The 72,089-nt window shown below is 40.6% G+C and overlaps 2 protein-coding genes across 2 annotated transcripts; one reads left to right on the forward strand and one right to left on the reverse strand.

Annotated features, from left to right (window-relative positions):
* The first annotated feature begins 5,110 nt into the window (after window positions 1-5,110).
* LOC141016239 (uncharacterized protein KIAA0040 homolog) lies at window positions 5,111-5,622 on the forward strand. The gene has a single exon (XM_073490491.1). The coding sequence runs from the start codon at window positions 5,195-5,197 to the stop codon at window positions 5,525-5,527; it is 333 nt and encodes a 110-aa protein (XP_073346592.1). The 5' UTR covers window positions 5,111-5,194; the 3' UTR covers window positions 5,528-5,622.
* A 10,395-nt stretch (window positions 5,623-16,017) lies between these two features.
* On the reverse strand, window positions 16,018-54,420 carry tnn (tenascin N). Its single transcript, XM_073491225.1, has 20 exons — window positions 54,225-54,420; window positions 53,877-54,077; window positions 53,310-53,684; window positions 45,173-45,306; window positions 44,961-45,090; window positions 42,294-42,476; window positions 40,781-40,870; window positions 32,296-32,559; window positions 30,113-30,376; window positions 29,056-29,319; window positions 28,064-28,327; window positions 26,954-27,217; window positions 24,941-25,201; window positions 22,787-22,917; window positions 20,968-21,106; window positions 20,677-20,828; window positions 19,942-20,038; window positions 19,667-19,831; window positions 18,347-18,510; window positions 16,018-16,712 (listed from the first exon to the last, which is right to left on the reverse strand). Exons 1-20 carry the CDS (start codon window positions 54,418-54,420, stop codon window positions 16,563-16,565), a joined length of 3,888 nt encoding a protein of 1,295 aa, XP_073347326.1. The 3' UTR covers window positions 16,018-16,562.
* Window positions 54,421-72,089: the final 17,669 nt, after the last annotated feature.

Here is a 72,089-nt window from a genome sequence, read left to right on the forward strand (position 1 = left end):
CTCTCTCATTTCTCATTTGTCTCTAACTCCCTCACCTAACCCTGGTACTTTTCATTTCCCCTTTTTATTGCCATTTTTCAGAGATGGGTTAGAGTGGTGTTTGTTTGAGCTGTAATTTGTCGTTGTAAAGCAAAATGTTGCAACTCCGACTGCACCGTCGGGCTGGTGTTGCGTGTTTTTTCAGATCAGGGCACGTAGGCGAGGCCTTTCTTTTAATATTTGTTTCCAGACACTTTTTAATAAAGGCTTCTTGTGATTTCATTTCAGTTTACTTAACTTCCCCTCTCTGTCTGACATCACTCGGCGCTTGTGTGAGTAAAGTAAAGCGACCACAAGAATCCAGTTCACCACGCAGGAAACACACCAGCGCAGACAGAGGGCCCATTCTTACACAAAGTGGGCAGGGTGCAGTGACGTTGTGACCAAAACACACACTCACTCACAGAGAGAGAGAGAGGGGAGGAGGAGGAGGAGGCGGTGGAGGACGGGAAACAAGGGTAGAGAGGGAAACAGGAACAGAAAGTGAAGACTTGTCAAGATGTCTGGGTGAGGGGGACCAGAACAGAGCAGAAGCCAGATGCCAAAACAGAAACAACAGCAGTTTGAGCAGCTGACTGGATTAGACAGGAGGGGAGAGCTGACCTGCCGCTTCACAAGTGCCTGCGGGGTAAGGTGCCGCTTTGAAAGAGATCTTGAGTGCCAGCAACTTGGAATACTTTGAAATTGTTCTGAGTGGTTTATGTAAGCTGTTGGTGCTTTTTGTTGTATGACTGCGGGGAGACAGAGGCTGAATTGCTGCTTTTGTAGCAAACTTCTTGAAAAAAAAAAAAAATGTTTTGGTGGTGGTTAGATTTGACAGGATGTTGACAAGTTAGAACAATAAGCTGATAAGTTTCTTCCTGCCTATGACTGCTCTGAGTGTCACAAATAACATGATCCTCTAGGTAATTTCTTGACTTTTTAAGGTAAACATTTTGATTTATTTTGTTATTTATTTAACAAAGTTTATGAAAACAATTAAAAAAAACTTTGTAATCCACTTCATCAACCTTAAACCATAGAATAACTCTCTGTTGCTTTGTTTAACGGATGTTTGCAGGAAACATATTTGGCTCTAACCTTTACTGATGACTTTCCTCCTCCTGCTCTTACTCTAATAATGTCGTCCACTTCATCACAATTGAGTCGACACAAGTCTTGCGCACTTGTTCTTGCTCGCTGTAGAGAACTGTATTCCTCCAGACTATCAGCAGGCCTCTAGCTGCACTTAGTGATCCGAGGTAGCTCATGATTTCTGCGAAAAAGTGCAGCTTTAATCGTTTCTCGGTAGCTGACTCAAGTGTCCAAGAACTGCCTATTAACACTGACTGATGGGAGGATCTGCTCGAGGCGAGTCATTAAAGATTCCTGCCTCGCCTTCTGTCACAACTTTGTCTTTTAGGTCGCACATGTTCCTTAAAAAAGCAGCAGGGGCTAACTGAGTGCAATCATAACATATTTCTCAGCCCCTTCCTGGCTTTGTGTGCCCCAGAAATGGCCTTTTCCTGGATGTGAAGCACGATGTCATGAGAAAGTGAAGTGCCCGGTCGGAGTCTTAGAATGGCATCTCGGTGAGATGACATGAGCCAGGCAAACGGTTCCAAGTTTATATAAACATGGCTATACTGTCTTTATAAATGACCTTTTCTGCTCTGTACCTTCGATAAATCACAAACTAACCTCAGCTCGGATGTGCGTCATCAGCATTTGCAGTGTGGACACCCTCACAGGTCTGCAAATGGCCTGCTGAGAAGACTTTTGGCACAATAACACTGACGATCAAAGTGTTTACCTCAAGAAAAGTGTGAGGCTTCTTAAGAAATGAGCTTCTAACATCGATGAACTCAGATCCTGTTTTAGCTTTGAGGATTTTTTGACATAACTGAAAGTGATCTCACACTTCCTGGCCAGAGACTGTAATCATCATAACACTTAGTGATTTATCCGTTCCATTTAATGACTTTACCACTGATACACTGTTAGACGTCTTTGTTATATAAGCTCGATTACACCTCTGTGCTGCTCCCGTCCCTCGTCTGTCTCCCTCGCAGACTTTATTGTTCAGCGACTCCGGCTCGTCGTGTTGACAGTGTTTTCATAATGCGAGGGAGATCAGAGTGCACACAAAGGTGCTGCTGCTCAGCCAAGCTCATCACAACAACATGTACCAACAGCAGAGAAAATAATCAAGAATAATGTGGCAGCGACGTCGTGGCTCCCGGTGATGTTCGCAGGCTTCACTACAGTTTGTAATCAAGTTTCAATCCAAGTGGAATGCAAATTTTTGATGGAATTTCCAGAAAATCGGCGGAGAAAATGTGAATTCCTGTAATGCCTGTTTTCATCCACTGCTGATATGAGACTGGAGGGATTGTGGTGCAGTTGGTGGCACTAATTCTCCATTAGGGTGTGATTAAACCATTACAGAAGAAGAAGAAGGCACAACAAGATGTTTTTGTCTTCTGCCTTTTTTCGTCTCTCACTTCAGCAGAAGCTTAAGTGATGATGATTCATTCACTAAGTCTGTTTCTTTTGTCAGTGGTTCTCAACCATTTTTTATCAGTGACCTCTGAAAAAAGACCTGCAAACCTCGTCAGTGATGATATACTGATAAAGGCGCCCTCTTTGTGTGCTGGTGCCCCACCACATACAGCTGGTGCCATATTTTTCTTTTTTCGTCCATCCCCCCCACCACTGCATCTGCTTGTGGTGAGCGCTTCAACCAACCAGTAGCTGTGACCACCGATTCACACTACCATACTCACCGTGTATACAGTTCATTTTGAGTTCTCTATTATAGTTCAACTATTCACCCACAATACCATGCTCAAAGCTCCAGGAACATCTCAGGAAACTAAAAACATGTTCACCGTCTGCTGCTTAGCGGCGCTGCATTGGCACGCTGAAGTCACACTTCGATTGCATTCACACAGGGCATTTCCTTTAAGTAAAAAACAAGATTTTGTGTGTACCAACAGCAAAAACAATATATTATATAGATTAAACATGAATATAGTGTAGACTGTATACAGTGAGTATGTTGTGTATTTTTTTTTTCTTAGTTTTCTTTGAGGTTTAGTTTTTTAGAGGCCTGAAAAAGGACATGATCAAGTTCTCCATCAAGACAAAAACAAACATTCAAGGAAAATATGAAAAAACAAACAGAATTTTTGTGCTGCAGAAATATGTTTTCTTTGCTTTCCCACCCTCTTTATCTTCTCATGATCTTTTTCTCAGATCACCTTTATCACTTGACCACTTGTGAGAGTCAGGCCCCCAGGGTGTTAACCACAAGTGTATGATGAAAGGACAACAAAAGGTTGAACGGCTGGCACAAACATCTACTTTTAAAGCTCACGAGGCCCACAGTTACGTAGCCTTTGTGTCCTTTTAAACTTTAACATATAAAACAAACAAAATTATGCATCCAAATATGCAACTAGCACCAAGCACAGCTTTTATGTGTGGGGATTTATTTTAGATTAGATGTGTTTTTAGACATGCGACCGCTCTGTCTGAACTCCCGCTTCGACATCTCAGGTTGCTTCTTAGCTTTAAGCGCTCAGCTTCCTGTTGAGCAAATGAACAGGAGGGAAGTTAGCAGTCTGTCTGCGGGTAAACCAATTTCACACATGAGACACAACGCACAGCGACAGCCACGCCAAATCTATTTGCTCTCCACTTGCAGGTGCATCTTGCCCCCTCTCTCTCTCGCTTGCTCTCTGTCTGCCTAAGAAGCAGCCAAATGTGAGATGAAAATCTTTTCTCCCTCCTGCATCTAGAATACAAAGAAGCTCTGTAGCCGTGAGCTATAGACAATCTAGGGGACATACTTGAGTCAAACGGTGTTTGAAAAACTATAGTAGTTTAACACCATTTAGATAAAGACGTCGCCTCAGGTCCTCCGACTTAATCAAACAGTCTCAGAGAAAAAGGAACACTATGACTTTTATTTCTCAGACTGACTTTATATCGCAGATCTGGTCCAAGTACCTCTCCTTGTGTTTTCCTCTCCAGGAGAGCTATAAAGAGGAGATTTCATCTGAGGCCAGAGTGAAATGTTACAATCAGACATTTATGAAAACTTGAACCGGATCCCATCAATCTCCTCCGTTGGGAACCATTAGCCGGATATATTCAGATGAATCTCCTGCAGCAGGCCCCTCTCTGGCCGACCTGTCTCCCCCCTCGCTCTATTTTTTTCCCTGACGCTCTGTCGCTCTCTCCCTCTCAGCGGGACTCTTAGAAAGATTGGTTACCTCTATCTCTGTCTGGCCTTCCCTCAGACACAATCTCTCTCCATTTCGTCCTCTCTTTCTCTCTTTGCCCCTCTCTCCCTCAGTGGGGCTCTTAGAGAGATCTGCCCTGAATCCTGAACGACTCCTCTGCAGTATTAATGAGGGGAAAGCTGAAAATCCAAAGCTGATACTGACAAGAGGAGAGGGGCAGAGCGGGAGTTGAGACGTTAAAGAGTGAGACAGAAAGATGGATTGGATGCAGGGAAGGGTAGACGAGCTGTCTGCTGCAAACAAAATTTCTCTCCATGTTCATGTTCTCTTTTTTTTCTTGTGTGTTTTTCACAGACACGCCCCAAATTGAACCACCTCTCTACAGCTGGATTAAACTAAACTGAAAGGCAAAGGGCAAGAGGACAGGAGAAGACAAAGAGCAAGAAAACTGTTACTGGAATGCCAAGCAACATAAACAAAGTCAGCCGAAGCGCAGATTTTGGCTTTTTCCTCCAGAATCGTCACATCTGGGCGATTTCAAAGTGAACCCGGTTATAAACAAATGAGCTGTTGGTCTTTTGGATTTGTTTAAAGAATGCCTCGGCTTTGTAACCACCTCACAGGACACTTTAAAGGAAGGAGGCGCACATGAAGTGGCCCTCAGTGCTTTCAGCGTTTCCATTTAACATAAACAACACAAGCCTGAGCACATACTCGAGCCTCGTAGATACCTTACCACTTTAAAGCTGGATCCAGATTACATACAAGGACTTTTATCTTAAATGAACACCATATCTTAATTATTTTTGGAGTCTCCCTCACATTTACTGACTTACAAACTTCACAACCCTCTCAAGGATTAATTAAATCTTTACAACTGCCGCAGACTCGAGTTGAAAGGAGCCACCGCTCCGTATCTGACAGCCATGGATGGGAAAGCCGACAGCATCCAGGAGTTTTTCAACCAACTCTGGACCTTCGCTACAGACAAACACAACCAGGGGGTCTACAACACAGTCTGCCTGGTGGTCCTCCTGACCCTCCCCCTGCTCGTCCTCCTCACCACTTTGGTGGTGTGCTGCCACTGCTGCTGCTGTCGCCATAGCAACAGCTGTTGCTGTTGCTGCCGCTGCCGAGATGGGACGTCGAGGTCGGAGACGAAGAAGAAGAAGAGTTCGGGCAACAACGAGGAAGACTTGTGGATCTCTGTCAAGACGGGGCCGATGACGCCCGACAGGGTCGCCCTGGCCATGGTGTAGGAGGTAATTTTTTAGACTGAGATCGCTGATCCTGGGCCAGCTGGTGCAGTGGAGCTGATGGAGCACGTACATGGTATTTAGAGAAGTGGATGGAGCCACCGTGGGCTACCGTTTTTAAAGCCTCGCCATTAGTGGGGTCCATATTTGGATGAGAGGGTGGAGGTGGGGAGGAAATTCTGATTGGATCTGACTGAGAAACCGATGACATGCTGTGGTAGCGACTGGTCAATCACAAGGAAGCCACGGTCTAAATGGGACCATAATTTACAAACTGAACATCGTGCTGTATTGAAGAAAACTTGAGACTAACATTGAGACCATTAACTCATCAGGGAACTGTTCACTGAGGTAGTAGACCAAGTGAAAAGTGGGGTCATTTTCTCATAAGCTTCCATACAATCATACTTCTTTTTGAAACCGGTGGGTTTGCCCCCTGCTGACCATTAGAAAGGATGAGAGTTGAAGTGACCTTTCAGACCAGGAGGCTCCGTCCACTTCTCTTCATACTGTGAATGATGGAGCATCTCGAAAGTGGAAAAACTCACCCTGGCTCGGACTGAAAGGAGGCTGAAGACGGTGTCAGAGTGACTCATAATGTAACGGGCACATATTTGGTTGAATATGTAAAACAGTTTATGGATTCTTGTCGTTTTGTATGTATGTGAACGATGTTTACAGCATTTTGTATGAGCTTTTTGGTGCGTGGTACATAAAGGAAGAAGTATGCTAAAACAGAGGAATATACATATCTGCAAATGTGTGAGTGTGTGTGTGACTGGGTTAGAGAGATAGTGTGTGTGTGAGAGAGAGAGAGAGAGAGAGAGAGAGAGAGAGAGAAGTACAGTGTTATTGAGAGCACTTTGTTCTTTGAGCTCCCATGTGAAATTCATTGCGTCTGTATCTGGGAGAGAGAGCCAATTTAAGGTGTGCCCAGTGTTCAGGCGGCTGTAATGCTGCCTGCTTTCACATTCAGCCTGCAATCGACACTGATGATTGACTCTCACTTTCTAAAGTGGAAGTCACTGACATCCAAAAAGTTTAACTCGCGCTGTGCAGAAAGAAAACTAGAACTTCTATCAATTCAATTTCTCTCATCTTCTTACTTTATTTGCTTAATTCAATACAGTGCAGGAGAGGCACTTCTCCCAGTTTTTGGCTTTTGGGAGTGTTGCAGTATTCAGGTCAAGTGAGCCTTAAAGGCACAATTCATAATCCAAATGTAATCTTCTCAAACTGATTAACAAATCTTTTAATGAAGACTAGACAACAACCATATCAAAGCCGGAGTTGTTTATTGAAATTTTGGATTCGAGTGATATAAGTTCTCAATCTGAAGGACAAAAATGTATGAGTTTAGAAAGCAGCACAGAAACAAAGGTGAGGAAACACTTTTGGTGACATGTTTTTGAGTGATTCTACTAAATAAAATTGGTCATAATGAGCACACTAGCTGCAGCAATTTGCATCATTCAAGGTGGGACAGTTTGAGCCTACTACTTGCATTTGATTTCTTTTTGCATGTATCAGTGTGCACTTGACACAGATAAGCTGACACTGATTATGTTTTGAATCACTTTCCATAGCACTAAACTGTCTGATGTACAACAGCAGAATATCTTTCTTGCTCCTGTTTGGTGTTCTTTTTGTTTCCATTTCAACCATTTCCCTGTTATTTCATCCCAGTATATTATGAGATAAGTTTGTCAGTGAGCTGTTAATTTCAGGGTTATTGTAACTAAACATATTAAGGTTAAATATGACAGAACTACATGTCTTTGTTCACGAGAGAACTCCTTCCAACTCTGAACATACGTGTACGGAAGCCCTGAGGGGCGAGTGAGACATTTGGGTTTTTTCTGATGATCCTTTTTCTAAGTCTGATCTAAGTTATATTCTCTCCTGTGTTTACGACTTGTGATCTGATGGGGAAAAAAAGTTTTGTCAGGATAATCTTTATAAGTTCCCTAACTTTTTTTTTTCCATCTGTGAAAACATGAAAAAAAAAAATTTCAGGAGAATAAATTATTTTGTGTGTGTGTGTGTGTGTGTGTGTGTGTGTGTGTGTGTGTGTGTGTGTGTGTGTGTGTGTGTGTGTGTGGAACCATGTTGTTTTTGTAAAACTCATTTTGACCACAAGAAGCTGAATAGCAACACTATCCCATGTGCTAGCAGGTTATGTAGCATGACTGTCATGTCTGTCTTTTGGCAAAGAATGCATCATACTCGGTACTAATCTGCCGTTAGAGAAATTCACTCAGTTACTGCTGGAAAACATTTTTTTTACTCGGCTTCACACATTATTATTTTTTTTTTCATGAAATAAATGTTTGCACGATGGAAAAAATTAAGGAACTTAGAAAGATTATCCTGGCAAACCTTTATTTCTTCACCAGACCACAAGTCATAATCACAGGAGAAAAAATTTAGATCAGAAAATGGATCATCAGAATAAATGAATGTCTCACTTGCTACTTCCGTACACGTGCTCAATCAGTTAAAATCTCAAGGTCAATTTTTTTTTTTTTACAGTTTGAGTCTTTTGCTGCTCAACTATCTTCAGAGCATTCTTACTGTAAATGTAAGTCATTTTTAAAAGTTTGATTAATACGGGTCCACACCAATAATGTTTGTAAATACATCAGAATTAAAATTATATTCATTTACATTTACAAAGCTATGTGATGAAAATGTTTTAAAGAGTACTCAAAGAAATTTTTGAACATATTTAAAAAATATAAAATAAAGAGGAGAAACCCTGAAATGAGCAAATGATTTGGGATTAAAGCAGATTGCACTTGAAGGCTCCTTTTTTTTTTTTTTTTTTTTTAAGTGTGTGACATCTCAAACCCAATTAAACAGAAACCTCTCAGCAGTATCATCATCTTTATGCATTAGCTTATATTGGCACTAAGTTGATCTTCTTGCTCAAGTGCTGCTGGGAAAACAGGCCCCACTCATTTCATTACTGCTCAGACAGATACAACCCTGTGTGGAAATCGGGGTTTGTCTCCTCTGCTTCGTGTTTCGAGGAGAGAAACCATAGTTGTTGGAGCTTAATTTGAAAGCTTACCCTGCAAAATAAAAGCCTCTGTAGCAATCAGCAATAAGCGCCGTTAGCCAAGAAATAACATCACCGACATGTTTAGTGGTTGGCTGAACATGTCATTGTGGTTTGCATTAGTCAGAGGGAGATTTACAGCCAGTTTCGGTTCATTCTTACAGATTGCGACAAGCTCTTAACAGCATAAAATGATGATAAAAATAGGGAGAAGATAAAAGTAAGGTGAGATTAAAGGACTAATTTAACATTTTAAGAGATCTTCCTTTTTGCTTACTTGTCCATATCAGAACATCAGAACTGCTCCCCTCACATTCTGGTGATAAGTTTAGTTAAGCTTTGAATCTTTTCGACCAAAATTCTTACATATTGCACCTTTAAGTTGTGTTTATAATACTTTGTAAATAGTTAATAAAAACTGTGCAGTTCTTCTATACACAATATTTGGATGGTCACCATAAAACTTGAGCTGATGTTTATAAACCTTAACAATCATTTACTAAATGGTTTATAAAGCATTTCATTGTTTGTTATGAGTGAAATAACAATTAACTACAGTTAAATTAACTATAAACTTACTGTTTATAGTATAGTATACACTACACTGTGGTGTTGCCACAATCTGTGTACTTCTTCCATCGCTGTTTAATCCATCCAACAAAACAAAGTGTACAAATGGAAACGTACCATTTTACTGGGATTATGCAACCTAGCCTGCTATTTCTTGGCCAGGACCAGTGAAGCAGGCTGAAACATAACCTTCTCTTCAGATGCTCACTATAGACGCTAGCCTCTGTTTTCAGTCTTGCGCCGAGCTCGCTGGCTTGTGGCTCCAGCTATATATTTACTGCACAGACATGAGAGTTTTATCTATCTTGGCACTATCTTTCTTTCACATAAGTGAGTCTTGAGAGAAGAAGAAGAAGGTTATTCTGTCTTTTTTTCCAAACTGAGATGTGGAGGCAGGGAGTCCCAGCAGGGGAGTCTCACACTGAGACATCTACTGATCATTGATCTCAAGCACTGTGCGATTGTAGATGTTGAAGAAAAGTAGAATCTCTTTCAAAAATCCTGACAGTCGCTTCATCAGTCGCCTGATTATATATAATTACAAGGACAAATGAAGATGGGCAGTAAAGTGAAGGTTTTTCAGTTTCTACTAAACACGTTCAATCAGTCAGACATGGATGCTCATAATTTTTTAATTCATCACATCCCCGCTGCCTCCCTGCTGATCATGAGTTACTGATCCTCATTATCAGTTTCCGTATCCATCATACAGCACTGTGGGTGTTTTTGCCATAAATATATAAGATGCTGAATTAATGAGATCACCTGTTTGACATAATTTGTGATGTTGACCTCGTCACTTTGAAAGGATCGTATTTTATTTTCTGGGGGGGTTTGTGAATCAGCTGCAGGTGTCAAACATTAGGGAGTATGAAATGCATATGTTATCCCTTTTTCCCTTTGCCAGTTTGCTGTGATCAGAGAGAACCGACTCGGGAGGATTTGTCATCTGTTTGAACAGCAAATCTGCCACTCTGGATCGCTTTCTATATGATAGCGGCGTGGTTTTTGATCCCATCCAATTATGCATGACATTGTATATTTAGGATGTATTTTTGATGATCCACAGTTGAAACAAAATGCTGAGGCGATTCTTTTTTCTTTCTTTTTTTTTAATTATATGCCTGGCTGGGCTTTGTTGTTAGCTCTGCATGCATAATTTATCCCGACGTACAGTATAGAGATGATAAAGGAGAGCTCGATGTGGGAGATGACAGGGAGCAAATAAAGTTGTTGTCTGCTTTTTTTTAGCTTTGTGGAATCTCATCTTTCTATCTCTAATATAAAGTGAAGTTAACGGAGCCTTTGAGTTTTGACACAAAGTCATTATCTTTACGTGTGAACGTGTCATATTTTGCACAGGCCTCTTCATTCAAGTTCCAGGCAATCTGCTCTTAATAATTCAATATTTGCACACCAGATGCATTTATTTTGGGTGTACGTGCAGCCCAATGGGATCAAAGTCTTTTTTGCAGACTGTTAACACACCGTGATTATTCTGACCAGAGGAACTGTGACGATGAAATGTGAGGAAAACAACAAACAAACAACAAAGAGCTGAATCTGTTTGTGCCGTGTGACATCTAATTGATCCCAAACTGCGATATGTCCTATTGGTCTAATCTTCACTTTTACTGCAAATAAGTGGATAAAAGGGGAAATGGAGGAAGTTTTCTTGCTGTAAGAACTGTTTAAATAAACAAAAACAGGATGCTGCTGAGCACCGTAATTAATAAGCACTTCTGCCTCCAGTGAGCCTCATGAACATGTAATTTTCATCATCGGTTTGATGGCCGTAGCGGAGCAATCTTTGATGCAAGTAATCAGTTTGGCTTGAGGAGCAATTCATCTTTGACATTATTAAGGCGCAGACATGCACTTTGGGGAAATTCGTTCCGCCTCACAGATGCTGGTTCTCAACCTGCGTGAGATGTTCGCTGTTGTCAAAGTATTAGCATAACTTAAATCTCAGCATGTCAACAACATGTTGTTTGTTTACTTCATTCTTTAAGGCCAGAGGAGACTGAGAGGGATCTTTCACAGCCTGTCGTCTTTTCACTGTGACATGAAAGTCTTAGATTCAAACAGGAGGTGTATCCAGCTACCTGACAAATCATTTTTTGTACTTTGCAAACAACAATCAATGTGTTGAGAGGATTTTCAACACTTCACGGTAGCTCAGAACTTCACCTCTTGCACTAAGACCCGGGTCCAGGAGTCCCTCCCTAAGTTAACCTGGTGTCTCTGCACAATTGTGACAACACCTGTACATGACAGCCACATTCAAGTCACTTTAGCCTGCTGAATTTGTATGTATGGAATATAAAGTAAGCAGACCAGCCAGCTGACATTAAGCCACTAGTGCACGACTGTTAAAAAGTTTGGTATCACCTGTTACGTTGGCGTTTTTCATTTTTCCTTCAATAATGGATCTTTTAACACACACAAAATGTATTAGCTTATTTATATGTGAAATAGTTTTGGCCCCAGAAATTTAATAAGGAAATTATTAAAACTTTAATTTGTTTGATGTCCCCACTGTGCTGCCTAACAGGGAAGAATACTGTAACTAATTTTCCCCCAAATACACTTTGATTTTTAATTTGTTTTCCAGTCAGGAAATTATTAAGATTATATAAGATTATTATTGAACCACAACAGTCCAATTAGGCTCTAAATATCTTTGGGAACCTGTCACCAGGATAAATTGTTAGCAGGTCACGTTTCTGCAAACCACGGATACGTCCGTAAGTACGTGTCGTAGGCCGTGTACCATGTTGACATTTGTACCTCACTCACATTACATGTTTATAACCTCACTTCCATATTGGAAGGTGGAGCGGATGGTGGTGGACAGGCTAAGCTGCCGACTGCAGTTAATGATCAGGACACTTCCAGTCCTGTTTGTGGCAACCAAAACAGGTATTTTACACCAAACCCTGATCTTTTCCTAACTCTAACTAAGTTTGCGTTGGGCCTAAACCTAAGCAGAGCCTAAGCACAAGAGAAAAATAGAAAATTAACCCAAAGAAACTTAAAGTTCTAACTTTGCAGAAACATACTAAACCAACATTTATTCTTTATTCTTCCTTATTCCTCAGCATTTTGTACTCCATGTTATTTATTTATTTATTTTTAATTTGCTGAGCCTTCATACAAATCTACACATCTATTCGTCAAGAGAACTTCCTACAAACTAAAAGCATGAAAGACCTTTTCAAAAAATACAGCGTATTCCTCTCTGCCAGACTATGTACAAAACAAGCTTTTGTGGCTGCCGTTTTCAAACTTTTGATTGTTAGTGTATATCTGAAGTTTAAAAAAAAAAATCGACAAAAGGCCTCAAAATTTGGCTGCCAAGGTAAAGGCTTCCATTTCAATTTAGAAACAGCAGGAAGAGAGATGTGACAGCACTAAAACGCAGCCAGGCAGCAGCGTGGACACATTTTACATGTCATATTAGCATACAGTATGTCTAAAGTGGAAACAAAAACACTGTCAAAAAAATATAAATATCACATCATGAAAAAAGTGAATAAAGATCAGTAGCTGAATGGTTAAAGAACACATCACATAACTGTAATGTAACCAGTTTGATTCCAGCTGAGGACCTCTGTTGCATGTTATTACCCCCATCTCTATTATCTGTCAAAAATAAAGGTCAGTATTTACACATATTTATTTCTAAATCTTCCACGGACCTCCTACAAACACACTTATAACATCTATAATGTCCTCCTCTCCTCTCCTCTCCTCTCCTCTCCTCTCCTCTCCTCTCCTCTCCTCTCCTCTCCTCTCCTCTCCTCTCCTCTCCTCTCCTCTGTCTGGTCAGTACTTCCCTCTTTTTCCACGAGCTGCTCACCCTCCACCCCTTCAAACAAACCCTCCCTTGTTACAACATTACCAAGCTCCCTCATGGAAAAAATACATCACACTGAACCCGAGGCGCAAGTGTCAGCCGGAGTGACACAGCCAGACAAATGTGTATGTCTGCGAGCTTATATACTGTACAGTGTATAGGCACGCAGGGGAGGGAGAGAGGGAGAGAGAGAGGGGGAGAGAAAAGGGCAAACCTCTCTGTTTATCCTGGCACTGAGCAAACCACTTGCCTCTCCGAGCAATGGCAGGAACCAATCTCCTTAAAGTAATTTGCAATCACTGTTGCTGAAAAGGCCTTCCGCATCAATGAGCTTTTGTTAGACATTTCATTTCAAAGTTGAAGGGGAAAAAAATGCTATTCAAAAATATTTGTTTTAATTTTTTTTAGCCGGCAACCTTCTCACCCTCTCATTTGATTTTGGCGAATAAACACTCAAAAGAGTTTTCTTTTCACTTTTGGCTTTTAAGGAAGGAATGGCATTTCTGAAGTGGTGCATATCTTTTATCTGCTATCTGTTTTTTTGTGTTTAAATGGTGTAATGTGCCATTTATATCCTCTCCGTGTTGCTTTTAGCAGCTGTGTAAAAATAGCCCCTACCCAGACAGTCAGTGAGCTGTCTGCAGATTATGAGATACAGAATTGGGAAACTCTTATAAGATCAGACGGCAAACAGTCATCAGTTCCTGCAAGTACAGTTGCTCAATTCAGTATGATGAAAGCGTTGTGTCGTGGGAACACTGCAGCTCTAAATATAAAGAGTGTCAGCGAGGGGTGGAGGAAGTACTCTGTTCATTTACTTTATATAAAGGACACACGCATTCAATCCTGGTCCTACTTATATTACTGTAGATGTTTCCCTGCACCAACGCACCTGATCAAATGAATGTGTCGTTATCAGCCTTCAGCAGATGAGCTAATGAGCTGCACACAAAATAATAATATGTACACACACATTTTATATTCATATTCACTGATGAGTACTGCTGCTTATGTGCAAATAGTAGTATAAAATCTTTTGTGGCTCCAGAAGAAGCTGCATGTAATCTGATAAATTCCCCTTCAGTGATGTCACTCGGTGGCTAAACTGCATTGTGGGTAATGTAGGCAATATCTCCGGTTTTGCTATATCAGTTTCGATTATTAGCTTTTAATGAGTCCAACAATGTTGCAGGAGTGCAATGCAGACCAGTGGACTGCTTTTGAAAACTTGCTGTCTACATTACCCACAAAGCACCTTAGCCACTGGGTGACATCACTGGAGGGAATTTATCAGATTACATGCAGCTTCCTCTGGAGCCACAAAAGACTTGAATGAAATGAAAGTAGATAAAAGGCACTATATTTCCACTATATTAAGTAATTGAGTAGAAAAATGATTACTAGTAAATGTACTTAGTTACTTACTACCACTGGTGTCCGCACTTAGTGGGCAATTTAATTGTTAGGTGTCATCTGTTTCATAACAGATTTATGTGAACTAAAAAAACTCCTTCTGTTGAACACTTAACCTGATGATTCTGTCAAATTAATAATATATGAGCTTTGTGAAGCTCATTAAATTAAAGCTACTGATGGACATCTTGTGCCGACTGAGAGACTAGATAGCATATCGGTCTGTTGGGCCACTACTGTGTTTGAAACTAAAATATGACAATGTGTGGTCTCCAGAGGATGAATCCCAATGAATAAGATGATCCCCTGACTTTTCCTCTCCCACCACCAACATTTCTGGTTCAGAGTCAAATGTCACGTGACAGCTATTGGATGGATTGCCACAAAATTTTGACCATCGAGTCAAATCTTCTTGCTAACGATGAACATGATAAACGTCAGCGTGCTGAGATTGAGAGACTTCAAGACACGTGAATCTATTTTATTAGAATACTGACATGCCTGACATCAAAAGAATTGTTGGTCGATGTAATGTGGCTGTGAAGAGATCCCTTCTTAGTGTGAAGCTCACGTGAGGCTCCAGCAGACTAGTCACACTGATATTATATAAGGAAGTAAAAATGATTGTTAAGAGAGCTCTGATGAATGTTAATGTTAGCAGTTCAAAGCTACATTGCACCTCAAGGACAGCCTCACAGAGCTGCTAGATTTGTTAATTCTGAATGGATGAACACAGTACTATACAGCAGCACCACAGAAGCACTTAAAATACATAAAACCTCGCCTGACATTCCACCTCTGCAAAACATGGAGCTACTGGCTCATTAGTGATGTGTTTTAACCCTCATTCCTTCAGGCTCTAGCTACCCTTGGACGAGAAAAACAATGTCTTCGTGTAACAAAACCTTTATTAATTTATTTATAGTGTGAATGTGTGGTATGAATATGAATGAGAAGCTACTGTACGTTACTTTGACCGACATTTGGTTAAAAAACAGGATTTTAATTCCCTCATTTCTGACCTTGAAAATCCTGATTGAAGTCTCGTTGGAATATAAAACCTTATGCACCGTGAAGGCTTAAAAAAGACATTTTAGTGAATGCAAAATTTATGAGGAGCAGCGGCTACAAATCAATTCTGGCAGATTAGCAGAAAGTTTGATTGATGTTCTCTTGTCACATAAAGCAACACAGTTTCTAATAAAAGTGGAGGGAAAAAAAGTGTAATAATGTAATAAAGTCAAAGTCAAAGCAGTATTAATAACCTTTGTCAGCTTTTGAGATTGCAAACAAGAGATTGGTCATTAAGTTGCCGTGGATGATGCAAACAAACTTCGTTCTTATTGGCGTTTGATGTGAGCACGTTGCGTTGATTGATATGTGCTGTCGCTAACGTATGAATGAAAAACAGGAGCAATATGGTCATTCACGACAGCCATTCATTATTATTCTCTGGCTCATCCAACGCACACTAATGTGATGCGACAGTGTGGCAGCTTAATGTCACACAAGCGGCTTCATAATCAATAAACTCCCGGCGCTAACTAATCATCCACACAACAAAACACACAAGCCACCAGCTTCTTTTTTATACATTTATGTGATCATGGCAATACTACTATACACAAAAAAAAGTTGCTACTCTTCATAGGACATGAAATAAACAAATATAATACAAGTAACCTCGGCTGCTGCCCTGAGGTTTAAAAGAAAAAGTTAAAATGAATGCAGTAATAGGAGAAAAAATGGATTTCTTGGCTCCCAACTGAACTTAAATCTTCTGTTTCCTGACTTATAATTGAGGTTACTACCAGAATCAGTGAAACAGGAGTTGGTAAAAAAATACAATTGCGTTCTGATTAAAGTCGTTCACTTCACTTCAAAACTTCACCTCGGAGGCAGCTTTGTATTCGCCGCTTTCCCATAATCACACTAAAACTTTTGAATTTCTGATGACTCTTACAAACAGATAATAACTTATTATTGAGTGTGAGCTTTTCCCTTTTTGCCCAAAACGTGTACATATTGTCAAGGGGTTGAGACACATTAAGGCCCATAGACATTGCATAGAAACACCCAAATCGAGCTTGCTGGCAGGTTAATGGGCTGTTGTGGTCTCAGTGCGAGGTGCTCCATTACTTCTTCTGGAGGCTTGCGGTTCTGCTCTTCTTCCGGGCCATCAACGATCGCCTCTTCCTGCTGGACAAGGCTCCCAAGGGTCGGATCTTCATCTCGGTGAAGTCGAGGGACGTCAGGTGGCCCTTCCACGGTTTCCAGTTCACTCCCTGACAGCAGGACGACGATTGAGCCAGAAAGAGATTGAAATAAAAGCAAAGACGGGTTAGAAGGAGAAGTTGGGATTGATGAAAGAGAAGGGAGTGGGGAAATGAGGGAGGCACAAAATAATGGGTGAGAGACGGAGTCGCAGAAGGCTGTTTTTACATGACAGACAGGCCCGAATGACAACACTAATAATACCAGCCTCTGGCTTCATTTCATGTGCGTACAAACTTGTTTTGACTGTTATTGCATTTCGCCAACAAACATTGCGGGAGACATCTGCAGCCGCAATATTATGGATGAAATCTCGACAAGCGCAGAGATCTCCCCCGGCATTTCCTTCAGTATCAGTCTCCCTTAGACATAATAACTGTTGTTGTTACCCACTCAGCCTAGTAAGAAAACACACTCATGGTTTAAAGCTGGTGTGAGAAATGTGTTTTCTTATCACTGCTGATGGATTCAGGCCATTTCTGCTTCACCTTAACAATCCAAAACAAAACAAGTAGAAGTGGGCTGGAGTGAAGTTGTCTTTGATTGCTGACCAGAGAGCAGCCTCCTGCTCAGCACCCATTTTTTTCTGCCTTTCTCTAAGTATGTTGAAAGAAACCCAAATCACAATGATGAATGATTTGATCAGGGTGGCTAGTTTTATCTGTTGTGTGACAGGCCAAGACAGTTTAGGAAAAAGTCGACCTGTATTTGTTCTAAAAAAACAACAAAACACTTTGTAACTTAACCTGAGTGTTGAAGCCTCCAGCAACTGCTGAATTAATCAAGAACAACACTGACATTTTTAGCTGAAGGGGATTCAGAAACACTGATAATAAAACAGTTTTTGGATTATGTAAAGTATGCAAATTAATATTTGAACAACAAGTCTGCAGTATAGCCAGACTTAATTTAGCAGATTTAAATACTAGAACTAGAGTGAGGGTGATTTGTTTGACAGCCTCGGGGATCCAAAGACTGTCAAGTGAGGTTAATATAAATCTGCCGCCACATCAGAACTGTCAGTGCCACCTGTTGGTTTAAAGACACACTACACCCAGAGAGTTGACCTCAGAGCTTTGTCCTTGATGTTGAACCATCAAGACTTGTTATGTTTGGTAAGATTTGTTCAATTTTGGAGATTTACCTTGTTTAACTTTTAGGTTTTTTAAGAGATGGAGCCCTCGTGTTTTTTTCCATTATAGGTAACAATTGGAAGAATGTTCTATGTACGGGTAATTTTGGTAAAATATATTAATAAAGACATTCAACTTGCAATTTTCTTTTGTTATGATTCATGGCATTAAGTTTCTCTAGCAAGGATTTTGCTGTTTCTATAGAGGTGCACGACTTATATACTGCTGTGAAAAACATGTTCACGGTAACTAAAAATATGACAGGAGCAAAAAACGCCCACAAACTGCTCTCAGGGTTGAACCCACATTGGTAGATATATACATATAGATATGTATATTTACACAGTATATCCTTAATTTGAACCTGTAGAAGCTTCATTAAGATTCAAATCTTTCCTTCGAGAGTGACCTGGCCAACAGGGCAGCATTAAAAAGATTTACATTAAAGGCAGGATAGCACTTTATGTTTTGCATGTATGATCAAGTGCAGAACTTTGTCCCTGCTCACTCACCATACTGTGCCTTTCGTCTCCCCAGTTTCCATTGAGGTTGGCCAGGTGACAGTTCTTGTACCACCAGGCGCCGCGGTGGGCCAGGGCGCAGTTACTGAGGGCGATGTCATTATCTGAGTCAATAGTGGTCCAGGGCCGGCCTTGGTGGTAGGTCATAGCATCACCTGTGGATCACCAACAATCATTAATAATTACACAAACAATTAAAAAGACGCTTCTCAGAACCAATTTGACAAAATCTCTGTCCGTCAGTCCATCCATTCTTTCTTTCACATGAAACACACCCACCCACCTGCACGCACACACCGACCTTCACACGCGTGCACTTCAATTACATAATAAGCCTAATTATAACATTCATTTATTCATGAATTAATCATTTTTTTCAGTTTTTTTTCTTCGTTTTTGTTTGTCTGATCTTTGTTGTGTTTCTCTCTCTTCGTTCCTGTTGTTTTTGCTCCAACAGTTTTTTTTTCTCTTCTTTCATTTGTCTTGGCTTTTTTGGGTCTAATTCTCCTTCCTGGGTTTAGTTACGTCAATGTGTATGTTGGTCCCATGTGATTTTTTAAACCAATGTATTGTTTACACATGATATTTATTGCATGTCTATCTGCCCTTCCTCTGTTGCTCTTCCAGAGGTTTCTTCTTTTTTTCCCCCCGTTAAAAGGTTTTTTCCTTATCCAAATCGCAGGTCTAAAGACAATTGTGATTTGTGATTCTAGCAATATAAATAAAATCTACTTGATTGATTATTTAAAAAGTCAAAAATTCTAAAGAACAGGCTGTGTGCAGTCCAATGTTCCTCTATCCACAATATATTCACAGACTTTTTGCTGCTCGCTTTCTTTTCCTTCCATGTGTTCCCTGATGGGTGAAATGTAATAAAATGCCAAATATAGAGCACTACAGTATATGTTGTTTCAGCACACTGTGGTTTGTGTAGACACAGCATCCTGCTTGCTGTGTGCTTGTATCTGTCTGCCTTCAAAGCCCACTAAAACCCTGCCTTCCTCAGATACAGCCTTCCCTATATAGCTCCTGTCTATAACTCACTGAATGTAAGTTTCAGAAACAAACATCCCACCTACTGTTGGTGTGTATCGGATTCCTCAGCACCCTGCAGAATGATGGGTGGGGTGCTTGACACCCCCTGTATTCCCACCTGTGTCTGTCTCATTGCCCTCTCCTCCCCTCTATAACTATTTGAGCGAAGTGTCAGACAGAAATTGTGAGCTCTGACAGCTGCTCATGTTGCCTTCCCAGTGTCAGGTGTTTGTACCTCTGGCAGCTTGAAAAAGATTTGAGAAACAAAAGGCCCACCTGCTGTCCCGCTGTATTTGCCGATAGTGAGTTTAAACTTTTGCTTGACCGGTGCAATCTTAAAGTTGTCATACACAGCGTACACTCTCTCTGAGCCCAGGCCCAGGTCAAACCTCAGCTCATACTGAGTAGGAGTGTTGGTGAGCTCATATATCTTATCCAGACCTGAGGGAAGAGCAGAAGACAGAGAAAGTGAATGCAAGAAGAAACACTCGCTTTTCATATGTGCATGCTTCAACGTCTGCAGAACACAGATAGAACATCAGAGCGCTCACCAAGCCAGAACTCCTCTGTCATGTTGCCAAAACCTGCTATGTACTGTCTCCAGCGTTTCAAAAAGTCCAGCTTGCCAATGGTACGTCTCTGGAGCACCTGAAAGCAGCGAGAGTTTCACCGACAGCTGTTACACAAACGTTTCAGACAACTTACACTGGGTTTTTGGTTGCCAAGCTGCAGCAGTATACTGAGGTATGAAAAGCATACCACATACATTTGACTATTTTTTTGTATTGAATTCTCACGTTATTTAAAAAATATGGGACATAATTATTTTTGTGAAATCGCAATTCCAAATCTGAAAAAAAACTGGGATATTAAAACCAACAGAATATGATAATATGCTAATAACTTTTTTGACATACACTCAATTGTAAAAACGGTTCAAATTTGGAGAAGACATTAACGTTTTACCTCATCAACTTCACTGATTTTTGTAAAGATATGTTTATTCTGACTTTGATGCCAGCGAACACATTTCAAGTTGGGACAGAAGCAACAGAAGACGTTATAAAACGTTTGAGAAAGCTGAAAAACACCTGTCTGGAACATCCCACAGGTAAACAGGTTCACTGGTCACAGGTGATAGTATCATTCCACTGGTGTAAATTCTGTCCACATAATAAACATTATTCTAAATGATAATTAAAATAACTATCATTAATATCACAAAACCAGCTTCAAAAGACTTTTTTTCTTGTTTTGTTCTGTGTCAGTTCATCAGTGATTCGTACCAGCCAGCCGCCTCCGTCGGTCTCCATGTCGCAGAAAACCTCGATTGGTTTGGAGCGGTCGTTGTTAATGTACATGGTGTAAATGCCGCTCTTCTCATTGCCATTCCTCATGATCTGGAGACAGTCCATGGGGAAGGGGTACAGGAGACCAACTAGGGAGGACGATATAACGAAATGATTAATGTTTATCTAATACTCATGATGTAACAAAGAAAAGCATGTCAGGATAGAGTTTCATGCATGTCATCTGTGGCTGTGCAGAAGTGGCTCAGTAGACAGTAGCGTACAGACCTGTTTTGAAGGTGGTCTGTGCCACCTTACTCCTCTTGTTCCCCCTGTAGGCGATAATGGTGACAATGTATCTCTTCCCCATCTCCAAACTGGATACAGAAAAGCTGCTCCCGCTGGCTCCAAGTTGTTTTTCAACCGTCTGACAACAATATAAAACAACTGCAGTTATTCTTAAACAACCACTTCATCATAAACTAATATATATGTCCCGGCAGATGTGCACATAATGTGTGATGATTGAACTTCAGTTAGAGACCGGGATTAAACAGGCTCCTCAATTCTTATAAAACCTTAAAAAGGTGTGAGAAAAAGATCAATCGCCTCCTCCATGGGCTTAGAATCACTTCTAGTAGATTCATTTTATTTTGGACCACAAGAGGTCAGCGTTCTACAGAGCCTCAATTGAACACACACTTTGACTGTAGCCTCAACCCACTTCAAACAAGGAAGAAACGGTTTTCCAAGTAGCATCCGTGCAAGTCAGCCTTGCACGGATTAAATCAGGACTCAGAATCCAGCTTTGTGTAGTTCAATATTACTATCTGGCCACAGGATGCTCAAAGTAACTGCAGCTCTGCTTTTATCCAGTGCAGAGTTTTGCATCCTCCTATTTACAATTTGTGAGACAGACTTCAGTATCTCAGTTGTGGCATTATTTCACTGCCTTGTAGGACATATGCCTGGACAAAAACTGTGTTTTCTGAACACTGTCTGAACACTTCTGGTTTTTTTTTGTGTTTTAGATGCATTTAGGAGCACAATTTGTGTGTATTCTCAGTATGAAAAGTACGACCACAACCAATGGTGGAAGAAATATTCAGATCCTTTACTGAAGTTATACCAAACTGTGAAAATACTCCAGTACAAGTCCTGCACTAAAATATCCCCTGTCAATGTTTTATGATTATTTATATTTGATGTTTTTGGATTACTCTTAATGCTACATTAATGTTTAAATTGCATTTTACCGTTGCAGATGTTTATGGCTGTTTAATTTCGACTACTCTATAGTCTGTTGGGCAGTTTAATCAACAGCAATCAGATTATATTACATAGTATAGCTATGTAATAGAATTGCTGTTGTCTAAGAACCACATATCTTTAAAAAGTCAACTTTTAAGCGGACATCAGTGTCACAGTTGAGTCGTGAACATAGTTGCTCACGCACTTCCTGATATACTATGTCTGTTACTAGAGGATAACACTAGACCATTTTTGTCCCTGTTGCTGATGACATGCTTACTGACCCTCGACTCTTTCGCATCCCCATACTGTCCCTACACTGCCTCCTCTGTTCATGTGTGTATTGCAACTTGCAGACAAGTAACGTTAATTTCTGAGGATGTGAACAACCAGCGCTTGGATGAACGCAGGATATGCGAGGCAGCCATCATGCATACGCAAACGCATTGTTGAAAGCAAGTATGTCTTCGGCCTTAATCCTTCAGTTAATCACCAACGTTAAAAATCAACACAACTGGACAGGGTTTGAAGTGGAAAATATAGGATGAAAAATGGTCTGAAAATCTAAAAAGTAGTAGTATCCATGGCTGTCAGACAAGTGTAGGAGAGTAAAGAGTACATCTGTCTCTGAGATGTAGTGGAGACTGTGGAGTAGAAGTATTAACTTGTATAAAATGGAAATGCTCAAGTAAAGTACAAGTACCTACATGTATTTTGTTACATTACACCACAGACAACAACTTTGTAGTTTACCTTCAAAGTATTACTAATGATCTTAACATTTAAATACCTTCTGGTGTGCTGTCTCTCTGTTTGGGTGAGGAAATACTTGTTTCAAACCTCAAAGAAAAAGTACCTCCGTGTTGCCATCCTCATCTCTGTAGGTGAGGATGTACCCCTCGATGTCAGCGAGAGGAGGAATCCAGGTCAAAACAGCGGAGTCGAGCATCACATCTGTCGCCTTCAGGTCCGTAGGGGCGTCGATGTCTGTGGATTGGAGCGTAAATCAGAGTGGATTACAGCACAGGAACGTGGTGTCAAGCTGTGAGTCCATTAATACTTTTCATAAATGCAGGCCGGGATTTGGTGTGCAGAGGATTTTGGTGCTTCTTCACTTGAGTTTATTTACTAAAACTCTGAGAAATTAATTGTGAGTGAACCAAAAGAAGAATAGGGTTTCTTTAATGTAACAGATGTTTTAATGTTTTTGTTAAATCATCATTTTAATCTTCTTGCTATTATTCATGCCTGAGTTTTGTCATACTCACATGTGAATTAAGCATTTCTCAAACACAAACACACCTTAATAATAATTGCAGCAGTAATGCTTCTAACACCAGAGATGACTACCACCTGCTGCAGAGTTACAATTTGCCTCTGGAGATAAACTGGCACTCCTCCTCCACCTTATTTAAATGCTTTGGAGGTTTGACCTGAAACAGGCGCTGAAATAATTTGTCTGACATGAAAACGCCCTGCTGTAACAGTTGGAGCCTTAACCTCCCATGGATTAAGAAATTAGACGAAGCATATGTCACCATGACGTACAAAATCAGCCCAATCAAGCCAAACTCTCAGTCGTCTTCTTGTGAAAACACAGCCTTCTGTCAGTTTTACTCGAACTGAAAAAATACAACCACACTTTCTGGTAATTAAATTGTAATAGGGGAAAACTGTTTGAACAGTGACAAATTTAGTGTTACCACTGGGATCATCAGTCTGTGATGCTGGTTTGAGATGGTTAAAACTGACACATTAATGGTGCTTGTTACTGGGTTCAATAAAGTCACAAATGTAACAACGCGTGCTTTTATGTATCCCAGATGATATCTGTTGACACAATGACTTCCCTGTCTGAACCCAGCGCCACGTCGGTCTGGAGCCACTGATGGTTTTCTAATGAGTTACAACGAGACAAGTTTATAATCCAAAACTCGGCTATTTGCTGCCTAATTGAAAAAGATCCAGCTTTCACTTAGAGGTCCCTGGAGATTTTACACATCATCTGGCTCACACAAAGACACGCCTGTTGTAACCTGTTCACCATGTGCTGCCGCTGCTATTATTACCCCACACTAAGTTACAACGCATACCCGCTGACCAGGCCTGGCCTGTGGGAGACATTTCCTGTCGGAGGAGGAGTTCGGGTGCTTCCTGGTAGTTTTAAAGTTTGAGTGAACAAATTTACACACAAAATTTAAAAAATCAAAGGTCGTATGGTGTAAGGATTGATGGATTGCGTCATTATTATTAGTAAATGAATATATAAAGCAATTTCCAAGTTCACTTGGTTTGCAGGCATCTACAAAATGTGAATTACTGTTTCTGAAAGTATCAGCAGTTTTAAATGTTAAACTGATATATTAAGGTCTCACCACAATTTTAAAGAAAACCTCCCTGATGTGTTCCCTGAGTTCTCATACTTTGCACTTGAACCATGTGAACACCAGTGTATTCACTATCGACACATTAAACATTATTAATGAAGTAAAACACACCCACAATCGCAAGAATCTGCTACCCAGTTCATTGCTGTTGTTCTGCATAAAATCAACATTATGCGATTTCTTTTGACGTTTGTGTCGTCTTCAACTGAAAAGAAGCGACTTTCCTGCATCTGCGCATAAAACTGCTCCAAGTTACTTCTTCTGTAGAAGGGCAATCAAGAATCTGTCTGCCTGACTTTCTTGTTCCTTTTGTTTGGTATGTCTCCAATAAAGGTATTTCTCTGCCAATTTGAAGTGTTGCTATAAACAATATTGTACATTTTAAAAATCCTGTTCTGGTTTTTGTTTTTTTTGTTTGTTTTCAGCCTCATGTGGATTTGAAATTCAACTGATTGAGCACCGACAGTTGGCTTATAAAAACACTAGATTAAGGCCTCTCTTACCTGACGAAAACTAGTCTGAGATAACCCTTTTTTAGATGTTAGCGATGAATTGTCATTTCAAGAGAAATCAGTGCTTCACTATCACAAAAAGAAGACCCTGCCTATTCTTAGCGTATTAACCTGTCTCAGCGCTTGTTGAAATCTTCCTGGTGGCTTTCGTCCCTTTGACGGCCCAGAGATAGACAGTGTAGAGGACCCCGGGCCTCAGGCCACTCAACATGTAAGAGGTGCTGTCTGACCCGACTGGGAGTTCACTCGAGCCCTCAGTGGAGCTGTAGCTTAGGTAGTAGCCGTCAATGTCGGCCTGGACTGGATCCCACGAAACGCTGAAGCTGGTCTCTGTTTCATCTCGGGCTAAGAGGTTAGCAGGATCATCGAGCTCTAGAGGAAGATGTTAGTGGAAGTGCAGGTTAATATACTACTGATGCAAACTTCAAGAACTACTGATGCAAACTACAAGATGTATTGTTTCATTTCTCACCCAAAGGTGAACAAATGAACTCTACTGGTATGCATTCACTAAAAATATTAGTAATATGATGGTAATAACAAGGAGAAAAAATACTAATACATCACATCATAAAAAATAAAGCACACATGAGATGTGATGCATTTTTAAATCCTCCCAGTAGCTTCATCCACCTCACTTCCCAAATAAAGATGAAATAATGGACACAAAGACCAGATTGTAAGAGACAGAAGAGGATCCCAGAGGTATCCCTGTCCCTCTTATCTTACACGTATGTCTGTTGATTCTTGATTTGATTTCGTGACTCGTGAGCACTTTGGCTCACAATACACTGATTAACGGCCAAGAGATGAGTTGGAGTAGCCAGTTCTGCATATGAAGTCATGGTTATAGCAAAAAATAAGATCTTCACCTGGAATAAGGACATGACAGCTCCCTCCTGGAGCCAGGCTTGCTGCTGTGTGACCATCGTAGATGACATGCAAATATTACATTTTGAGGATGTGAAATGGTTCAACAGCAAGTGACTACTTGAATGTGCATTGGTCTGGGAGGCAAAGAGCCTGATCTAATACTTAAATATCCAGCCTATTCAGAAACTGTCGCTTTTCCTGAGTGGAGGCAGCCTGGTGCACATGTATAATGCAGGGAGAAAAACCAAGATTGGTCAGACCCAGAATGCAAAATCATACCAGACACCCTCATCTGGCCCATGATAGAGATTTGAACTATTCGGTGCAGAATCTATTTATGGATGCAAGAAATTTCAGCTTGGAGTTGAGAGTTGATACCAGGCAATTCCAGCAAACATTCACCAGAAAGCTGAATGTTTGTGGCCCACATAGCACATGGAATGATGGCGCCTGTGCAGTCCACTCCTGTTTGCCAGATCTGAGCCCCAAGCAGAGCATACCATGGCCAGATGTCAGCCAAGATTGAACCAAATAAACCAGAACACTTAACCAAGTTAGATCGAAGGAGTACCATAAAACATGAGGGGAATTGGGTTTAGTGAAGCAGACAGTTCATGATGCGTGTGAAAAGAGAGAGGCTCAATCTTCAATCTATCCTTCATCTGTAGTCACAAACGTTGAGTAATACAGTCCATGTGACTGAGATGATCACATTGTTGGATACAAGATTCCCAACATGTTGGCCGTCCTCAGTCGGCAAGACAGAGTGAAGATTCATCTCAGAGCAACAGGCAAGTAGAAGTATTTTGAGTCACTTGGAAATAATAGGCCTGAGTGCCTCCTTATGCGTCATACATGACTGACTGGGGGAAGGCTGCAGGGTAGCTGGCGTGGGACTGCTCAGGAAGAGCTGGAGTAAAGTTATTGTGGAAAAGGATGTCTGGGCTGCTTTGCTTGCCGTGACCCGCATAAGAAGTTGGCAAGTAGATGGATGAACTGGTGGATGAATACATTGGAAAGCTCCTTTAAAACAAAAAAGCTGATTCTGATTAGTCTACCATGTGAGAAACACATTTTTCTTCAGGGTGTAGAGGGGAGTTGTCTTGTCAAAATCACTGATTACAGGGTGCTTGGGGATATTAAACAAAAATATGTCCCCACAGAAGAATATGTGAGGTGACTATTTAAATCAAAGCATTGGCTTTATTTGGTCAGGTAATAGGGTTTAACAGAAAATGGTAGATTTGAGACCTGTCTCAGCCTGTGTTGAGATCTTCCTGCTGGCTTTACTTCCTTTGACGGCCCAGATGTAGACAGTGTATAGGACCCCGGGCCTCAGGCTAGTCAGCATGTAAGAGGTGCTGCCAGGCCCCACTGGGATCTCTCCACCCGAGCCCTCAGAGGAGCTGTAGGTTAGGATGTAACCATCTATTTCAGCCTGGGCTGGCTCCCAAGACACTGTGAAGCTGGACTCTGTTTCATCTTGGGCTAAGAGGTTAGCAGGAGCATCCAGCTCTAGAAGGAGATGTTAGTAGACGATATTAATACACTTCTTGTGCAAGCTACAAACTACAGATGAGCTGTAGATCAACCTACCAAGTCCATCAACGAATCCCAAGACCTGTGGGGCTTTTCCATAAGTATGTGCTGGCTTGCCTTGACTTGGTTTGTTGGGATACCACAGCCTAGCGCAGTTAGTATTTCCATCACAACAGGGCAACCTGCTTAAAGGTGTGTCTTTAAGCGATGACATGCTTGTGTCAAGTAGAGGTCAAAGGAGTGGGTAAAAAAAACTCTTCCTCTTGCAGTATTAATGAAGAATAGCCACCAACAAAGTTTTGTTAATTTGGTTATAAACACATTTCGAGTCCTATAAATTCTTCACAATCAAAGCCAAGGTCGCGAGACATCACCGCAGCCTACTTGGAGGTGGGGTGGCTGTGCTTTGGCCTCACTCCAGAGATGGTCCATCCTGGGCACGTCTCAGCACGGTTAAACTGGTAATGGAAATGCAAACTAACGCGGCACGGTTTGTCTTGGCATGGTCAAAAGTGCCAGTGGAAAAGCCCCACTGGTCTCATGACATGCTGAAGCTGGACTGGATGCCCTGTTTTACCTTTTTAGTTTTATCAGCATCCAGTTCTACATATACAGTGCGGAAGAGTTGTCTTTTTTGTAATAGACTGACACAATAGTTTAAAGTTACATTTAACCATCTTTTACCATCTAGGGTACCTGGTCATTTAGTCAGGTTAACATATAGAAAAATAAAAAGCTTTTTAAACTGATGAGCAGATTAGGCATTAGCTGGTCAGACAGTTAAGAGCTTTGGATTTGAACAGAAAGTCGTAGATTTGAGACCTGTCTCAGCCTGTGTTGAGCTCTTCCTGCTGGCTTTGCTCCCCTTGACGGCCCAGATGTAGACAGTGTAGAGGACCCCGGGCCTCAGGCCGGTCAGCATGTAAGAGGTGCTGCCAGGCCCCACTGGGATCTCTCCACTTGAGCCCTCAGAGGAGCTGTAGGTTAGGATGTAACCATCTATTTCGGCCTGGGCTGGCTCCCAAGACACTGTGAAGCTGGACTCTGTTTCATCTTGGGCTAAGAGGTTAGCAGGAGCATCCAGCTCTAGAAGAAGATGTTAGTAGACGATATTAATACACTTCTTGTGCAAACTACAAGCTACAGATGAGCTCTAGATCAAACTACAAAGTCCATCAAAGAATCCCAAGACTTGTGGGGCTTTTCCATAAGCATGTGCTGGCTTGCCTTGACTTGGTTTGTTGGGATACCACAGCCTAGCGCAGTTAGTTTTCCATTACAACAGGGCGACCTGCTTAAGTGGGTGAAAAAAACTCTTCCTCTTGCAGTATTAATGAAGAATAGCTGCCAACAAAGTTTTGTTAATTTGGTTATAAACACATTTCATGTCCTATAAATTCTTCACAATCAAAGCCAAGGTCGTGGCATATTAACCGCAGCCTGCTTGGAGGTGAGGTGGCTGTGCTTTGGCCTCACTCCAGAGATGGTCCTGGGCACGGCTCAGCACGGTTAAACTGGTAATGGAAACCCAAACTAGCGCAGTGTGGTTTGTCTTGGCATGGCCAAAATTGCCAGTTGAAAAGCCCCACTGGTCTCATGACATGCTGAAGCTGGACTGGATGCCCTGTTTTACCTTTTTTAGTTTAGTAGCATCCAGTTCTACATATACAGTACAGAAGAGTTGTCTTTTTTGTAATAGACTGACCACAGAATTGTTTAAAGTAACATTTAAGGGGAGTTAACCCCAGATTAGGCATTAGCTGGTCAGACAGTTAAAAGCTTTGGATTTGAACAGAGAGTCGTAGATTTGAGACCTGTCTCAGCCCGTGTTGAGCTCTTCCTGCTGGCTTTGCTTCCTTTGATGGCCCAGATGTAGACAGTGTATAGGACCCCGGGCCTCAGGCCGGTCAGCATGTAAGAGGTGCTGCCAGGCCCCACTGGGATCTCTCCACTTGAGCCCTCAGAGGAGCTATAGGTTAGGATGTAACCATCTATTTCAGCCTGGGCTGGCTCCCAAGACACTGTGAAGCTGGACTCTGTTTCATCTTGGGCTAAGAGGTTAGCAGGAGCATCCAGCTCTAGAAGAAGATGTTAGTAGACGATATTAATACACTTCTTGTGCAAACTACAAGCTACAGATGAGCTCTAGATCAAACTACAAAGTCCATCAAAGAATCCCAAGACCTGTGGGGCTTTTCCATAAGTATATGCTGGCTTGCCTTGACTTGGTTTGTTTGGATACCACAGCCTAGCGCAGTTAGTTTTCCATTACAACAGGGGCGACCTGCTTAAGTGGGTGAAAAAAACTCTTCCTCTTGCAGTATTAATGAAGAATAGCCGCCAACAAAGTTTTGTTAATTTGGTTATAAACACATTTCATGTCCTATAAATTCTTCACAATCAAAGCCAAGGTCGTGGCATATTAACCGCAGCCTGCTTGGAGGTGAGGTGGCTGTGCTTTGGCCTCACTCCAGAGATGGTCCTGGCCACGGCTCAGCACGGTTAAACTGGTAATGGAAACGCAAACTAGCGCAGCACGGTTTGTCTTGGCATGGCCAAAATTGCCAGTTGAAAAGCCCCACTGGTCTCATGATATGCTGAAGCTGGACTGGATGCCCTGTTTTACCTTTTTTAGTTTAGTAGCATCCAGTTCTACATATACAGTACAGAAGAGTTGTCTTTTTTGTAATAGGCTGACACAATAGTTTAAAGTTACATTTAACCATCTTTTACCATCTAGTCATTTAGTCAGGTTAACATATAGAAAAATAAAAAGAATGAAAACTGATGAGCAGTTAACCCCAGATTAGGCATTAGCTGGTCAGACAGTTAAGAGCTTTGGATTTGAACAGAGAGTCGTAGATTTGAGACCTGTCTCAGCTTGTGTTGAACTCTTCCTGCTGGCTTTGCTCCCCTTGACGGCCCAGATGTAGACAGTGTAGAGGACCCCGGGCCTCAGGCCGGTCAGCATGTATGAAGAAATGTCAGACCCGAGTGGGATTTCCCCACTTGAGCCCTCAGAGGAGCTGTAGGTTATGACGTAGCCATCAATTTCTGCCTGGGGGTGATCCCAGGACACCCTGAAGCTGGACTCTGTTTCATCTCGGACCAAGACGTTAATAGGAGCGTCCAGCTCTGCATGGGGAGTTTTAGTTAGTACAGTCTACTAGAGCACATCACTACATCAAGTGCAGATGTTACAACAACTACACACAGCTAGTTACCTCTTACACTGTTACCTTCAGGAACTGTGCAAGAGGTTGGAAACGTCAAACTTGGATTGAAGGTATTTGAAGGAGTTTGACTGATGTTTTTCAGTCCTTTTAAACTCTTCAGAAATGAGAAATGAGCAATTTAACAATTACCCAAAGGAAAGTGACATTTTATTCTGTTGAAGTTTTGAATCCAAGTTTGACATCATATTGTTATGTAAGCAGGACTACTATGAGTATATTGAGCTATGTTAATTAAAGATCATGCAAACTACTATTGCAAACAATAGATGGTTACAGAAGATCTGAACCACCGAAGTTGTGTGATGAATCTTCTGGATGAATGAATCCCACATGTATGTTGTTGTTCTCTCACTCTGAATGTTTGTATTCAGACTTCTCCACTGAAAAAGCCTTTGATTTTAACAATGACAATGAAAACTGTCACCAGAGCAAAATGATATTAATAAAAATAACCGGCACTCTTCCCCCTTTTGCTCGTGTCATAGTTAACTGAGATCACAATTGCTAACATCATCAGCTAGCAAAGTGAGTTTCAAGCCACTTCAGACATTTTCATCCATGTGCACCCCGCTGGTTGATGTATGAGTGTGTTTATTGCAGCTAACATGTCTGCTTCCCTCATCAAAAGGCCCCAGGAAAAATCTGAAAACTGAGCCTGAATGAAAACAAAACTTAAAAATGTGTATAAAAATAGGAAAAAAATGAAAAGACATCAGGTATATTCAGCAAACAGCTACTCAAAGTAAACAATCACACAAATACGTATGTTCTGCACCCGCAGAAGAGTAACAGTGAAAATTAAATAAAATAAATTATTAATGATGAATTATTAATTACAGTATGGAAGACATATTTCTAATAATATTAAACATTTATCTTGTAGGTATTTACCAGTTGCATCAATACAAATGTGACTGTTGAGTGTGTGAGACTCTAAAAGCCTTTTAGTCCCTGTGTTCAACTGTATATTTTAAGAGAAATTTGGATATTCGCCAGTCAGTACTCAGAAGCATTTTTCCGCTGCCTTTCTTCAAAGACATAAAAGCAGGCCGACAGCAACAGCTGTTTAACCTCAACACAACAAAGATTAAGTAAAACAAAATAGCTGGCTGTAATGACTAAGCAAAATTCACTGTTCTCCAACTTCTTTCAAACATTCAGCCCCAGGCTAAACTAAACCGCCTTTAAATGAGGTGTCCAGCCTAATTATGTTAAACAGCCTTTTTTCAGTGAGAGTTCAAGTGTCCCTCTTGGCAGTTAGGCAAAGAGGGGTTAGCTTGCTAAGTGCATAATGTCTACTGTGATGCTTTTTACTTCACACCACATCAAGGACGAGGAAATTGTGCAGAGCACCAGCCTGCAGAAGATCAAAAGGAAATGATTGGTGCATCGTACATAAGGGCTATTTGAGGTGAGAGCATCTTGCACAAAGGAGCTTAAGAAAAAAAGACACTTAAAACATCTTTGCTTCTCACAGGCAGTAAAGAAAAAAGGAAGAGAAAAAAAAACACTACCTGGGAACACTTGAGATATCTGAGAATCACAGGTCATTGTGCAGACCCTCAGTCATTAAAAAGTGTAAAGAGGAGAAAAACGTTTGGTCTTACATTAAATATCTACGAGTGTGTTCAAATGAAAGTGTTACTAGTATATCTGTTATGTCTAACCTTTGTGGAATATCAAACAACAGACCCTTTAAACGTCCGCCGATTTATATAAAGGTAATCTGCGAGGCTCTTTAATTGGTGTAGACATACACAAAAGATAAAAACACGTAAATGACTCCTGTAATGAACCAGGGTCCACTTCAAAGTTTACCTGTTTCAGCCTCTGTTGAACTCTTTCTGCTGACTTTGTCTCCCTTGAAGGCCCAGATGTAGACCGTGTAGAGAACTCCAGGCCTCAAGCCAATCAGCTTGTATGAGGTGCTGTCACGTCCTACAGGGATCTCGCCACTGGATCCCTCAGAAGAGGTGTAGCTCAACATGTAGCCATCTATTTCTGCCTGGATCCGATCCCATGAAACTGCTGCAGTGTCTTCTGTTACTTCAGTGGTGACCAGGTTGGTAGGAGCATCCATGTCTGAAGAGGAAAAAAAATAGATTTGATTTAGGCACAAAAAGGACTTTTGGTTTAGAGAAGTACTGAATTTAGGTTAGCGAACCATGTGGTTTGGGTTGAAATGACTACATCGTCAAGATTAGGGGACCTTTGTCCTCAACAATAAAGGTTATGATTCAGGGACAGTCATGGCCATACTATAAAAACACTGAACAGCTGTCTTTATTGTTAAAGTCTGGCATGTTGTTGACCCATCCCTTTTTTGCTCTATTATAACACTACCTCTGCTCCTGTCATAATCACTATGGATGCTTTGTCACTTGAACTTAATCATATGTTGTTTTGGGGCACTTGATGAAAAGGACTGATGCTGTTGTTTTCATCTCAACAAACAGGTTTGAACTGGGTTAATATAGTATAACAAGTGGGTCTAAGTTTAGACTGAGCAGCATGTAGAAGGTAAGACTAGCTGTAGTCTGCAGACTATTGAGCGCTTTGAAGCAATGTCACTAATTGTTTCTTTTTCTTTTTCAATCAGCTGACAGGAAGTGTAATAAAAGCTTGTTGTCAATCATACATGGATGGATAATAAAGATGACCAGGGGGATCTCCAGGGGAGATCTCTGTGAAGCTCTTTAAAAGAACATCACTAGCACATAACCCGACCAAAGGTCTTGTTCTCTGAGTTCAACAGGACATGCTGCAGTGGGGTGAGAAGAAACAGTAGAATACAGAGCCTCTGTTTGTAAAGTTGGCGGGCTTGAGGAATCACAGCAGACGTATGGAAGACGCAGGCAGAGCAGTTGTTGGTGAATGTGTGTGGATGGGTGTTAGTCTCTATAGAGGGGATCTCGATGGAAGTGAAGAGAGAGAGAGAGCAACAAAGAAAGAGAGGAAGACAGAGAATAGAGGAGGCGCAGAGGCATAGTAAGAGAGACACAGAGGAAGTGAGGGGAAATGTAAAAGCAATCATCATTTAGGATTATTCCTCTGTGGCAGCGGCTCAGTCGAGGTCAGTCTTGTGTCAGTGCGCAGTCTGCATCATGAAAACTGATTGATGATGCATCCAGGAGAACAGAGGAGCTATGCAACTGTCTAACTCCATACCCCCTCTTTGTCTCTGTTCTCCTCTCCTGTTGTCACTGTGCCGTCCTTGTGGCTGCACCGCTTGACAAGCTGTCATGAGCTAAACCGCAGGAGGAATTTATAATAGCTCCATTTTAGTGGGATTGAGTGTTTCCTCCTAGGCGTAAAAGTAAGGGCTCATTCAGTAGTCTAAGTACCTTAAGTGATCCCGACCAAGGGAGCCCAGAAAATGTCTATCCACTCATCATGTAGAAAAACACATTCATATGCACACATTTACAAGAACGTACACATTTACGATGACTCAGCGTTTAGGTGTCCATCTAACTGTTTGGTCTGCACACTATAAAAGAAATCAACAGCAGTTGTACAGAAGCTGAGAGTGGCCCCATGTGCGGTTTCTTGTTGATGTTGATATCTCGAGATCATGATCACGATTGTTTTATCTTGAGAAAACAAACGGCAGATAATTTGTCACAAGAAAATGACTTTGTGCTATTCATAGGAGTGGACCGATACATTAACACACTGCTCTGTGGGGTGGGTTTGGGAGTTTAAAGGCAAACAAAATGAACTTATTATGAACATTTTCTGTTTGTTGTAGGAATGTTTTCCCTGGTGCTTTGATAAAGAGGTATTTACATTATGTCTACTGTCAGGGGTAGGTCTAACAATAGTTACCTCGGCCAAGGAGGCTATGTTTTAATCCGTGTCTCTCTGTTTGTTGGTTGGTTGGTTGGTTGGTTTGTCAACAGGATTACACAAAAAGTACTGAACGGATTTCCATGAAACTTGGATGGAGGATGGGTCTTGGCCCAGAATAGACCCCAATTACTTTTGGATCCGGGAATTATTTCTCACTTTTTTTAACATTGTGAGATAGAGAGTGTTTTTGGTCACATTTGTTAATTTCCCAGGGAATAATGCATGGATATGGATGAAAAAATGTGGCGTATCTAAGTGGATGGTAACTGTGAGTGAGTTCATGAGGGGACTGTTGGGCCTTGGCGGAGGTATGCACTCTTCCAAACACCCATCTTTGAACATGGCCTTCATTTTTATCTCAGTACACATTAAGTTTTGTGACTGAATCTGGCACGATTGTGATGCTATCACCGCTGATCGGTCCACAGACGGACAGACAGGCACATAAAAACCTTCAAAATACTCACTAATAATCACTGGGTCTAATCACTTCTTTGTTAGACCCACTACAAAAGGTGTCTCCATGATGGCGCGCACACACACACACACACACACACACACACACACACACACACACACACACACACACACACACACACACACACACACACACAGAAAAAGGTGAAAACAACCGATGCTGTCACAGCTTGTAAAAATATTTGCGCCTGTGGCCATTCTTGGCTTCCGTACATTTGTGTAAACCAGTATGTTTTGTATGTTATGGTTATGTTTTATCTGCTGAAAACACACTGCATATTTTGTGGCATGCTGAATGTTCACACAGACTGTGTATTTTTATTATTACTACTAATCATTTCACACCGGAGCTACGTGAGTATGACCAGGTGGACAAACAGGCAGCATGGGCCAGCAGGCACATTGTATTTGCATCTTGTAATTGGGCAGTAACTGGGACGTGGCTGTCACACATAGAACTAGTAATTTAATTCCAGTGGCGCTAGCAGGGGCTTTAACATTATATTTAAAAACTGCATATGTAATACTCCAATAGCCAAATTGCTAAGACAAGTTGCCCGCTGCACTGTCAGTCTGAAGAGGATTAAACAGCTTTTTCCCCCTCAAATATTACAAACGTTTTGTTTGTGACACACACTCGAAGTCATGTCGGCCACAGATGTCCTCTCAATTCAATAAAAGTAAATTAAATGAATGTGTGTGGAACTGATCTCCAACAGTCAAACAGCCCAGATGAACAATGAAAGCATTTGACAGCTTGAAGAGGAGGCCGCCGTTGTTTTGTCTCCCTCACTGCAAATGAACCTCAATTGTTATTTGTTTTTCAACCATCTGAATAAAGCACTGTATTCAACTGAGCCTTGCTCTCCTTCAAAACAAGGGTTTTCTCCTTCCTCTCTGGTGTTATTTTGTTATATGTTTTGCTCCTATAGAGAGTATAGCCGCTGTCTTGGCTGTCTGATATATTTCAGATGTTATTAGATCTTTTTTTTCCGAGCACTACTACTTTCTGAGGGCATCTTGCATTTGCTCTGAAGTTTCAGCGTGTGATGGATCGAGTTTCTCCAGACGTTATACCTCACTGGCTGCATAGCGACAGCGCCTATACCAGGCTACAGAACACGAGCTGTGGCTTCAGCCATTTGGAAAACAGCTTATCCATTATGGGTGGCATGTTCAGCAGAGGCTTTTGACCACAAGGCGCACGGTAACAGGCCGTCTTTCATCATTTACAGCCTCACAGCTGCACAGCCTGACTGCAGCGGAAGCCATACAGTAAGTCTGCAGACGGAGCGGAGGGAAAATACGTGTCAATAGAGACTACAGTATGTCAGGCGTGACATATGTATTGTTGTGGAGTCCCATGGCTATGTTTGTCCGACAATCCATTTGTACTGTAAGCAGCTCATCATTCTTTATGACAGAAGCGACTCGTCTAATTTGCCACATCTAGAAGTAGAAGTAACACATGGATGACATGAAAGGCCCCTTTTGCTATCATAAACCATCCTTTCATTATTCCTCCATTATTCAGGCATACAAATATTAAAAAACACCATTAGATCAACAGTTTCCATTTTCTTTTTCCAAATGAAGTGTGTACTAATGCAGTTAAATCACCACAATCTATCAGTATATTATCACCAGTCAGAAAGGGAAGCCACTTCCGCCTCTGGTCTTTCATTTTTCTCTCATCAAGGACAGTACTGAATGTAATATATTTAAAGCTTCTACTGAGGTCTGAAGCAGTTGTATGCCTCCATGCACCAGTCCTGCTGCTGTTCCTGACCTGTGGCGTTGAATAATAGGCAGAACTTCTATTCAGAATATTAGGATTTCGCAGTGAAGTTGACCTTTGAACTTTTGGATGTAAAATGTCTTCACTTCATCATTTTATCCTATCAGGCATTTGTGTAAAATCTTTAACACAGCTAGTTTGTGAGATCCCAGTAACCTTAACCTTTGACCAGTCAAATCTAATCAATGAACACTGGATATTTCTTCCAAATTTAAGGAAATTCCTTCGAGGCATTTCTGAGATGTCGTGTTTGCAAGAATTGGACGCCATGAGGTCAAAGTGACTTTTGACCTAGGACCACCAAATTCTAATAAGTTCTTCCTACAGTACAAGATGACATCCGAAATTTGAAGAAATTCCCTCAATGTATTCTTGAGATATCGCATTCACAATAATGGGACAGGTGGACAGACAACCCTCAGGCCATGGCTATCGCTGCGGCATAAAAATGACATCTCTCAAAACAAAACAAATCAGTTTCTATTAAATTTTCTAATTGTGAGATCCAGTCAAGGTACAAACAGCATCTTTCCTGTATCTTAACCTTGCTACAGACTCACGCATTTACATTTATGTTCACACACACATAAACAGACGGATGTGGTCCCTTCCAACCCCATTCAAACAGACATGGAAGAAGTTAGTGTTCTTATCATTATCTCTATAAAATGTCCCTTCACACATTTTTACTTGTCATTTTTCTGGCATCAACTGAAACGGAGACACTGATGGACAAGTCTGAGCAGACAGGGTACTCCCACTGAGCCACACGAGGTGCTATAGTGTTTCCAGATAGCATAAAGACTAAACATTCGACTCCTGCAGCAAAGCCAGGTCCATCTGCTTTTGGTTATACGGGCCTTGGTGGTGACTTTATTGAATCTGAATCAGCAGCCGTGGTATGTTATGTTTATACGCCTTATAATCTTTTGGCAGGTTAGTGACTGTGAAACGTCTGCTCCGAATAGAGATTCCTTTAGTTCTGGTGTTTTCCGAAATGTTAGCTGTCACTGAATGATTTCACTGTGGAACGGATTGGCAGTTAAATGACGCCATACAGCCACCCACAGAATCACTCACACACACGCATATACTGTATGTATATGTGTGTGTGTGTGTGTGTGTGTATGTGTGTGTGATTCTGTTGGTGCAAGAGCAGCATAATTCCAACACACCACAAGCAGAGAGAGGATGATTTATAGAGCCACACTGGATGCACATGTATAATTCCAGCCATAAATATATAATATAGTGTCATTCAATCACTAAATACAGCATATAGTTCACTTCAGTCTTCACTAGGAGTGTGGCGATTTTCTAAATCCAACTTTGGGGGGTGGTGGAGATGAATAAGAAAAAAATGGGAAACATTTTCCGCTTTTGTTTAATCACCTCTGACAGCAATTAACTTTATCTTCACATGAATTAAACAAAAAATACACAAACTCTGCTGAGCACTAGTCTCCATATTAACTAAGTAAACCCAAAATTAAAAAAAAACCTCTTCTCTTCACATAAGTCTACACATTAAGTGTTGAAAAAAGTTGGATGTAAATGAAAAGTGACATGTTTACGAGCAGCTCATAAATGCACCATGAATGCAGTCAGTTGACGGGAGGCAGCTTGTTTAGTGCGAGACACGATCAAACACTCCGACAAAACTTAAGCTTTAGAGCAGGATGGGAGTGCAGCTTGAGGGGGAGATGTATTTTTTCACAGTTTTTGTCTACTACAGCAGTAAGTTCAAGTTCTGTGACACGTATATGTGTGTCAGGTTAGGAGGGAGTCATAGTTTTGGAAGACAGGGCCGCGACTTGAGACTGTGTATGTTTGTATAGCGGCCTCCTTTCTGAATCGTGACACATCTAGTCTCCATAATTAAACTGGAAAAAAGTTTTCTACTTTAACATTTAATTGTCAAATAAATGGTTGCACAATGTAATGGATATAGAATAATGAAACCATAGGCATTTAGATTGGTTTAATTTTGTCTGCCACCTGCAAGTAATCTAGTTAGACTGGCAGCCTGGCACCAATTCTGTGTGCTTTCACGTTTCTATTATAGACTCAATGATTGAGTTAGCTCTGGTTTTGTCCTGTGTTGTTATTATTTGTAACTCTGAGGAGAAAACAGAAACCATTAAGTTGTCTTTGCAACAGCTGCGCCAACAATAATACCACTTGGAAACGCTAGGAGGTGGAAAAGTTGTCTGTTGCCACTTTAACAAATTACAAGGCCATAGCAACAACAATGTTCAGCACCATTCACTGTGTTGTCAGTTTGACCCATGTGTTTAATTTTAGTGGCGGCAAGTTAAGAAACAGCTGAAAGAGAGTGAGGAACCACAACAAAATACGATGAACCTGAAGAAACTGAGGAAGAGATGAGGGAGAGAGACAAAAGGAAGACAGATGGTAAAGACGAGGAGGATATATAACAGCTTCTATAGTGGAAGAAAAAAGCTTAGTTTCATACCATAACGGTTGCTATGTACTAATGCATTACATGCTGCTACTTGTCACTAAAATTGCCTCTTTGTGACCCATTATTTTAATATCCTGCCTCATTCTTGCTCTTGATATGTCTATAAATATCTTAATTTCTCATTCTTATTGGCCCAGTGTTCTCCTGTTATTCCTGCTCATTTTTCTAACCTCATTTCTAACTGTAAGCACAGCACTTACTCTCTTTTACATATTTTCTACATTTTCTCTTTATGTTTCTCTAATCTCTCCCTGTACATAACCACGCCAGCCCCCGATGCAAACAGCATGTTCGGTGAGATAATAGGTGACTGTGCACTACGTTGCTCCATGCCAGTCGTCATGAAACAGGCACATTCTTGCTGGCAAGCAGAGCTGAGGACTATCCTCCTCAATCACCTCTGAGCCTTTTTCGTGAAACACCTAAAATGAAGGATTGTAGCCACTGGAGTGGAGACGAGCCACTGTCTGTCTGGTGTAGATTAGCACATTCACACACGCGCGCGCACACACACGCACGCGCGCGCGCGCACACACACACACACACACACACACACACACACACACACACACACACAATTACTACACAAGTAGGTGGTACACTCACACAGAAAAAAAGATTAGCAGTGACAGGGGCCTTTGAGTACCTGACTGGCTGCAAAAGAAGAGAGGTGAGTCTTGAAAGTACCTAGCTAAGACTGATGACTAAAAACCATTAAATTGGCTGCCTCAGGGTTTAAAAAACGAAGAGCCATCAACCTGGAGACCGCTTTTGAGCCGAGTGAGCTCTGAGGGTGGATGAGAGCAAAGGTGAAGGAGGAAAGTGAGGAGAGAAAAGAAAAAAAAGACAGAAAGTGGCTCAAATGAGCAGAATGACGGGAGTAACTGAAGACCTGCCGTGTCATCATGGACTATTAGTCAGTCACTTAAATAATAACCTCAAAGTAAGTGAATGTCAGGACCAGCTGTTAAAATGAAACTGTAAAATGAATTCCTCCTCACGTCCTAAAACCAGTCCAGAACATGATCAGTCCAACCCATTGCCACACCGCTAAAATCCAACATTACCAGATGGACTCTGTAAATCATGGACCTTCTCACCTCAACCATCAGGGAGCATCTTGTAGTCGTTACACCGTTCACATCATATTTCCCCTCAGTGACCAGGCTCGCCACAGCCATTAGGACCTGTCCAGATTATTAGGCTGTAAATTCCAGCCCTACGTCATTAACCTATAATTGTGCTGCTTCCTGGCTGTATTCATTATACTATTACCTTTGGCTGTGTGGGGAAGGTAATACCAGGTTGTATCACGAAGCATGTCAGTATTGTTCATGACAGACGATGTGTTTTTCCTATTAGGTTCTGACCGCTGGTGAATTAAAGGTGGATTGACAAGAGCTAAGAGCAGTCTTTGATGCTGCACCCAATTCAAAACTGAGTGGAATATGGATTTCCTTGCTGTTTCTTTAATGTGTTTCACTTCCACAAGTGGTCGATCTATCATTTTAAGTGTCTCCCAATTCAGACACAGTCAGTGGCTGCACAAACACAAGTCTCTGCCATTTCCGTCCAGCAATCGTCCATTTGAGGAAAATTGGGCCCATTTTGTGCTCACCGATAATGTACAGGATTTGCTCAAGCGCCGGTAGCACATTATAATAAATGGATAGTGATGTGTTGACACTGACCTGTGGCGCCAGTGACAGAGGAGGATTTTCCCTCAGTGGTTCCTTTGATGGCCTGCACTGAGATCAGGTACTCTGTTCCTGGATACAGACCTGCACAAAAGACACAGCTTTTAAAATGGAAAATGGAAAAATGAGCTGCAGTTTGAACCACTGTGTGGTTTACTAGTGCTCAGTATCACCATCATTTTCTTTAATGATTTTTCTTCCTTGTAAAATACTGGGTAATTTCATCTTGCCAGGCCTAAATGTAACAATCTGAGAAGGAAATTCACTCTTTGGTTAACTTGATCATAACTTGAGACCACGGTGAGTTCTGCTCAAGTAGACATTGCTCTAAACTATTTCATTGTTATCTTCCATCATCCGTATTTGAATGGACATCAACAGTTTGTGATGAATGATATGTGACATAAATATTTGATAAGATAAGATATTTTTTATGCATTTGCATTACATGCCCTTATTTCATCCAACTGCATATTATGTAAAGGTACACTATGCAGCAATTGTTGGGTTCTGTTTGTAGAGACAACCATCAAAATTCTCTCCATCCTCCCCAGCCGTAACTAACTGTGGGAAAATGAGTGATATGGTATGCTATGGTTGCAAATGTTTTATCAACAATGTGTTTATCATATTGTTTGTGTATAGTCTAGCTTGTGAGCAATAATTACATGTTATTATAATAATGTTTCACCTGATTAAATCTCTTAATCAGACAGGATTTGTCCGCTTGGTGTTCTGCATCAGTTTATTTGCATTTTTTCTGTGCTGTCTGCCATGTTCATAACTTCTTCTTGGATGCATTCTGCTTATAGTCTGGCACCTGGTCACTACCTTTTAATAAAATCCTGAACTAACCTGCATGCTGTTGTTGGCTGGGAGCTACACACACACAGCCCAAAGGTTGCAGCCGAGAAAAACATCCCAACAACAGCAAAATAGGAAAAAAATAAGAAAATACAGGCAGAGGGCAGGGTCTCTGTAGATAAACAAACCGCCATACACTTCTAGGGGGTATACATTGTTTGTTGTGTTTTTTTTAAAGGACAATCTTGCATAGTATACCTTTAATATACCGATCATCTAATACACTTCAAGGTTGTATTTACATGTATTCATTGTATGTGTGCATGAGTGAGCATATTTACTGTATGTGTGATGATTATAATTTATAATTTTCAAAATAAAAGTGGCAAACTGACTCAAAATAAAACTATTTACCACAAAGTATCAAACAGGCGCAATAGTAACAAATACTAGTGTAACAAAATAGAACATATATATATATTTTTATAATCAATATCAGTGTGTTTTCTTAGAAAATGGCAACTGAATCTGAGGTTTTTATATTGAGAGGTAATTTCAGAACTTAGGGGTAAAGATGGAACGTGGCTGTCATTTTAAGCTGAGCTCTGGCACAACAATCCAGAAGTATACTCAGGGGCTTCAGGGGTTTACATGTATTTATGTCTTCAGTACAAACTTCTGTTCTGTCTGTTACAATACTTACCCACAATCGTGTGTTTAGTGCGTGCCTCCTGGCTGCTCTGTACGTTCAGCTCCTCCTCCTCTCCAGCGGGGTCAGTGTGTGTGAGCCTGAAGTAATCCACCTGAGCTGGCGGGTTCTTCCAGTCCACCTGGATGGAGACTTCTGTCTGGCCAAGAACTCGGATATCATCAATAGCTGAGACATCTGGGAGGGATACAAGTGTTGGACGACAAGGTGGAACTGGGCGTACAGACATGACCCTTAAAATAAAGCCCCTTTAATCACAAGCATCTGCCCCGCACTGCTCTCATGTCCTTCAGCTAGACGATGAATCCCTTCCACCCTGAAATGTGACCTTCCTGGGCAGAGGGCCATACAGGAATTTCCCTTCTGGCACTGAGAAAATATCATCAAAATATCAATGAGGGACTCTTCGTCGGATCACTTACTGAAGATAATATCATCACTGAAATGTCCTTGTATAACTTTTAAAAGGAAGAAATATCAAACTCTTTCTTTCACAAATGAAAAGTTAAATTCATTAGGAATAAAGCGGCTCCTCACTCAATTCAAGACACTCTGGTCTACATACTTTGTCTGGTCTAGTTTGACCAGCAACTTGTAGTGTCTAATGAAAGGTAATGTAAGCAAACAGGACACAGATAACAGTGTATTACGTTAGTGAGTCATTTCGCTGACTTGTGGCCAGCTGCGTGTTGTTCAGGAGAAGTCACCAAGTATTGCTTTCATTGTGAAAACACACACCAGTACACTCAGTGATCATCATGTTAGGGTACGTTGCAAATGATAAAAAACAGTAATGTGAGCATTGATGTTGAGACACCACTTTAAATGTAGGGCCAATATAATGACTTTATATACTGCTGGGTAGCTTAATAACATATATAATAATATATCATAATGATTAGTCGATTTATATTGAGTATTTATAATCTAAATATGCAATAATAATCTAATAATTAAAGGGGCAATATGTACGTCTAATTTATACTCGACACAAACAGGGGGCAGCATATCATCAGAGTAACTGCTAAGTGCTGCCATTAGCTAGTTAGCTCATTTAGCCAGTGTCATGCGTTGGTATTTTTCACTGCTAGCATGCTAACTTCGGTAGGTATCTCTGCAACAAAGAACGTAGAAGTCTTTGACACAACGTCAACATTGTTTTTTCTTCACATTTTCACGAGAAGTTTTGTTAATTTTTGAATATCTGAATTGAAAATTCTTACAAGTTGCACCTTTAAAAGCTATCAAATAAATGCAGTGGAGTGGAAAGTAAATGATTTGCCCCTAAAATGTAGGAGAGCAGAAGTGTGAAGCAGAAAACAAAATTACTCAAGTAAAGCAAAAGTAACTCAAAATTGGACTTTCTACCACTGGTCAGAGGTATTATAGGGGTAATTACCAAAGATTAGAAGGTCTAAAGTCTTTTTTTACACACATGCCACTTCATCAACAACACGTATGTAACTGATTGTAAAGAAATATACAACATAGCCAGGAGGGATGACAGGATTTGCAGCATATGGTGAAAAAACACAGAACAAAGCCATCAAACAAAACAAATGTGACCAAATGAAAAGGGTAAGCATTTTTTAAGCAAGCTACCATGTTTTTTTCTCAGGGACAAAGAAGAAAAACATTCACTCGAGCTCTTTGAAGTAGATCATCGTTTGAAGTCGAAAACTATGTAACCAGTCCGCCTCGTGCTGTGTACTCCTCACACAACCATTAGCCAGATGATGGCGTGTTTTCTCATGCCCATATGGGAATGCCATGCTCTGTGAGGTTTTCCATGGCTAACCATACTAACCTCACATTAGACTCTAACTCAATATGTCTGTCTCACTCACGCCCACCGATCCTGTCTTGTAATCTGCTTCTCTTCCCATCCGTCTCTACCACATCTGTGAGCAAGTCCGATTTGCATTAAACACATCCGTGGAGCCATTTCCTTGTCGTTATCTTTAAATTTAATGTCTAACAAACCGGGGCTTAATGAAACACTCAGTAATGACAGACCTCAGCTTGTTCATTGCCTCTTTGGGTAGCATTTGCGTAAAAAGACAATCATGCCAGATTTAAATACAGGAAAAAACGTATCTTACACAAGTACCTGGAAGTAATTTAGTGTACGTGGAACAGACTGTTCATTTGTGCATGAATATATAGACCTTAAACAGAAGACTGTCCAAATCAGGAAGTTATATCAAAATGTTTTTTGTTCAAATCTTTAATATTTGTAAAGTAGTGTGGACCTGTCAACTCAAACTCTACCATCCTCTTGCTTCTTTCCTAAAATCTGGACTCTTAATCTCCAACACCTCCTTCCTCTAAACATTTAAAAGCTTGACATATTGTTTTCATGCCTCATCACACATGTACTTACATTTGACCTCAAATTTGACCATTTAATCCCCAGAAAATCTAACCTAATCCCCTCAAACCTACAAGCCACACCTGGCCTTCCTGCCACAAGAGTCCTTAATAGGTCACATCTGCCCTTTTCTCTAAACCACAACACATCTGAAGGCACCATGCTGCACCCAGCCCTGTTCCACCTCAGGAGTACTGTAATGGATTTTTCATCTGCGTCATGTTCATGTAGTCAGAAGAAGTACACAATGTTGTTTTTTTTCAGATTTGATTTCAGTGGTCTGCACTCACCTGTGGTAGCTTCAATCTTGTCGGCGTCACTTTGGATTTCTTTGATGACAGCATACACCTGGACGATGTAGGTGACCCCAGGGGACAGTCCGGTGATGAGGTAGGAGTTCTCTGTGTTGGGGACCCGAACCTGGGTTGAAACAAAGGTGTTTTAAAAATATGTTTCTCCTTTATTCCACATACTGATATGACCAAGAAGAAAAAACACATACTTGCTCCAGGGCACCCTCATCCCCTTTGGGATGATATGTCAAAATGTAATACTCGGCCCCGCGAACTGACTCCCACTCAACCAGGAGAGAGGCGTCGGTCACCTGGACCAACCGCAGACCCTGAGGGCCGAGGACTGAGAGAGGAGGAAGCAGAGACACAAAGTTTAATGGAGGTTATAGCACATTTTAGTACAATGTTCAGTTACTTTAATTGCCTCCTTGACTGAAACCCTCAGTCATTTTCTCACTTGTCATGTCTTTTAACCTCACTTAGTCCATTTACAAGCCCTGACAAACCTTTTTTTTCCTCTGTAGCATCTTAATCTAAACCTTTCTTTTTATCATTTATAATGTATACATAAACATGCAATAAATTGTTTATATTAGAGGACATTTACAGTGTTCATTCATGTTACTTCTCCTGAAGATATATTTTATATATTTACACAACTATATTTTCGGTTATTTTTGCTTTTGATAAGCCGACACCCAGCAACGAGTTACCAACCATTTAATTATCAAGAAAAAAACACAAACTGATGTTAATTTTAAGAGGTGCCTTACAATTAATTCACAGCTCAGTTGACTCAATGAGCTCGGGCACAGCGCTACAGCCCCCGGCATGGCTGTCTTATAACTCGACTTACTACCACACTACATTTTGTTGCTGTGCCAGTGCTGGAGAGAGGAGCACAGTGGACTACATGTCCCTGTCAGTACTGATGAAACTACAGGTAATTTTGAAGTTAACTGTCATTTGTTAGAGCTGTCCAACAGTCACTTGTCAGAGCTAAGGTTAGCCTGTCTGCCCTGGCTACTGCCCACCGACCCTGTCTGGTAATCTCTTTCTCTTCACATCTGTCTCTACCTCATCTGTGAGCCAGTCCCACTTCCATTAAACACATCTGTGAAGCCATTTCCTTGTCGTTGTCTTTAAATTTGATGGTTAACAAACCGGCGCTTAATGAAACACTTAGTAATGACAGACCTCAGCTTGTTCTTTGCCTCTTAACGTAGCATGCACGGCAGATTCAAATACAGGAATCGCACAAGTAACAGCAAATAGTCATTCATTTGTGCATGAATGGATACACCTTAAACATTGAACCGGCCATATCAAGAAGTCATATCAAAGAGTGTTTTTGTTCCAAGTAGTGGAGACCCATCATCTCATACTCCTCCGTCCTCTTGCTGTGTTCTTGCATCTTTCCTAAAATCTAGACTCTTAATCTACAACACCTCTGTTCTCCAAACATTTAAGAATTTAACATGTTGCTATCTAACAAGTGCTGAACACAGTGCAGTACAAACATTTTCCAAAACTCTCTTTATCTAAATAAATCAAACCCCAACAATAAAAACAGACTTACTTAACTCAAGCAGGTTTCAAGTAACTTAACTTATAGTGAACTAAATTAACAGCAACAAACAAGGTAAAATTTCAGGGTACAAAGTACATTTATTGTCATTTTTTTAACTAAACTAATAAAAAGTAATGATTGAGTCCTTGAGTCCTGCTACATCTATTTAAAACAATGAAGTAGTTGAGAAAAGCATATAATACTGTTGTGTTTTAATATGTTATCGTTTAATAACCTTGTCTCCCTTTTATTGCCCTGTCCTCTCTCCTACCTGTTTGTTCCTCTTACACTGTGTAAGAGGATCATGAACTTGGCAAAAAGCAATGCATAAAGTTGAACACTGAGCTTTCTTCCCAAACCTGAGATGGGAGGGAAAAAAATCGTTTTACAAGCTCTTCAACGGAGATCATGGAAAAAATATGTCAGGGGGGCGAATATGAAGGTATATAACTACGGGGGAGTACAATAACATAACAGCAGCCAAAAGACAGAAGACAGCAAGTCAGCAGGGTTGGGGAGTGAGGCTTTCTACAAACAAGGAGAACGTTTTGTGGGTACGATAAAGGGAAATAAATGGTAGATGATGATGGAGGAGCGCAGCACATGTGCACACAAACGCAAGCATATTTCAAGGGGAAAAAGTGAAGGAGTTGAGAGTGGTGAAGGAGTCTGCCATAACTTTGGCAGGGAAGGAATTCACATCAGGTTCAGATGCTGTTCCATAAGGCAAAGTCAGGAAGCTTCATGTTTTTTTTTTCTCAAATGTAGCAATCCTTTTCCATCCAGTAACAGTTAATATCCCCCTGCTGCTACTCTAGGCACGACTGTCAACAATCTTTACCCTCAAATAATATTTCAGAAGACCTGGGGTGAATAAATTAACATGTTAACATTGGAAAAAGTGGAAACTAATAGTGATTTGTTTCTCCCCTGATTGGAAATGAGTGAAATGCAATTTGAAGAAGGAAAATATGACTAAAATAACATGTTTGGACTTTTTAAGGTGACTATAAATCTGCAGCGAGTGAGCGCTAAGGAAGTATCAGTGTCAGTGTTGTTCAGGACAAATAAAATGGGAATTCAATCGACTTGTTTTTTGTTGTTCGTCTGTGTCCCGTTACCTGTAATAAGTTTCCCATCTGTTCATAAATGTTTTAAAATCAGACATCTGAGGACATCAAGCTTTTGAGCCAATAACCCATCAATATATATACTGCGTATACTGCACTGTACTATTATTGTATATTATTAGCAGGGCTGTGCCGATAGACGATGTCAAAGTCCAGTGCCGATGCCTGACAGTCATCCACTTCTGAGCCCTGTACCATCGTGATTAAAAACGCTCCAAACCAGAGAGCGCAAAAATGTAGTGTGTCCCCTGAGAGTTGCCGTAAGTGGTGACTACAGTGGTGAGCTTACTCCTGCCTTACAGCAACTCTGAGAGGACACACCACTTCAAAAACACTTTTAAAATTTTTCTTTGCATTTTGTGTAACTTGTGATTGGTACTATTCTATCTGCCCACTTGAACTGAATTCAATGACACACTTGTAAAAGAGGCCAAATATAGTTTAGAGTTGAGGACAGAATTTAAAGTTGCCTTATGTTAAATAAAATCTCTTTCAATGTGGCTAAGAATGAAAGAAAACATTTTTGAGACAGTCAAAGAAGCCATGATAAGAACAGTACATCCAAAGCATCTGCATTGTGTTGATACAGCTTCAAAGAAGTCACTATGTTCTCTTTTTATAATCTCACCCGCATTATACCGAGATCACCTTATTAGATTTGGTTTCTTAACTTCAAGTTCAGGCTACAACAATATTTTCATTGTTAAAGCACCGCTGATTCTCTAACCCATATGGCAGCATCAATGAAAGTGCACCATACAGGATGTACAGTATATCTAAAGCCATACTTCTGGAGTCATGTTGCTGTCATCACCCACGGAGCAGACTGACATCCATCACCTAGGCGCTGAAATGGCCAGTAGCCACATAAAACAAAGCATGTCTCCACTGGTTTGCTTTTGTGCTCCTCTTCTCCCGGTCCTTATTACCACTATTATTACTAACACCTAAAATCAACACAATGTATTTTTTTTTTCTTACCTCCCACTTTCCCTGCCTCCCTGACTGTTCCTCTGACACGCTGCCACTATTGATGTTGGACTCCATTCAACAGCACCTACACACGAAGCTGCAGATCTGTCTCCAGCTATTCTCTGCCTCTACAGAGCGAAACTCAGCTTGTTGAAACTAAATCGGCATAAAGGGTTTGACACCGCTGACCTGCTACTATGAAGACCCAACCATTTTACCTTTTTTCTACCTGAAACTGGTGGTGTAGCTTTTTTTTTTTGGTGGATCCACTCCTAGTAAATGTTAAAAATTGCTTCTGTTAAAGTATGTGCTATCTACTCTGGGTTAAAGCCAGAGGAAGAAATGCTGTAGACAAGTATAGACAGAGAATACGCTTCTTCTGCAGTCCAAGAGACAGTACGATGAAAAAGCCAAATTCTGTGCCTTTCACCTGCAGGAAAATCTTCAAGATCATCTTAGAATTGACTGTCACAGTATGAACTCAGTGAATTAAACTGTCCATGCCTGGCTGCTGCTGCTGCTCACCTTTCTACTTGCTCGGCCTTAAATTGCCATAAAATGCAATTTTGTACTCTGCACCTGAGGCAGTACAGGAATAGTGGTTTGGTGAGCAGCGCATTTAGCGGGGAAGGTGATGATTCTTCTCCGCGGTCAAAGCTAGATGGAGCCCCAAAGGACTGATGGGTGTTCTTATATTCCTGCGGTATTACAGTATGTGACCTAATGTCATCTACAGTAGAGGCCATAGATGTCAGCGGTCATGGGGTCAGCACACTGAAAGGGCCCCGTCAGCTGCTGTATCTGAAATAACTGTTGGAGAGATGCTTTGAATTCCACAGAGGTAGGTCACTATGGCTATTAAGAAAACTGCCATAAGTTGAGGTTGAGTCAGAGACCTTTTTGTCCATGAATTGGCCAATTATTACTAATAGTTGGGAGTTAGATTTAATGGAGAAAAATGCACTTTGAGGGAGCTCTCAGAGTCTGCTGGTCATAGTCATTATATCTTAGAAACTACAATATAAAAAGCCTTAAAACATAGCCAATAATTCCAATATGGTTTCAAAAATCGTAATACCTGCTAAGCTTGGATGCTAACAAATATTTTCCAAACTCTTTTATTTCTCTTTTAGACTGGATAGCGTAGCAGATCTGATTTTTTGCTGGCACTTACTGTAACTTTCACAGTTTAAAATGATCAAAATCAAAAGCTGCACATCATATCAGCCAGGGCTGCACAATGATTGCAAAATAATCAAAATCCTATTATGGCTGAGTGCAATATCCAAATCACAAGAAGCTGCAATGTTTTGATAGTGGTAAAATATGTGACAAAACAGCATAATAACGATGTACTATAGAGCTGCAGAGATGCTCCAGCCTCCACATTTTGATGTCCCGATGAAAGATAACACGCTTGCCTGGTACGTACCCCAACAAGTGTCACATCATCATGTTTTTAATTAATTTTTTCAGTGATAATGGAAATTGTGATGCAAAAATTCTCATTGTCACTAATTGTGAATCATACTGCAGTCACATTATCTGTCAAAATAATTGGAATTTGCTTCTTTTGACCATATCGTGCAGCCCTGATATCAGCTGCAACAGTTTATTCCACAAGGCTAACTTCTGACTGTTGATTGTGCTCTTCAAACCAAAGGTTGTTTATGAGCAGAAATACACACCATTATACGTGTGGATTATGTGTTTTTGTAGTCCAACAACACAAACAGACAAGGGACTCTTCTTTAGAGAAATTACCCAGCGTGTCACATCAATTTCAGGAAAGTTTTCTAGTTTAGTCTTATCAGTTTTTTGTTTGTTTTTTATTCAATTGCTCTGCACCACCAGCGTTTGGCACATATAGCTCATTAAAAATAAGATGTAAAAATAATTAGGCTACAGCTGTTAATCAAATGAGTCAGAAACATTTAATCAGTATGTGAATTATTACATTTATAATGTCCTTTTTGAAAGGGAATACATACCTTTTCACCTTTATAAATGCTTTGATGACAGAATTCTATGTTCTTGCAAAACCCGATTAAAAAAAGGGAACTTTCAATCAACATTTCATCTCATGCTGTTTATCTCCTTTTCAGATTCTACGTACATGCTGCCACCATTATTTAAACTACTACTCAACACTGTAGTGTTTCTGCATATCTTAGTGCTGTAGTTATTCTTGCTTTTAAGAACTTGCAAATGTTAAAAGGTAAACCTTGTTGAATTTAATGTAGAATTTGGAAGTTTTTAAATCTAATACTGGTTTCAATAGTGCTTTTGCTGCTGCTGTTGAACCCAAATTTAGTTAAAGCCCAGAACACTTGTATGAATATACTGAGTATGGTGGTCAGCTAATAGGCTTTGTCAAGGAAGAAATTCTGACACATACACAGGCGTATATCATAAAATTATTGATGGCTGAATTCCATTTAGCTGCTTCGGTTTCAGGGTCCTGGTATTGTGCCTGCTTCCGTACTCTCACTATGTCACTGTTTACTGGGACACACAGAACAGAACTAATGTTAGTGTTTAGTAACACTTGTGCTTTTCCTTCTATGACATTTCTGCCGTACAAAAGCCAATAAGTTGATGAGCCAAGGATGCTGCACCATAAATCAAACAGATTGCAGTGGATAAACTAAACACAAACGGATTGCTGTAAGTCCAAACTATTCATTCAGGTAGATCCAAGAGGTTTTCACTAAATTATATATGAAAGATATTTATATGCAGGTGACTTGGGCAAGTGTTATATTTAATGGCCCCAGAGCTCCTTGTAACATCTGTGTTTTCCATGAGACAGCAGTTAATATTCACAGCTTAATGTCAGCAGAGCCATAGAGGTGACTAATAAAATCGTGAAATGTGAATGTTAATTCTCTTGCGAAATACAGATCAAACTAAATGCAAGTCAGGGTCATAAAAAGTTATTATGCTGCGTCCCAGATATATAATTTACCCATAAAAAGATCATGATGGAATATGCTTACTCAGACACCATGAACCTCTAAAGGACACACAGGAAATGTTGCAGGTAGCTAAGAACTGCCCAAGGGAACAAAACCTGTATGAATAATCTATGTCTGCAGGGATCAAAGAAACTGGAAACTATGCTGGTGAACATTTTGAAATATTTCTCACCAAAACGTTATTTCGGTCAAAACGACATGAGACCAGCAAAATCTCAAGGTGAAATCCATTTATACGAGTGGATTCACGGGCAGGAACAAAGTGCTATCTTCATGAATATTTCATGTTCAAAACTGGTGACCTTGTAGATTTGTGATAAAAAAGGCCAAGTAGAGCCAACAGCAAGCCATCCAAGTGCCCATTGAGCCAATGGAGAAACTAAGTGGAGGAAGCTACCATAGCTTATTTCTCTGCTCAGGAAAACTTTACTATCAATATGTATTATAATACAAAATGTAGTGCCTCTAGTGCAAGAGCAATTTAATTAAATTATGTACAATAATGATAGCAGAAAACTTTGGGCGAGTAAACAGCTCAGTGAAGATAACTGTTAAACAGACTGGATATGTAAATAGTGGTGTAGCGATGAAGTATTTTTGTAGGCTAACCCGGAAGTTAGCGTCGCCCTGGTTCCCTCCACAAAAAGTCAATGGGATTTTTGAATTGTATTTTTGAATAGCGCAGAAAATAAGCTCTTTGGCAAACACAAGCTTAGGATACTTACACGTTTTGTTCAGCAAGATAATCTTCACAGATGAACACCATTTTTGTGATTTTTGAAGCTAAAATGAAATCACTAGAAGTAAAAGTTGGGCTATAAACTGACAACATTGCGGTCGCATGACTTGAACGTCACCACCACTAAGCATCTTACTACACAATTACTATACACATTTTCTCTAAATTAATCAATTTACATGTTGTAAAGTTAGAGTTAGACTAGTTTGCAACTGAAGTTGGCCTGTACAGATGGACTAGTGAGTAGATGAGTCTCCCTGTACTGTTTGGGACGGTACCTTTTGAGGTGATGGAAGGAGGTTGGTGGTGTTTCCAGTTCTGCTGAGGACTGGTCGCCGACACATTTTGCACCTAATGGTGGTCTGTCATTGTCAGACTTCAGGTAGCCGAACTATTTCCAAATAACCGAAGTGGTGTGACCTTTCTTCGGTACCATTTCCTCGCACCCGGTGTCGAGTGGACACACACAGGTGGTCTCCGTCACTCTGAGTAGTTGTGAGTGGGAGGGGCCGGAAACATGCATCAACCGCATGCATCTGTTTCTCTGCTCTGTGATTGGCTGTTGGTGTAGTGTTTTCCAGGTAAAGGAAAACGGACTCAAAAATAACTGTTTCGAAAATAAATGTCATAAATTTATCATTGTTATCGTGGAGAATTTTATCATGAAAATGGTAGAGATCGTTTTATCGCCCAGCCCCAGTTAAGCCTGTAGTAACCACAGACCTTATTTCAGGCATTTAACCGAAAACCCCTTCAAGAAACCCATAGACTTGAGACAAGGGAACCACGTGCAAAAATGCTAAGACTTCTGAGTTTTAGGACTACAGACTACACCAGGTAGTGCATCTTGCTAGAATATTAGCTGTTAACGTTAGCTCTCCTATATTACATAAGTTATTGTGCATGCAATGAAAGAAATCCATATAAATTGTGTTGTTAAACATGTAAATAGCTTACCCAATGAACAGTCTTCCCCGAAAAAGCCTTCATCACAGATGCACTGGCCATCCACACACCGGCCGTTACCGACGCAGTCATTGGGACACTTCTGGATGCTGCAATCCTCGCCGGTGAAGTGCGGGAAACACACACATTTTCCATCCACGCAGTGTCCCTTGTCGTTGCAGTTGTCTGGACACATCAGCTGGCTGCAGTCCTCACCTGTGTAGCCTTGGTGGCACACACACTTCCCATCCACACACCGGCCGTTGTCATTGCACTCGTCTGGGCAGGAGGACACCGAGCAATCTGGGCCTTCCCATCCCGGGTTACAGAGGCAGCTGCATGTGTCGTGTTGGTAGGTACCATGGCCACTACAGCTTGTGTCCACTCCTTGAGAAAAAATAATTGAAAAGGTGTTATAGTGTGCTTGTTAGGTAAATAATTCATAGGTACACATGCTAGTTATTTAGCATATTCCTTCTAAGTATACTAAATATAAATTACCAACTAACTAGCTTCCTGCCCACAGCAATCTCCTATTTCCACTTGTTCACCCTTAACTGTGGGTCAGGAGTTGCTTACCTGCAGCACCACCTCTTCCACAACATCCCTGAGTGCACTGGGTCTTCAGGTAGTTGACTTCTTCCTCTAGCCCATTGACCCTGTATAAGAGTGACTTGAAGCTTTCCGACTCGGCACAGTCACACGTTGGTGTCTGCAGCCTGATGTTGTGTCGAAAGATGATGTCGTTCTCTCCATTCGTAGTGGTCTCTGTCTGCAGACCTGCAAAATGTGATTTGTAGATGCACTGTAATGGGTCACATTGCTTACACACAATTATACAGGATATTTATTATAATATGAATTCTTTCTACTTTCATTTGTCATTTGCATTCCCTATTGTTCAGATATTTCATTTTTGTTTATGACCTGTGTCACCCTGGTTTGGCAGACGCTCGAGTTTACAGCTGTTGGTCCCCGGGATGTCGATTTTGTAGACGTGGCTGAAGGTGACTCCCTGCTCTGGGGCTGAGGGGTCCGGGTGGTTGTTGGTGGAGCTGACAGGTGACATGGTGCAGAACAGGGCCAGCAGGCACAGGGCCCTCCACAGGAGTTTGGTGGTCATGACTAGAGGACAAGATAAGAGCAGATCATTGTTCATTTTTAATAAAATACACTTATTTATTAGTACTCCAAGAGATAGATGTGAAGATAGCCTATAGCTGCCGTGTTTGTGTAGTATTGAGCTGGAGTCTGGAGATAATTAGCTTAGCTTAGCATAAGAGAGGAAGCAGCGGCGTTTCTTGTTGTCAATATGATGACAAGAATCCAGGAAGTAAATGTTAAAGACTTGAAAAAATTCCCGTATCTGTCCTTTCATTCGGATCCGCGCTAAAAGTTAAAGGGGTCTATTTTGACCCAGACTCATCCTCCAATCAAGTTTGGTGGAAATCCGTTTTGTAGTTTTTGTGTAATCCTGATGACAAACCAACCAACCAACCAACCAACCAACTAATAAATAAACAAACATAACCTCCTTGGCGGAAGTAAAAATTTGATCCAACATGTTTATAATTGAGCTTTAAAAGCACTGACTGGTGTTTTTTTGTTTTTTTTTTACTTTTGAGAGAGCCATTAGATCTGTTTACCACTGCTTCCAGTCTTCATGTTAGGCTAGGACATAAGAGGTACCAATCTTAGTGTTCAACTCTCAAGAATTTGTTTAACTTCAGGAAAAAAAAACATTGTGGTAGAAGGTAAACTAATCGAGGCAAATTAAATGCTCATAAACATATTTCTCAAAAATTATAATTATTTATATATATATTTATATATTTATATATATATATATATATATATATATATATATATATTTATATATACACAACAGATATGTCAGTACCAAAAAAACTAAACTCCTCACTGCTGTCTGTTGAGCAGATCAAAATCACTTCCACAGTCTCACAGTGGCATGACACAGTGCTTCATATGGAGATTAAATATATATTCCATCTGTTATTTTAATGTGAGTTTATAGATTTTGCAGAGATTGTATCTTTGGCATGTACAATGTCTAACAGACTACCGAAACTGTAGATGTTTGTCGTCATGGCTGACTGGACCTAAGTCTCCAGGTTGGAAAAGGTCACGTTTGTACTTTCACGTCAATGTTTTATAGAGAACTGTGGACAGAAATACTATCTGGACAATGCATAAGTTACATTACACTCAGTGGGGCATGCTGCTGTATATTTAATCTCAGGAAACCTGAACCATCATGTCACTGTGGTGTGTGTGTGTGTGTGTGTGTGTGTGTGTGTGTGTGTGTGTGTGTGTGTGTGTGTGTGTGTGTGTGTGTGTGTGTGTTAGGGCTCTCATTCCACCGTATGGCAGCAGAAAGTGAACAGTCATCACTTTGCCAGAGATCCTTTTGCTATAAACCATAAATTGCGCTCAGTCAGGCGTTTCAGAGCTTCAGAGAGTGCAGCAACTTGTCCTCATTGATGATGTCATTGTGTCTAATGACAGTGATGTCATGTGAACTTAAACCTTGCAGCGGCTTCCCCAAGGAATTAGGAAAATTACATGCTGTCAAAAATAGTAGGCCTGTTATAACCTTCAGAAGGTCTTTTTTTTCGGACTTTGGTCTGAATTTAAAAGTTTGAATTGTGGCAGAAGGAACTTCTGACCTAACTGCGCTAAGCTTGTGTGGTCTATGGAAATACAAAACCTCTAGAAGGGTGACTTAAAGCTCTGTAATAAAGTGTTGGGGGCCCTGCTATAATGCTTGACAGCTGGAAAACTCCATATACATACAGTAGCATAAATGCTTCAGTAAATCCATGGGATTTCTTTGAAATCATACAGGATTATTGAATGGAATATGCATGCGCTGCAAAACCCCAATGTTGTTGGTTCACATTCGTAACCAAAGAAGACAGTCTTTGACATTGTGACTCATTCTGAGCAAAGAGCGCTTCAGTTGGAACTATAAAAGTTGAATAAATATATGTTTTTTGTTCAGTTTTGTAAATGTATTCTGTTATGCTGATGTTTCTAACCCAAACATTTCCTCATTGAGCATCAAAGAGTAAAACAGATGGAAAAGACGAAAATGTGCATAGAGAGAAACAGATCCTATAAATCCCACTGGACACTGTGTGAGCATTGGCAGAACATTAAAATGTCAACAAGTGGACATAAAGCCTGCCAATCCTCCAACTGCCATTATGATGCCATTATCATATTAACAGAGATTCTGTGCAGGGAGAATATCTGACCTTTTCAATAGCTAAAGTGGAAAGCTACTTTACTTTTTTTCAGTAAAGTAAACTTTGGCTTCTTCTTCACCCTGTGATGATTTACGCAGGGTGTAACTCAAGTACTTCTGTGACTGAAAAGCCTCTGGTCCTTTTTTAGGGAGACGAATAGATGTATAATTACCGCAACCTGTTTCTAACAATTCCAAACTCAACATGGCTGACCTTGTTTGGTTATTTTAGCTGTTGCTGGTCGAAAGCTTGAGGTCGGAGACTGGTGCCAATGCAAGAAACCCAAGCTATGACATCACTTGGTAATTGCTTTTTTTGACCCAATGTGGTGGCCAAAGCCTTAGTAGGTGTTTTATCAGTGGCCAAGAGATGAGGTAAAAGAGACATTAGGGGATGGAAAGAGATTGGAAAGTAAGGGGAAAGGGCGATGAAAAAACTAAAAAGTAAGAGAGATTAAGTGAGTGAGAAAGAGTGAAGAGGTGATAGAGGGAGTGATGGAGAGAGTGTGTTTGAATCAGTGACAGCCTAGCAGTTAGCCACATTATAGACAGTATACTATAACCATGTGGAATGTCACTGAGCACTGACGCGCAGAGATGCTTAACAAGCATGTTTATAGCTCCCTGTCAAGATTTTATTTGATGCTCCCGGTCTTCAGGCCCTTTTCTTATTTCTCTTGGAGGAGATAGTACTGTGACCTTCCAAGCATAGCAGAGGGCCACCACTGACTGCTGAGAATGTCCCGGTGTGGGTAAGAAAGGCAGATGGAGAGATTAAGAGAGATTAAGAGAGTGGAAATGGGGAATAGAGAGGGACATGAGTCAGTAACATTTTAGAAATGCTGCTGGATGGGTAGATGATGGGTGGATGGGTAGAAGAATAGTTAGATGGATAGAGAAATGGACAATATTTTTAGTGATCAATGGATGGATGATGGACAGGTGGATGGACAAACGGATGGATGGATAAACAGATGGATGGAGGGATGGATGGATGGTTAATTATATTAGTTGGTCAATTAATTAATGAATAAGTACAGTATATCGATGCTTAAATGAAAGGGTTAATGAATGAAGAGATTAATGACTGTTAAATGTGTAGACAGGTGTATGAATGGACAGTTGGATGGATGGATGGATGTGTGGAGGAATGAATGTAGGATATATGGAGTTTTTGGGTTAATGAATGAATGGATACGTGGAGGATATATGGGTTTGATAGATGGGTGGAGCAAAACATAGAAAGATGACAAAAGGATGGATGAATGGATATATGGATGGATGGATGGATAGATAGACCAATGGATGGGCCAATGAATGGATGGATGAACCAATGGCTGGAGGAACGAATGGACCAATAATGGATGGATAGATGGATGGACCGATGGATGGATGGATGGATGGACCAATGATGGATGGACCGATGGATGGATGGATGAACCAATGGATGGATGAATGAATGGACCAATGATGGATGGATGGATGGATGGATGGATGGACCAATGACGGATGGACCAATGATGGATGGATGGATGGATGGACCAATGATGGATGGATGGATGGATGGATGGATGGATGGATGGATGGATGGATGGATGGATGGGTGGACCAATGACGGATGGACCAATGATGGATGGATGGACCAATGACGGATGGACCAATGATGGATGGATGGATGGATGGACCAATGATGGATGGATGGATGGATGGATGGATGGATGGATGGATGGACCAATGACGGATGGACCAATGATGGATGGATGGATAGATGGACCAATGGATGGACCAATGGATGAAGGGATGGATCGAATGATGTAGGTCATCCTCTAGTATAGCATATATTGTAACTATACTGAAGTAGTTAAAAGATGAATGGAGCAGGTGGTGGTCGGACAGTGAAGTAACAAGTAAGATTAGGTACCTCTGAATGAAATACTGGATCTTTGCAGCATTAAGTGGCTATTATGACAAAAAGCAGGACAGAAATATTTCGCTTGATTTTAAGAAAAGCAGATTTACTGGATGTTCTCCAATGTAACATAAAGACGTTGACGTTTCTGGTTTGGCATCATTTTCCAGCACATTCAAAAGCAGTTGACTGTCATTAGTCAATATGCATTAGACTGTAGGATAAAGCAGGAAAAACAGAATGACTTTAGGATCCCCTCTCTCAGCACATGGCCCATCCAGATAGCATTTCAACCTGGCTTTCAAACCCGCTAAAGTAAAATTCAGCATGTGCATAAACACAGTTAAAAATTCCTCCCAGACAATAACTTCTCTATGTTAAAGCAGAGCTATGTCAATGGGCCTGTAAAATGTTTGTTGACTACCTGCTGATGTGTGTTCACTCTTTATATGGGAGAGAGAAGTGCACGGGATCCTGCCTATATGTGTACAGTATGTGTGTGAAACTTGTCATTTACAGCTTACACAGATGGGGAGAGGGAGGGATTCCCTCCAAAGGTAGCAGCAGCAATTTAATGACCACGAGACAATACTGTCTGGATACACAGACAATTGAAAGCTTCTCAACAAGCTGTCGGGATGTTTTTGTGTGAAATGTGAAACAGTGGATGCTCTAAACTCTGGGATAAACAGAGGAGGGGAGGACCACCAGTGAAACAAGGACAAACAGCTGTAGAAAAAACTTCTATATTGGGAATGCAGATGCACACAGAGAGACATGCAGAGAAGGAGACTTGGTCAGTCTGTGCACATTTGCCCTATCCTCTCTAGGGAGCCATTAAGCCTCATACAAAAGGCCAACTGTTTCGCCAGGTTTTCAACACAAGACAAATCTTACTGGATCAAACCTATAAGCCATACGACAAGAAGAGAGGTTTTTAAAAAGAGGTACAGGAAGATTGTGCTTTTATGTGCGGTTGCAAACTTGTGGACATTCCTTTCCCTCCCGCTTTTCCCCTCCTTTGCAGCAGCTTGCAGACAGAACAGGGAAAGTAAAATGAATAAAACGAAGCTGAAAGCAATTATCGTCTGAGAGCAGAGCTCATATCTTCATGATTCTGTCTGCCTCCTGGTGCTGCTGCTGTACAGACCACAAGTAGACCTCGATAAGGACCTCGGTATAGAGGCTCCATTCCCTTTAGTGGGGTTGTCAGATGAAAGCCTAACCAACTGAAAAGATAGAAAAAGAACACAACTGGAGCATTATTAAACCAGCTCTAACTTCGAGACAGAGATAAGTTTTTGAAATAATAAAAATGTGTTTTGAGTAGCTTTCATGTGCCCAGGGGTCATTTTCAATCAGCGAAAGCAGATGAAAAAACTCAACTGGAGTCGTGAGGTTTCCATGAAAGGACTCACGTTATGCAATCTGAACACTTTCTATAAGCCACCCACTCAGGGTTATGTGTCTCTCTCTTTCTCCCTCTCCGGCTCCCTCTCTCTATCATTTTGCATGGCTGAGGGCCCACATCTGTAGCTCATTTTCGCGAGGGCTTCTGTGTATTCCCTGAGCCAGCACAGTAGCATTAAAGGTAAATCTACTGGATCGACGGCCCTGTGAGAATATCTGTCACCCCAGCACATAGTTATTATAAATATTTATGTTGTTATCCTAAAGGAGAATTAGTACTGGCAGCTTTGTTGACAGACAATATGGCATTATCTACAGTACAATGCAATGTGGAAATTACCTGGATATACAAATCGTAAATAATACCACAAATATACAGTATATATTTGAGGGATTAGAGGCTGTCACAGCTGCCACAAAGTTCAAATAACTTTGTTCATTTATATAATATTGTTGTGTTTATAGGTCCAAATTTGAAATAATAATATTGTTAAATTGAATTTTTTGTATTTGTATTTTTAATTAAACTACATGATGATGATGAATGATTCAGATCATTTAGTAAGTAAAAGAAACAATACCACGGTGTAGTAAAAGTACTTAGAATGAACAATTTATTCTTAATATATTAACAGTTAGTGGTACTTCAGTGTTGTAGCTGGTCTCATTTATACTGTTTCGTACTCTTTGTTAGTGAAATATGTAATAATTCATCATATCTTATAAAATGGTAACATGTTTTGTAGTAAAAATCTCAATCTGTAAAGTAACTCATAAAAATAGCTGTTACAGGAGAAAAAACTAAAATATCTGCCTCTAAAAAGTGGAATAAAAGTATGAATTAGGTGAAAAAATAGAAATACTCAAGTAAAGTTATTTATACTCAAGTACAGTACTTGAGTAAATGTACCGAGTTACTTTCCATCTCTGACCAATAGAGGCACTTTCAAAGGTTTTAGTGAATGAAAAACATGTCGCACAGCCAACACTTAACAACAATGATCACATAACTCTGTTCAGTGTGTCAATCCTCATCACACATCAATATTTACAACTGACCAAAATCTCAACAACTTTCCTACAGACAAAGTGCTGTCATGCATCCCAAACTAACACAAGAATTGCTTCAGTCCCTGCCGGGACACTTGATAAATTCCAGGTGTAGAGTTAAACTGAGGCTCAGATGGATGGAGAGAAATGAAGGGAGATGGGAGGGAGAGGCACGCCTAGAAAAAGCTGAGATACAATTTGTTTTTGTAGTGTGAAAAAGATTGATGGATAAAGAGCACCAAAAAGGGGGAAAAAAACGCATAATTGGTCCCCCGGGAACTGTGAAAAAATAAACAAGAGCGCTCTCTGAGCACAAAAGAATTAACAACTTTAAATTAACAGCTGTTAAAGCTTTTTTTTGCCTCTTGATAGTCATTAAAAAATACTTACATTTAGGCTACTACTTATTTAGAAATGTCGTAAAATAAATTACTAACATTCAGCTGAACAAAAAAACTACAAATAAAACTTTATTTAATTGGACAAATGATTGCCAGTAAACAAAATCCTAAAATAAAAAAACACACTGAGGACAATACAAATTAAGCTCCATGTGTAAATCTCAGAGGGGAAATGACAAAATTAGAAAGTTGCCTTACCCTTGAGTGTTTTCTTTAACTTTCTCCTCCTCTACTCTTTCTCTGTCTCTCTTTTCTCTGAAGGAATGAATGTCACCAAGCCTCTCCCTGTGCCACCTGTTGACAGGCCCCAGCCAATGATTCAAAGACGTCTAACGCTGCCAGTAACTTTTGCTCTCTCCCTCCCTCTTCAATTGTTAAAAATCTCTCCCAAAATGCCTATAGGCCAATGGGCAGTTAGTCTGGGAGTGTCTCCTCTCCTCCTCTCCTCAAGTGATTGACTGGAAAGGGAGAGGAAGAGGAGGAGAGAGATAATGAGCAGCATGTACTACTCTTTCCCCCTGAGCGAATCGTTCTCTACCTAAACTTACCTTGCTTCTTCATAGTCTCATGTTTTTAATAACTATTTTTTGTGCTCCCTGCATGTGTTTGGTTACAGTAGCAGAGAAGGTTGACATTAATCTCTTTAGCAGAAAGGGTGCTGGGCATTAAACACCACAGTAACTGGATAAAGGTTGGATTCAAGGGGGTGAAGGGATGGGAGCCAAGGAAAATGTAGAGTCAGCTTAGGATAGAAGAAACTACAGGAAGAGGTTATATTTAACAAAAAAAATGTTATAGTCAAAACTGTACACAAGAAAACTCAACAAGACATGAGAGAGGGCAGATTTGAACTCAAATGACATGGATAGAGCAGATGGAGTAAAAAAAAACATCTCTTGGGGCATTTCTTGGAATGAAACATTCTGGGGGTATGGGCACTTGAAAAAAAACGAGGAGCATTTATTCTTGGTCGGATGATTGGCAGTGAGAAACCAAAATGTCTTGATTTAATTTGACATTTACGCACTATTCTCTCTTGAATGTTTCTCGGCTATTAGTGTGAAACCAGGCCACCTCTAAGCACGCTGTGAAGAGACATGACGGGCTAGCTTCATGCCGACAGAAAGAACCCCAAGCGTCAAGATGAAAAACCGACCCCCTCAGACTGAATTACGAACGCTTTAAAACATGCAATGAGTTGATATTCTGTTTCAGTTTGTGCATGCGGACAAACAGGGACACAACACACACATCAGCATGACCAAAGACCCCAGGTGTCAAGGTTGGCAATACGTTACGCTGACAGCGGCTGCTTGTCTCTAAATATATAAGTAAGGTTTCGAATTTCTGCGGGAACACAGACGGCGGTGGGATTGTTTATGTGAAACTGGAGCTGAAGCTGTGGGGCAGGTGTGGTTGTTTGCACAGAACAAATGTTGCTGGAACTTGTAATTTTACTCTTTGAAATGTCAACTATAGGTTTTTGGTCCCTCTGTTTCGTCTTCAAAATCTGATAAGATGCTTGGCACCATGCCATAGCACTTCGCATAAATATGAGAAAACCATGGATGGTCTGTCATGAAGATTTACATGTAGCAGTTAACTTGTATAGCAGCTCAAAGTCTGGATATACTGATTTATTACTGATGATAATTGTGACAAATGGTAAAGGAGAGGTAGGCTGAATGGAGACAGTTTTAGAAATAGTAACAGGTCCTGAAATAGAAATGAATGCAAACTGGTTTACTTCAAATTCTTAGTGTAGTAGATACTTTGTAACTTAGCATTTCTAAGTGGTATTATTGTTGGCGGCGCTTACACAAAGACAACTTTATCGTCTGTGTTTTCCTCATCAACTACCATAGCAACTACCAACAACACCGGACACAATGTGAGTTTATTCATTTATTTAGGCTATAACGGAGGCTTGAAAGCAGAAGGAAATGGTGCCAGGCTGCCAGCCTGGTCCCAATATTTTCACCTTATAAAGGTGATATGGCTAAATGTATGTAAACAAGGAGCAAAACTATCATTCATTTAAGGTTTTGACAAAAAATTTGAAACTTTGAAAACAGCTGTTTTACTTTTACTTTACTTTTTGAGGGATATTTTATTTCTGAGCAGCTAAATTCTCCACCACAGAAGGTGAGGTCCCTCCCCTCTCGGTGGACTACCATGAGATCTTATGTCAGAAAAAAATATGTACTGTAGTTAAAAGAGACAAAAGAATTTTGATCCCATTTGAATTTTGTCATGAATTACACACAAGATGTAAGTCAATTTAAAAGATACAACAAAGGAAACATCAAACTGTGATAAGTGATTAGTGATGTCATCTCATTTAACACTACCCTTGTAGAGTCGGTCCTGCATATTAGCTAGCTCACAAAGCTGACTAATTCTCTTTTCACATAACTGCTGTAGTCAGTATTGTCAGACTTGTGCTTTTCAAAGCTTCCTCCCATGTTGGTGTTGGTGACGTATATTGTGGGAGACAATGTAGCTTAGTGAGCAGTTACACAAAACTAAATGGTACCACCATTACCACAAACTATTACTTTTTTGACTTGCAGAAATGTCTTTTAAATTGACAAACATTATGGCCCATGTGCAATTCATTCAAAAAATGTATTTGTCTCTCTCCACTGACAACGATTGTTTTCAGATGAAAGGTCGCATGGGGCACACTGGAAGGGAAAGGACTCTCCCCTCTATGTCGGCTAGCTGTTACTAACTTTGTCTGTCTCCCATTTAGTGCTGGGGAGGGAGTGAACAATGAGTTTATCAGAGCTTTTTTTGTTTAAAAATAGCTTCCTGCTGCATCTGGAAACAATACTGATGAGAGCTGCCAAAATGAAACCGAAACAAGTTGTGGCCACTAAACTGAAAACAAATTATATTAAAAAAAACAACAAGATCAGAGGGGAACTGCCCAGTTGCAATGTTTTTAGAGCATTCCTCTCTACGAATGACACTTCTCATATCACACGTGCTCATTTGATCCATTTTTAGTATGGATATGTTTGCTGCTATAAAGTGCGGCCACAATGTTTTTTGTGTATTGAGGATGCAGTGCTGATGATAGGTAAGGATGGATTATGTGTTTTTTTAATATCACATTTGCCACTTTTTAGAAGAAAGGGTAGAGATCAAGGATTACATCGGTGGCACTGAGAGGCAACATAACTCTTGAGAGATAATATCTGTCATTCTGCTGCTGCGTCTGCAGTGTTTTTAGAAGCAAACTGCTCCGCAGGACCAGGGACAGAGATGAATGATGTACCGGATGCTCCGTAACAACACAGTCATTACAAAGAGTTTACATTTCCTCATGGATGTTAATATGTTACCTTGGAACATCAGTGCATGTGAGGTTCAGCCTCAGATTTGGTCCTGAAGCTGAACTTCGAGCCATCCTACTAATTTCCGTTATCAGAGAGCTATGAAACTAGGACACTTTCAATTAAACTATGCAGACAGAACAAAGACTACAAAGATGATTAAGTTGGCTTGAATTCCACTTTATCATGTTGAAAGGTTCTTTTTAACAAGTACAAAACTCCTCAGTCTTTGTCCTTAGAAAGAGAAATCTGAAGATGTTAATCTGGAGCTGTATTAATTAACTTTGACAGAGTGGAGGGTAAAATCGCATGAAATCAGATTTGTAATTTTTAAGGAAAGAAAGGAAGACTGATCTGATACCCCCATTAAAAGAAAATAACAGAAGACTTTCTCCCTCGCCATATTGGTTATACTTCAGAAGAGTGAGTACAGAACAGTACTTACAAATGGCACTTAATTAAAAATACTATAAAATATAATTATATATATAATTTCCTTTCATATTGGTTTAACAACTTCCTTTCTATGGAAATACAACTTCCTGTATTCTTGCGATTAGTCAGTTGCTGTAGTTTGCTTTGCATGAAATTTAAAAATAATACTGTTTACATACATTGAGACAGTCAGGAATCTATTCATGCTTAATCATTCGTTCAGTACTCCTTATGGCATCTATCAATCCATTCATCTCTCATTCCTCTTTTGAACTTAAAATGTGTTAATCATATTTAACAAACCGAGAGGAACCTTGAGCTTCAGTGAATATAAAGAAAACACAGAAAGTCAAAATCGGCACATTGAACTCCATTCATGCACTCGTCTGTTGCTCGGACATGCTGTGTGGGAGGTGATGACATTTACAGCACTTCATGGGACAATGAGAAAATATTTCAAGCATGTCACTATACGTTCAGGGAAATGTGACTGCTCCTCATTGTAAGTGCCCGCTGGTTTCATCCCAATTCTGGGAAACGTACCTCACACCAGCAGCAGATGTAACAGAACTTCTTCACAGCAGGGTGGATTTTATATGATGTTTCCTTTAATGTGATGCGTGTCTGTACTTTGTTTCCGTTCTCTGGGAAAAAGACGGTCTCTGAACTCTTATTAGAAGTGCCCACACACCTCTGAACTCCCCTTCATGTTATCCCTGTTCTTTCTCTGCCAGACCAGAAGTCGACTGTAAATCTAAAGCTGCTGAATGAAGGTGTTCTTGATATCAAAATCAAAACCGGGACAAGCTAAAAGGTCAACATAGTTACTGTATGTCTGGTCTAATCCCATTGACCTGGCCTTTACTTAATAAGCAGGTGCTGATATCAATCGTCTTTTATTCTTGTGCTGCCTGGAGTCCTCATTAAAGCAAAGTTATGACTATCAGCATATGGAAAAGAGGTGGTTCTGGTTCCTGTGAAGTCCTTGACTATCAGGAGCCTCTCCAACTTATTACTACACACATGCAGTCACATGCTGGATGGAAACAGATCTAAATAAATGAACACTTACAGAAATAAAACTGGTAAAAGGTCCAGTACTAACAGATTTACTGTGCACGGATATAGAAAAATGTCTGGAAATCACTGGTGGGCTGTACGAAAACAATAACACATAATAATGATTAATGTTTGTAATGTTGTTTCGTGCTCTCTTGATGACAGTGGAAATTATCGGCCAGACACCACTTGAGCATTTACTTTTCAATTATGTTGGATTCTGGTTAGTAGGGTCGGTCGTGTGGTTTGGTTGACTTTTTTCTCATGCTCTTTATTCTGTTGCTCATTTTTTACAACATGGAGACCACCCTTACTGAAATGTCGCCATGACAAATATGCCTTTTGGATTGAATGTTCTCACATGTGATCAGTTACTTTCAAGTGTGAACTAAAATTTTAACATGTGAACTGGACATTTTGTACAAGTGATTGGCTTTTTCACATAAGAAATTACCATTTTCACATGTGAAGTACATCTGTTCATGTGTGATTGGCTTTTTTTTCACATGTGGACTAGATTTTACACATGAGGAAATAAAATATCACATGTCAACTGGACCATACCACCACACTATCATGGTTTCATGATCAATGACAGTCCGTCAGTCAATACAAAGCAGTGCTGGATGTAGAAATAACCTTTTGTAACCATTAAAACTTCTCCTGTTATGTTCCATCAAACTTTTCTAAATGTTTTTGTGAAGTTATTCCCTCGTCATGTGTTAGCGTCTCATTTGTGATTAGAATCTGACGTCATATCATCTAAGATGTCGTCTTTGGGCATTGTTGCTAGTTGGTTGCCATGCAAGAGTTTTGAAGGCAACCTACAGAGCTGAGTCAAGACACGGTGGTAGGGAAACAATAATTGCAATGTTGCTTATTAACCGCGAAAAAGCATTGTTAAAATGCTCAACATGCCACATTCTTTCCTAAGAAGTCACGAGAAGAGAAAGAGAGAGACAAAAGGGCACTGCTGTTTTCAAACTGAAGAAGCAAATTCCTGTCTCAAAGATTCATCATAATGGGCTCTAATGAAACTGAGTCTGAAGTAATGTCAGACTCTATTAATATTCTTTAATAATGATAGAATTAATTCTGACAGACCTCAATCTTCCCTCCCGACAATGTTCTCTGCAGCAGATTTTGGATTTGAATGCCTGTTAATTAGAGGAAGCAATTTACTGTCCACTCCTGCAGCTCTTTGTTATCATCTTGTTTTTCCTTCCAGCCAAGATAAATAGCAGCCCTCCTGATGCTCATATATTTATAGTTACAACAACCACATGTGGGAACTTGCAGGCGTTTACAAAAGGAGTTTCAGCTGCCTAGTGTCCTGCAATAACTAACATGAAACTTGGAACATGACCAGTTATGCCAGATATCATTGACTGAGCTAATTAAGGCATTATTTATGGTCGTGTGCCTCTTTTTGTGTTTCCATTATGAAGTGTAGCGTAATGAAAGTTTTCCTTTTAAAATTTCTGCATTTTTACAGCAGGGTGCCTCAGCATCTCCTGTCAAGCTTTGGAACAAAACACTAAATTGAATCTTTTGCGGTTCATTAAGTTAGACATTTGCCAATTGCATACATCCAAGGGAACCTATTGTGATTTTGAACATCACCTTTGTTATTAGGTACTTCCCTTGTCATTGTTAAAGATTGTGGGTGGGGGGCGTGAGTTTTTTGGGGGGTATGCAAGGAAAAGGTTGTGAACCACCAGGTTAGAAAAATCTCACACCTGGTTTTGATATTTGTGGGTCTTGAATCAGTTCTCAGGAATATTTCAACACATTCACGTTCTTGCTTAGATGAGATGATTGATACCACTGTCATGTCTGGATGGTAAGTTTGACGCAGCCAGTTAACCTTAACCTGATGCGCGAGGGTTCGTTACACAACCGTCTTGGAAGGAGTTCATCAAAGGACACCGATTGGTTCAATGTTCTCACAAATCCAGCTGACTCGCAAGGTAAGGTTAGCCCAGCTTAGCATTAAGACGAGAGATCGTGGAAAACAACTAGCCTGGCTCCATCCAAAGGTACTGTAACAAAACACATTTACTAGTATGGCTAAATCTCACCAATTAACATGTTATTGCTCATTTACCACTTAAGGTTTTATGTGTTGAACTATGGTAAATGGACTCACATTTCTATAGCGCTTTTCCAGTCTACAACATTTGTCACATTCACCCATACACTGATGGCAGAGGCTGCTATACAAGGTGCCAACTACTCATCAGGAGCAATTTGGGTCCAGTATCTTACTCAAGGACACTTCAACATGCAGCCAGGGATTCGAACTGGCGACCTTACAATTAGTAGACGACCTGCTCTGCCTCCTGAGCTACAGCCACCCACACATCTATTCTATGCAGGGAGCATTCACTTTGTCTTGTCACCTTGAGGTTACGAGGCCACTGCCTCCCGTCTTTATGCTGAACTAAAATAACCTCTTCTGACTGAAGCACCATATTTAACAAGCGAATATGAGCATTGCATTGATCTTCCCTCTAACTCTCTTGAACAAATTGAAGGTTTTCTAAATTTTTAAATGACTTCTAGCCTGAGTTTTAAAATTTGCCACTGTAATTTTTTTAATCAAAGGTTAGCACCCATCATGGAAACACTTACATCCTGTATCAGATGGACACTGAGTTTTAACAAGAGTGTCTGAGGCTTCTGACCACATTACATTTTGATGGCATCATGCCATTCATAACTACTGCTTGTCTGTCTGCCCTCAAACAACCACTTTCAGTAACTTCAGGCTGAACCCTCATCGGATCCTTTCAAGTAAATATACAAAAAGTACATTAACTCCTCTCTTTGAACCATATGGTATATTTAATCAGACACAGGCTAACTGCGGTAAAGGCAACTGAAACATCACTGATTGCGTGTTTCCTTGTAGATCTGGAAACTGTTGATTGAGAGGGCTGATTTGATCTTAGGGGGAGCTAAGCTATGAGGGGCTGCGTGCCAAATGGGAACTGACAGACGGGTCCGAAAAGCACCCATGGATATCTAACACATGAAATATGTTTAAAGATTGTCTAAATGTCTGGCCTGTCTGGGGGTTATTAGGCTAGATTAACAGAGCCAACTCAGGCTGACAATTTTCCGTCATTGAGGTAAAAAGATGTTTTTTTTCCATCCTAATCTAAACATTGAAAATTAGGGACAAAATGTTTTCTCCTTGTTCACGTGGAAATGACAAGATCAGATTAGAGGAAGTCGGGCCAAAGCTGGTATCAATGCCACATTCTGCATGTTTACTCTGAAATGACTCGGAGGCTGTTTTTATTTTTGAACCAGTGTAAACTGAACGTGTTTGACTTTGGTGGAGAGCAGATCAGATCAGACGACGCAGTGTAGATTAAGCCAAAGTCATTTAAGGAGAAACAAACTAGTGCCAGATGGAGGTTCAGTGAATGTGTTCCTTGTTGTGTGTTCAGCTTCTTTTGATGCCGACCACATTGTGCGCATACAAACAATCTTGTGGGCCCACATAATGTTCATATTCCTAGACACTATAAGATGTTTCTCTGCCTCCAGCTATCTTTAATGCACACCGCAGCTGAGTCTTTTGTCAACCACACATTAAAGCAAAGGTAACATAAGTGCAGTGTCTATTGTAAAAACACCTGGCTTTCAGACTGTTTTAAAATATTAGCTTAAATGTGGCTTCTGTTTTTGTTAGAACGACATATGGTGGAAACCAACAAAAATGATCATGATGACAATGATCTGTAAGAACGGCTGCGGTCTTCACTCAGACCTGCGATATCAAAAGTACAGTACATAGTCTGTTATGACAAGTCTGCTTCAGATCACAACATTAACAACTAAGAGCTGTTTGCAACAAGCTGAATGCAGTCATTGTCCCGATTGTTTTTTTGGTGGGGGGGTTGGGAGCACATCTGTAAGTCAGTAAGACATACCAAAGCGCCCTAATGGTGCATCACACCAGTATATTTGAATAAATCCAAATGAAAATATTCTGCCTGGTCCAGTAATATCTCGACGCGGACGTGAAAGATTCTGCATCGATGCAGAGACAGAGCATAATCGAGAGTCCGCAGCTTATGCTGATTGTCAATTGTCCTGGCAGCCAGCATGGCTCAGTGGCTGCAGTGTAATCCTTTGGGGCAACCTGACCGTCATAGTTACTTCCGCTAAAAGCACTTGTTTTTGCCACTCACAGGAGAGGTGGCTCGGACTTTGGAAATAAAATTCTAGCTGACATCACCGTCACCGACGTCTTACTGCAACAACTCACATTTCACTTTAAACTGATGATAGTATTTGACAAAAAGGTCTTTCTCTGTAGGAATAGGGAAATACGTCAGAATTTAGGGTGTTCACCTGGGTCTTATGTTTAGATCAAAGCTGAGCCAAGCTGAGGTGATAAAAACCCGTGTCTGCTGTGGAGTCAGTTGACCTAGGTGTGAATGCCTAGTGTACACATTCCCATTGCACACAAAAGCCCAATCTCAGCGAGATTAAGTGGGATTTTTGATCAGTGGAAAAAGGGTATCAGAATAACCTCAGCCTGTTAGTGGACATAATTTTGACAGTCAGAGTTGCCCCTAAGGATAACATTGCAGCCATTGTAACCGTGTCACAGTTGCCATCTGAGGCGATCTGCTGAACCGGTCCCAAAACTTTTGGTAGGTGTGAATCATACGCAGAACAAAACATGTAACTATATAGCCCAAGTTTAAAAAAACCTGAATTCCCCCTCAATTTATACACATTGACTCGACATGATAGAAAAACTTTGCATTAAATGAGACACTTTAAATTTAACTTATGTAATAGAATTAGATGGAAAAATTACATGCAATTAAAGTACTTAAAGTCAGTGTTTTAGGCAACATGTGCACTACAATTCACAAAATATGATGAACCTGCCATCAGAATGATAATTAATGAGTCCTTAATCATGTGCACTGAGATAGTTAGGCACATTAGCAAAGTGAATAAATTGGAACAGACAAGGCGAGTCAGGCAGCCGTCTGACTGATGAGCTGGTGTCAACAGCTGTTACAGAGCTTCCTGCATGGGGCTGATGTGGATACCAGTCCTCAGGGTCCGGTCATCCTGTCATGAGACGCCATGTGGGGAGCTGACCCCGGGTCCAACGGCTGACATGACCCAGTCCTGCTCATGCTTTTTGATCTCAGGGACTTGCCGGTTGTTTCTCTTCGCCTCAGAGAAGAGAAACAAGGTGAGAATCAAAAAGGACAAAAGTTCAAGCAGGTAAAGTCACTTCCTGCCAACCTTTGTGGCTGATGCTCATTTAAGAGCATTAATGGAACAATTAGTTATGTAATTGGCTGTGTGGTGAAGATCTGGGGACTTCCATGAAAGTAGATATCAGTGGACTTTGGACAGATTTGCACAAGATTGAATCCACATTGCTCACCTACGTATGACATATAAGATTTCAGCTGACGGTAAAAGCAAAGTTAAGAAAGCCTTTGACTGACAGGCCATTGAAAACTAGAGGACCCAGTTACAGTGACAAATAACACACTATTCATGTAATGTTGTTCTTTCATAGGGAGTTCTAAATAACCAATTTCCTGCCTGTATAAATACAATTCAGACACAAACATGGAAAAAGTGAGTTCATATGAATCAACGCTTCCTCAAACTCTGACACAAAGGAAATTATTTCAGCTTTGTAAAGCGGCACCAGGAGTTACCCTTCACCTGATTCTCTCGGGTCAAGAAAGATTTATTTTCAAAGCTTGTGGACTACACTTCCTCGAGCATTGGTGGTCCCGTAAGTATAATCACAGATGTGTCTGCATCTCCTTCTCTCCCTGTTTCTCTCTCTCTGGCTCTCACCCCTCCAGAGTGACTGCACTCATTTGAATTCAAACATAACACAAAGCAGTGTATGTTTTT

This window comes from Pagrus major, chromosome 21 (genome assembly GCF_040436345.1).
Source record: "Pagrus major chromosome 21, Pma_NU_1.0".
NCBI classification, from domain to species: domain Eukaryota; kingdom Metazoa; phylum Chordata; class Actinopteri; order Spariformes; family Sparidae; genus Pagrus; species Pagrus major.

Bases quoted from the DNA above. Each gene is read 5' to 3' on its own strand.
- tnn (XM_073491225.1), bottom strand. From the start codon at position 54,420: ATGACCACCAAACTCCTGTGGAGGGCCCTGTGCCTGCTGGCCCTGTTC. The intron at 22,918-24,940 runs GTTAATACGCTA...TCCAATCCACAG, and splicing joins TTCAACAAGCGCTGAGACAG to ACATCGACGCCCCTACGGAC. The intron at 21,107-22,786 runs GTACTTTTTCTT...TATTGTTGTCAG, and splicing joins ATGAGGATGGCAACACGGAG to ACGGTTGAAAAACAACTTGG.
- LOC141016239 (XM_073490491.1), top strand. From the start codon at position 5,195: ATGGATGGGAAAGCCGACAGCATCCAGGAGTTTTTCAACCAACTCTGG.